This window comes from Mustela nigripes, chromosome 5 (genome assembly GCF_022355385.1).
Source record: "Mustela nigripes isolate SB6536 chromosome 5, MUSNIG.SB6536, whole genome shotgun sequence".
NCBI lineage: Eukaryota > Metazoa > Chordata > Mammalia > Carnivora > Mustelidae > Mustela > Mustela nigripes.
In genome coordinates, this window is record NC_081561.1 from 128,653,865 (window position 1) to 128,724,603 (window position 70,739).

General features: G+C 42.1%; 1 protein-coding gene across 1 annotated transcript; it reads left to right on the plus strand.

Annotated features, from left to right (window-relative positions):
* Positions 1-6,987: 6,987 nt before the first annotated feature.
* On the plus strand, positions 6,988-27,554 carry AMD1 (adenosylmethionine decarboxylase 1). Its single transcript, XM_059401209.1, has 9 exons — positions 6,988-7,437; positions 21,293-21,379; positions 22,328-22,454; positions 23,034-23,136; positions 24,237-24,279; positions 24,384-24,528; positions 24,636-24,728; positions 24,808-24,963; positions 25,366-27,554. The coding sequence occupies exons 1-9, from the start codon at positions 7,328-7,330 to the stop codon at positions 25,504-25,506; spliced, it is 1,005 nt and encodes a 334-aa protein (XP_059257192.1). The 5' UTR covers positions 6,988-7,327; the 3' UTR covers positions 25,507-27,554.
* The last annotated feature ends 43,185 nt before the right edge of the window (positions 27,555-70,739 follow it).

Here is a 70,739-nt window from a genome sequence, read left to right on the forward strand (position 1 = left end):
TGACTATGCAAAAAGCAACTAAGTACAAATGCCATTAAGGTTTATGGTTTACGGTGCTGTTGACAAAGAAGAAAGACCTTTGGAATGTGCGGAGGATCTGAAGAGCAGAAACTGATAAGAGAAGAGACAAAATAATTGTCAAATTCTGCCTCTTATTGTGAATGCGATTTGGGCCTCATGAAGTATCTTTTCCTGGTGCCAAGTATCCATTTTCTTGCTTCTCTCAGGACACCAGAGATACTCACAAATTAGGGTGAAAATTCAAAGAGTTGAACATGGTGGCCGAGGAACATCTTGCAATACTGAACACTTTCACATGATCCTTCAATTTATGTAGGTGCACCTGGGTGGTTCAGTCGTTAGACTGGATCTAACTCTGGGTCTCAGGTCTGGATGTCAGAGTTGTGAGTCCAAGCCCTGTGTTGGGTGTGGAGCCTACTTTAAAAAGAAAAAAAATTATGTGTAGGAAGGCACAGGAATAATATACAAGAAATGTGACACAGACTCTTTACATTAGTAGCAAAATGGACATGCTATACAAGAATTGCAAATAGTTTAACTTTCATAAAAAGAGTTAATGTTTCATAACTTTGTAAAAATTAAATTTAAAAACTTACCTCTAGGGGTGCCCAGGTGGCTCAGTCAGTCAAGAGTCTGCCTTCAGCTCCAGTGATGATCTCAGAGTTCTGGGAGCAGGGAGCCTCCTTCTCCCTCTTCCTCTGCCTGCTGTACTCCCTGCTTGTGCTCTCTGTGTCAAATAAATAAATAAAATCTTTTTAAAATAAAAAAAAATAATAAGCCTACTGTTATATTTATATAACAATATAAATTGTTAGTAATTATAATTCATATGTGTATTATCTTTAATTTTAACATAACTACACATTTTAGGAAAAAATTTTTGTAGTATCTTTTTTTTTTTTAAGATTTTATTTATTTATTTGACAGAGAGAGATCACAAGTAGGCAGAGAGGCAGGCAGAGAGAGAGGGAAGCAGGCTCCCTGCTGAGCAGAGAGCCCGATATGGGGTTCAATCCCAGGACCCTGGGATCATGACCTGAGCCGAAGGCAGAGGCTTTAACCCACTGAGCCACCCAGGCGCCCCAACTTTTTGTAGTATCTTAAAATAATGTTATTTTATTCAAAAAGGACTTTTAGGGGCACCTAAAAGTGGCTCAGTGGGTTAAAGCCTCTGTCTTCGGCTCAGGTCATGATCTAAGGGTTCTGGGATCAAGCCCCGAATCAGGCTCCCTTCTCTGCTCAGCAGGGAACCTGCTTCCCTCTCTCTCTGCCTGCCTCTCTGCCTACTTGTGATCTCTCTCTGTGTTAAACAAATAAATAAAATCTTTAAAAAAAAAAAAAGGACTTCTAATTTGTGATATTTTTACCTTTAATTTATATTTTATACACATTCAGAACTTACTTTTTTAATCCTTTAGATGACAGAATGAGTACAAGTTAAGATCATACAGAAAAAGAAAACAAAAAAGTGGGGCTCAAAAACAGTAAAAAAAAGTCTCAAAGAAAAAATTATAAATCCCTTGAAGAGGCTATCCGGTTAAATATTTAAAAATTAAAACGAAGTGTTTATGAACCACATGAAATTTGCTAACAACACATTAAAGATTCTTTGCTTACTGGATATTTAAATACTGATGAAAACAAGAAAATTATTTTAGCATATTTTGCCAGGCCGATGGCCAGTACATTGTTCATAAATGGCTCTGCCCATTTCCATTAAGGTCATTGTCAATCTTTTCTTATTTTTAAGTTTATATCTGTGGTTAAAAATTTAACCCAGCCTAAGAAATACCATCACTAAATTTGACACATAAGGTATTACAGTACTGTTCCTTTCCTCAGTACTTTTGTTTCTGCATTTTGTGGTGATAGTGCTATGTCTTAGCTTGTATGCAGTTCTACAGTTTCCAACCCACTTTTATCACTTATAAACCCACAACAACCTTGGGTGGTGGAACTCATGTTTATCTTAGAGAAAACCATGTTTTCAACATCACGAATGTGACAGATTTGGGACCACCAGTGGTATACTGGTAAACGTTTAATAACAGTTATGGAGAACCCTAACTGTAGAGTTGAGCAATTTCCTTGAAGTAAATGCTCCCACCGTGGCCAATTCAACCTACCTCCTTAAAGTTCTGAAAACTGAACAAGTGACTCTTGCAAACAGGAAAAAGCCGGCCCCTAGTCACTTTAAATTCAATCCAGGGACGCCTGGGGGGCCCAGATCATGCTCAGCAGGGAGCCTGCTTCTCCCTCTCCCTCTGCCTGCTGCTCTGCCTACTTGTGCTCTCTCTCCTTGTGTGTCAAATAAACAAATAAATATCTTTAAAAATAAATAAAATAAAATAAATTCAATCCGAAAGTTTATGAAAACTTACATATGTGCCTTGTTCTGAGATTGGGATATCAAAATAGAAGATATGGATGTGCCAATTTAGTTGGCATATTCAACCAACAACGAGGCTATTAAATGGAAAATTATGTGGTCTTAACTACTTTTTTTTTAAGATTTTATTTATTTATTTGACGGGCAGCGATCACAAGTAGGCAGAGAGGCAGGCAGAGAGCGAGAAAGGAGAGCAGGCTCAGAGCAGGCTCAAAGAGCCTGATGTAGAGCTTGATCCCAGGGCCCTGGGACCATGACCTGAGCCGAAGACAGAGGCTTTAACCCACTGAGCCACCCAGGCGACCCATGTGGTATTACTTATAAATGCTTCTGGAGGGGCACCTGGGTGGCACAGTCAGTTGGGCCTCTAATTCTTGGTTTTTGCTCAGGTCATGATCTCGGGGTCTTGAGATCAAGCCCCATGTTGGGCTCTGAACTCAGTAGAACTGGCCTGGGTTTCTCTCTCCCTTTCCCCCTCAAATAAATAGTTAAATCTTTTCTAAAAAATTAATAAATGCTTCTGGAGTTCCCAGAGGGTAGTGAGTGTGATAACAGGTAGGTTCTAAACTGGCTCTCAGTGATCCCTGACTGGCGGCATTCACACCCTTATGGAATCCACTTCCCTTCAGTGTGGGTAGAACCTGTGACGTCATTCCAATTTTCTTAACCAGTAGAATGTAACAATGGTGCAAAGCTGGTGGGATGCCACTCCGTAATTACATTATATTAGATTGTAACTTCTGGTTTACTGGCATACCCTGTTTCTGTGTTTGGTGAAGCAAGATATGGGAAGGACCTATGGAAAGACACTGAGGCCCTCGGTCCAGTAGCTTGCAAGGACCTGAACCATGGGAATGAGGAAATAGCTCCTTTCCTAGTCAAACCTGTAGATGGGATTGCAGCACAGGCCAGTATCTTGACTGTGGCCTTGTGAGGGACCCTATACAGAGAACTCAGCTAAGCCATTTGCAAACTCCTGACTCACACAAACAGTAAGATAATAAATGTGTACTGTTTTAAGCAACTAAGTTTGTGTATTTTATCAGGAACCCAGAGATAATACAGTCAGTGTGTGCTAGAGTACTGTTCTAAAGAATGTTAAGTGGAAGTATAGTTAGTATTAGAAATTGAATAAGATTTTCTTTTTTTTTTTTTTTTTTTTTTTTTTAAAGATTTTATTTAATTATTTGTCAGACAGAGATCACAAGTAGGCAGAGAGGCAGGCAGAGAGAGAGAGAGATAGAAAGAGGAAAGCAGGCTTCCGGCGGAGCAGAGAGCCCGATGCGGGGCTCGATCCCAGGACCCTGAGATCATGACCCGAGCCGAAGGCAGCAGCCCAAACCACTGAGCCACCCAGGCGCCCCAAATAAGATTTTCATAGTGTGAAGAATTGGGGGAGGGGCTTTGCGGGAATGTTGGGAGATAAGATTAGTTTGAAAGAGCGGGATCTATTAGGAGGGCACTTAAACATTCATATTTTCAGCTAATACTGCCAAATACTTTTGGGGGGGCAATGCTCTGCAGATTAAGCAAAGGCAAATAAGCTTTTACATAGGTTAAAAGCTGACAGAGACCTGTCAATCAACAAATAAGTAAATATAAGAGGACAGTAAGAATTATGCAGAGAATTAAAGCAGAGTGGTGTGTTAAGGAGTATCTACTTGGCTACTGTAGATTAGAAAGTAAGGAAAGGTGTGGCAGGCCTGGAGAGAGGCCCCCACATCTGTTCTCTCCCTGTTTCCTCTTAAGTATCAGAATCGGCCAATTTTTGCCCAGGCAACTAGCTACCCAAGTAGGAACCCTACTTTCCAGCCTCCCTTGCAGCTAGGCGTGAACATGTGACTAAGTGTGCAAAACTGATATTGCAATTTCCAGGTCTTATTTTTATAAGAAAGTTGTTTTTTCTGCACTTTCTCTTTTTCCTTTTTTTCCAGGCTGGACTATAGACAGATGTTGATGAGCTTTAATCATGTGAATGAAGATTGCACGCTGTGATAAGAACAGACTAGAATGAACCAGGGTCCCTATGATCTTCCAAAGCAGGGTGTCCACTCACCCTTCATCACCTCCCTGCCTCCTGATGTTATATGAAAGAGAAATAAACTTTAATTTTTTTCTCAAGTTACTGTATTTGGGGGTCTCTTTGTTATCTTAGTTTAGCCCTACTACCACAGGTGACCTCTTAGAGGAGGGGGGCATTTAAGCTAATTGCTGAGTGAAAAGGATGAAAAAGTTATAAAAGTGGAGAGAGAGCATTTGAGACGAATGAAAAGGACCTAAAAAAGGAATGGTCAGTATGCCTAGGGCATAAAGAGTAAGCGAATAGTAGAGATGGGCTTGGAGAAAAATTAGTTGAGAACCATAAAAAATAAAATAAAATAGGAGCGCCTGGGTGGCTCAGTGGCTTAAAGACTCTGCCTTTGGCTCAGGTCATGATCTCAGGGTCCTGCGATCAAGCCCCACATCGGGCTCTCTGCTCAACAGGGATCCTGCTTCCCCCTCTCTGTCTGCCTCTCTGCCTACTTGTGATCACTGTCTGTCAAATAAATAAATAAGAATCTTAAAAAATAATAATAATAAAATAAAATAATCACTCAGGCTTGCTCTGTGGTAAATCATCTGAGAGAGCCAAACGTATGTTTTGGACATATTAAGTTTAGCAGAATATTCAAATGAGATTAACTGACCAGCTTAGTAATTAGTACAAGGGACTTTGAGCCTCAAAATGGTAATGAGGCTTGAGAAAAATAATATATTTTACAAAGGACCAATCCAATTGGTAGACACTATTTAAATATCCTCTACCAAATTAACAAGGACTTACCTTGCCAAGATTCTTGGCACTTTTATATTAACTTAAATTGCATTGGGAAAAAGCATAATAGTAATTGAAAAGCAACTAATTATAAGCAATTATAAGCCAAATTATGTTTACACCACAATTAGTGTTTGAGGTGGTTTAGTAGACAGATTCATTTCAATAAGCAAGCATCAAATAAATGAATAGCTTGTAAAACACAAAATACTTCTTTTATCTTTATTCCAAGTATAACCACCACATTCTCTTTGAATTATTATTATCATAAAATAAGCAACATTTACCTTTTGTCCCAATTCCCAGCTTGAGTTCGATGCTTTTAAAAACATGGCAAGAGTAATCTATGTACCTACCACACAACATAGCTTCTTTCAACAGGTTTCATGGAGAAATGTGAGCAAATTTACGTTCTTGTAAGAGAAATCCTACCCTGGAGGGAATCTAGAGTGCAAATTCAAACCACTTCTTTTTCTTTAAGTTTTTCATGCTTAAAACATTATCTCATTTCACTTTCGGTTGAGGGAAGTCTTTCTCTAAGGATGATAAGGAAGTCTTTTGTGTTGTGACAATGGTAATTTTTATGTTAGGCTGGGTTTTTTTCTCCCATAATCCCGAGGAAAAAGCCGTAACTTTGTTGCCACAATTTTGCCACCTCGGGTTAAACTTTGAAAAACCACGACTTGCTAACTATTTTACAGTTGACATTGATTACTTAAGTATTACATTTATGGTTCTTTATTTTTTTAAAAAAAATTCATGGTTCTTTAAATCACCGCTAGTGATAGGTCAGAATGCCTGTTCTATGAATTTCCAAATTCTTCTGAAGCACGTGAGATGGTATGACTAAATTTGTGGGGGGGGGGGGACCCCTTTCAACTAGTTCATCAGTTTGAGAACATTCAAAGAAAAAAATTATCAAACAATATCAGATTATATTTAATAAACCAGTTTCTAGAAATAGTTTTGCAAAATAAATTCCCACCAGTTGACCTAATCGAGCACGGAATTGCCAGGGCTTTCACGGCAGCTGCCGCACTCGACCAACTCCAATGCTTGGCGAGCCACATGGTGGGAGGTAGGTAGAGCCGGAGCCCTCCGAGGCTGGGCGCCACGTTGCTTTTCTCTTTTTAAATGGGGAGACAACGCTTCTGGCTATTGTGTAAACGAGTCGAGAATTGCGTTTACTCGTACATCAGCTAAGGCACCAGCAGAATTAAAGTGCCTTCTAATCCGACCCTTAGCAACATGTGAGTCACGGATAAATACTGAGTTTTAATGCGTGGCTTCTTTCGCCTTGGGGGAAACGCACTTTAGAGAATGGCCAAGTACCTCAGCAATCGCGGTGAACTGCACAGGATCAAAACCACCACGCCATCCCAGCAGTGGCCACCGCCCCCGCCGAACCCCGCCAACCCTTCCTAAGGATCCACCCATGTTCTCTGCTAATCAGTTGTTTAACGCAGCGCGGCGCAGCCTTTCCTCACTCCCTCCCCGTTCTCTCCACCCATTCCGCATTCGACCCCAGGTTTCTAAACCCCAGCCGGACCACACAGCGCCGTCTCCCGCCTAGGGGACAGCGCGAACCCGAACCGCAGCGCGGCGGGTATCTCCCCGCGCTCCCGGCAGGCGGGCCGCCAGCCAGCCGCAACTCGCGGCTGTTGATTGACAGGCGGCAGCAGCAATGAGCCTCAGGGGCGGGCTGCTGCGTCACTTCCTGGCCTTTCGGGGGAGACGGAGTATATAAATGCGGTGCTCACGCAGCGCTCTCGCTTCCACAGTATGGCCGGCGACATTAGCTAGCGCTCGCTCTACTCTCTCTAACGGGGAAACAGCGGACTACAAGAGACTGAACTGTATCTGCCTCTATTTCCAACAGACTCACGTTCAACTTTCGCTCACAAAAAAAGCCGGGAAAATTTTATTAATCCTTTTTTTTTAAAAAAAGTTAATATAAAATTATAGCAAAAAAAAAAAAAAAAAGGAACCTGAACTTTAGTAACACAGCTGGAACAATCCGCAGCGGCGGCGGCAGCGGCGGGAGAAGAGATTTAATTTAGTTGATTTTCTGTGGTTGTTGGTTGTTCGCTAGTCTCACGGTGATGGAAGCTGCACATTTTTTCGAAGGGACCGAGAAGCTTCTGGAGGTTTGGTTCTCCAGGCAGCAGCCCGACGCAAACCAAGGATCTGGAGATCTTCGCACCATCCCCAGGTGGGTGCTGGGGGCTGTCGTCGCCTCGAAGGCATCAGCCGCGGGTGGGGGGCGGGGGCCGAGTGCCCGCCGCCTTCAGGTGGGGGCACGTCCCCGGGTGGGGCTCGTTTCGGTGGCTCTGGTGGGGCTGCGATGTTGGGGGGGGGGGGGGCCGCGTCCACGCGGGGCACGAGCCGACTCCTCCCGTCGCCGTTGCTGAGCCGGGCGCTGCCCGGGGGGAGGGGAGGAGGCCGGCGCGCCGCGTGCTCAGGTAACGTCCCCCGCGCGGCGTGCGGGGCGGCGGGCGGCGCCGCTCGGGGTGGTTTGTGAGCCCGCGCCGTCGGGCTTTCCCCTCCGGAGTTGGCGGTCCGGGGCCCCGGTTGGGGACGTCTTGGGGCCGCGCGGGCTGCCTCCCGGCAGGTGTGGCTCGGCGGGCTTAGTCAGGCGCTAATTTGGGCGTGCCCGTCTTGGGGAGCGAGGAGGGAGGGAGTGAGCCCGAAGCCGGGCTGGTTCTCCCCTCGTGCTGCGGGAGGAGGGGGCTCCCCCGCTCTCGGACCGAGGGTCTGGAGCGCAGGCCTCCCTCCCTCCTGCGGTCCGCGCTGGCAGCATGTGGCGCCCGGGCGGAGGGGATTGGGCGGGAGCAGTGTCGCAGTGGCTGGGCCCCACCGCCGCCCTAACGTGCTCTGCACCAAATCCCCTTCTGGGTGGCCCCGGGAGACGGCCGCGGAGCCCACTGAGGCTTGCCCGGGAGACTCTTGACCTTGGGTGTGTAACCTGTTAACCGCGTTGGCGGGTTCCGGGCGAGGTGCGGGGTGCTGGAAGGTTTGACTGCATTTACGGGCTAGAGGCCCGTCTGAGCCAGGACATAATACCTTTAGTGCCCACGCCTGCAAAGGAATCTGGGGCCCCGGCCTCCCACCCCGGGCGGTCACGCGAGAGAGCCTGGCTGATCGCACCGAAGAGGAGAGGTCTTCTGGTGGTTTGGAGAAAGCCGAAGCGCAGATAAAAGCGCAGCCGGTCGCGAAGGTGCTGGGCCTTTCGTCGCGGCGCTCACACCGCTATTCCCCGCTTGCCTCTCCGCGCACAAGTGCGGCGAGTGTGGCAGTGTCGCGGAGGAACCGGCGCGGCTGCCTCATTGAGGCGACGGCCAATGAGCTCCTGGGCCCGAGCAAGAGCCTGGCCCCAGGGTGTGGGCCAATGGGCGTTTCAGGAATGTAGGCTGCGCTTGCCGCCGTCCCTGACAAAAAGCAACTGGAGAAGAGAATCCAGGCGGACACGTGCTGCCGGGACTTTTAAGGCAGTCTGTCTTGAGGGATTCTCCTGCTGGAAAGCGTCCTGTTTGCTAAAATGTGACAGGGCTCATTTTTCAGGCTTTGTGCGACGCGTAAAATGTCTAACGTAGCCCTTTACTACGTGCCAGGCTGAGCTTTAAACACTTAATATTCTAGGAAGCAGTTACTTAAAAAACGGGGAAGCTTAAAAGCTTAGTATTTCCTCCATTTCACAAAGGGGAGAATTCGCTGGTGGTGGTGGTGGTGGTTTGCGTCTGATTAAACAATTGTGATTAGATAATCCTGTCAACGAAGAAGACTTAACTAGTGCGTAAGTCTTATAAGATGTATAATAAACTGTTTTGCTCAGCTCTTCAAATATTTGGAAGCTTTAAATTTGTAAGCTTGCATTCTTAATAAAGAGGGTTTTTCCTCCCAAGTGCTTGGACAGAAATGTCAGAATTTAAGCTTGGGCTTTTCTGGTTAAATTCGGAGTCAAGGAGCAGGGAGGAAGGCTTATAAAAGCCTTCTTTAAAGATTTGAGAACCACTTTTCCTTTGTATTTTGGGCAGCTGAAATTGTTTTGCTTCCTCAATGTGGCTTTTAAAATGACGGCAAAAGTTAAAGGACAGAATATTGTTTTGTTTGTGATTTAGTGCCACAACGTCTTAGAGACATCAAATATTCGTTAAGTCAGATTTGAGAGTTTACATCACATTTCAGCTGTTGAAGATAGAGCAAGTAAGAACTGAAAAATCTGTTCCAGATTAGCTGAAGTCCATTGGCATCCTTGGTAGCAACTTTTCTCTGTGACCTGTCAAGCAAGGATGTACAGGTTAGGTTATTTACAAGGAGGTAAAAAATAACGTGACAAATAGTAGATGCTAGGTAAATCATCTAAAATTAACGGCCTGGCCAGAGGGATCATTGGCCTCTAGTCTCTTGAGTTGGGAGTTGCAGGGCCCAGAGAAGGATTATAATCTAGTAAGTAAAGCATAATGAAATGGTTAAGTATATTGCTGTATAAGTTTTAATTCAGACAGCATTTAATAACTAGCTGTTCGATGTTCCCTCATTTCTAAAATGAAGATAATAAAAAAATGGAAGATAATAATGGCGTACCTCTGTATGGTCTTCTGTAAGGATTAAGTGGGTTAATATAAGTACAATATTTAAGAAACTGACACATGGTAACTACTCTATAAGTATTACTGTCATCTTTGGGGGGCAGTTTTGTGGTTTGCCTTTAAAGGCCATCTGCCCCCATTCCCGGAACTTTTTTTTTTTTTTTTTTTTTTTTTTAAGATTTTATTTACAAGAGAGAGAGAGCGCGTGCGGGTGCGAAAGGCGATTGGGGCGGGGGCGGTTCAGGAGAGAGCGAAGTGGACTCCTGGCTGAGTAAAGAGCCTGGCATGGGGCTCAATCCCAGGACCCTGAGATCATGTCCTGAGCCGAAGGCAGAGGCTTTAACCCACTGAGCCACCCAGGCACCCTGGTATTATCTTTTTAATTTTAGCTATTGTGGGTGTATAATAGTATATACTTCCCATCAGACTAATAGAGTTGAGCATCCTTTCATATCTTTATTCACCGTTTGGGTATCTTTTGTGAAATGCTGCCTGGTTTTTTGTTTTGTTTTTTTGAATGCCTTTGCAGTTTGTAGGAGTTCTTAATATATTGTGGATTAATTCTAATATGTGTATTACAGATATCTTTCACCCTCAGTGGCTTCCCCTTTCACTCTGTTAGTCATATCTTTAGAAACAGAAGTGCATAGGTTTTGTTTTGTTTGAGGGGGGTTAAGATTTTACTTAGGTGTTTGAGAGAGAACATGAGCAGTGGTGAGGGGTAGTGAGGGAGAAACGGACTCACCACTGAGCAGAGAGCCTGAAATGGACCTTGATTCTGGGACCCAAGGATAGTGACCCGAGCTGAAGGCAGAGGCTTAACCATCTGAGCACCCCAGAATTGCATAGTTTTAACGTAATCCAACTTAGCAGTGTATCCCCTTTAATGGTTAGGGTTTTTATGTTTTTTGTTGTTGTTGTTGTTTCAGGTTTTTTGTTTTGTTTTTTTAATTTTTTTTAAAGTAACCTATATAGGCAGTATAGGGCTTGAACTTGATCAAGAGTCTCCTGCTCTACCAACTGAGCCAGCCAGCTGCCTCTGGTTAGCAGTTTTGCATCCTATTTAAGATATCTTTGCTCATTTTAGATTAATGAACATGTTCTTTTTCCCTCCTAAATTTCATTTTGCTTTTCATATTTAGATCTGCACTCCATCTGGAATTTTATTTTTAATGCAGTACGTGGGAATACAGTGCACTTGAAGCAAAATTGGCTCATCTTTCCAAGCTTTAACTCCTAAGTCGATCTGGAACTTCTGTTGAACGTTTCCTACTCTCCTGTAGGCCATTTAGTGGAATTTACCTTACTTGTAATCTGAACAAATTACAGAACACTGAGAATCTTTTTTACTAACTTCTCAAAGGAGACAAAGTGTACATAGTTGTTTTTGTTGTTTCGAGAGAGTACAAGAAGGGACAGAGGGATTTTTTTTTTTTTTTTAAGGTTTAATTTATTTATTTGGGTAAGAGGGAGAGGGAAGGCAGACCCCCCGCCCCCACCACCACCAACACCAAGTACAGAGCACAATGCAGGGCTCAATCCCCAGGACCATGAGACCAGGACATCGAACTGAAGTCCGATGCTTAACCCACTGAGCCACCCAGGGGCCTTGAGGAGAAAGAATATGAAGCAGGCTCCGTGCTTAGCGTGGAGCCCAATGCAGGCCTGATCTTACAACCCTGAAATCCTGAGCTGAAATCGAGTCATTCACTTAACCAACCAAGCCACCCAGATGCCCCTTCTTGTTCTTGGGTTGTGAGATAAGCCCACAGCAGGCCCTAAAAAATAAAAATAAATTTTAAGAATGGAAAATCTTCTGTGGCTCAGGTTGAAGAATACTGGTTAGCAGTATGTTGAAGAAGAATCTACAGTCCAGTGTATCCATATGAATAAAGGAATAGATGATATAATGTTCCAAAATTATTTCACATATTACTTGAATTTGAATGTGAAAGGAAGGGGTGGTACATTAGGTTTAACCTGCAATTTTTCAGATTTCAAAAGGACGTGAACAGAAATCAGTGATCGCATATTAAAAGGTCTTAGGGTTGTTGGACCAAACAAAAGCCTTTTATGTTATAGGAAATGGCAGCTATGGGGAGGAAGTCTGTTAGAAAATAAGAAATTTTCCTGAGAAGAAAGATTTTTGTTTTTGAATTCGTAACTCTGAGAGACTATTCATAGTAATGACGTGCATTCAGATGGGAAATTGTAGTGGAGGTGAAGAGAATAAATATTAACTGTGGGAAGGTTAGAGGTGTATTATTTGCACACTTACTGTGAAACCATAAAAACTGGAATCTATAGTGTTCATGTTGGAAAAGACATTTAGGATTAGTGGGATGTTTTGGCTCTTTTTCTCCTGAAATTTTGTGAGCTAAAATTTAATTTTTAGTAAAGGATTGGGGGCAGTTGGAAAGATTGTCATTTACACTTCAACATTAACTTTCCCAGAACTCCTGCCTTGCTTAACCACATCATTGCAGAGTATCAGTGATTTTACATTAAAGAAATTTACAGCCTATTGCCAAGAAACCTTTTAGTATAAATGGGGTTTTTTTCATAAATGTTTTGAAGTTAGAAATCTTCATATTGAATTTCTTCCTTACATTCCTTTTTTTTTTTTTTTAAGATTTTTTTAATTTATTTGACAGAAATCACTAGCAGGCGGAGAGGCAGGCAGAGAGAGAGAGAGAGAGAGCGCGAGACCGAGCGAGCAGGAAGCTGGCTCCCCGCTGAGCAGAACTCTGGGATCATGACCTGAGCTGAAGGCAGAGGCTTTACCCCGCTGAGCCACCCAGGCGCGCCCTGCTTCCTTACATTCTTAACAAGTTTCATAAAAGTTTGAACTGCTATCCCAAAGCACTCATTTTAAAGAAGTATGCATTGAAAGTAATAATCAACTGAATGTAGCAGTGTTTATACTAATAGTGATTAAAATTTTAAAGCTTGAGATAGAGAATTTAATACTGGAATTAAAATTAGCAGTGTATTTTCAGTTGATTTCTTTGAACGAAAGGGGAAGGTATTTTTCTGGATATCTGAACTGCACTAATTCAGGGAAAGGCATATACTCACAATTTAACTTCTGGTCACTCTAGGCTTTGCTGAAGAATGATGTCCTATTTTAGGATGCTGTTGACCCAAACAAAGACTAATATTTTGGGTAAGATACAAATGTAGTGTGGTAAGGGAAAAGTCTCTAAAACAGACAGATCAGGCTGTTACCTAAGGTCACAGCTCATGGAAACTTCATGTAGTTGTGTGACTTTCGGGTAAATTACTTGGTAACTCTGAAACCAGCAGTTTTTATTTCCATGGAAGCCTTTTAAATGCAAATTTATGGGCACCATTTGCAGCATGTCTGACCTACAGGATCTGACCTACTGACCTACTGGTATGTTCTACCAAGGATCCAACTCATCAGGTGATGAGAGTGATTACTCTCACGGATTTCTTCCACCTGCCAGCAGCATTGTCCCCATAGACATTTACTTTGTAAAACTGTGATTTGAAAGAATCTGAACACTGGAACTCCTGGGTGGCTCAGTTGTTCATGATCTTGGTGTTGTGTGATCCCACAAGCAGCCTGCTTCTGCCGGCTGCTCATCCTGCTTGTATGTGCACGCTCAAATAAATAAAATCTTTAAAAAAAAAAAAAAAAGACTAACATTTTTAAGTGAATAGTATTCTAAGTATAGTCACATTGCTGTGCAACAGGTCTCTAGAACTTTTTCATCTTACAAAACTGAAACTAGACCCATTAATTGCCCCTTTCATCTTCCCTGAGTCCTTGGCGACCATCTTCCTTTAGGATTTTGACTGCTTTATTAGATACTTCATAGGAGTGTGAGTACTTCATAAATGGAATCATACAGTCAGTATTTGTCCTTCCATGAGTGGCTTATTTCATGTAGCTTATTTGAAGGTTCTCAAGATTCATCCATGTTGTATGTATATATAATAATTTATTTATCTAGTAATCCTTTGGTAGACATTTAGGTTGCTTCCATCTCCTGACAGTTGTGAACAACAACACAGGTGTACAAATACCTCTTCCAGACCTTGTTTTGAATTCTTTTGGATGTGTACCCAAAATGGAATTGCTGGATCAGTCATATGGAAATTCTGTCTTCAAGGTTTTGAGGAATGTCCATACTGTTTTCTGTAATAGCTTTACTGTTTGATACTTTCACCAGTGATGCACAGATGTTAAAATTTCTCCACATCTTTGCCAAAACTTGTATTTTTAATAGTAGACATTCTAATGGATGTGAGGTGTTATTTCATGGTTTTGATTGGCATTTCTCTTAACTATGTGATGTTGAGCATCTTTACATATGCTTGTTGGCTGTTTTTAGAAACTGTTAAAGTCCTTTGTCAGTTTTTTAATGGGGTTAATTTATTTAGTTACTTATTTTAAGGTTTTTAAGTAACCTCTGTAAACAACGTGGGGCTCAAACTCCCAACCCCATTTTAAGAGTCCCACGCTCCCACCTACTTAACTAGCCATGTGCCCTATTGAGTTATTTGTTTTTGCTCTTGGGGAAGTTCCTTAAATATTCTGGATATTTACCTTTTATCACCTATATGATTTACAAGTATTTTCTACTTTTAGTACTTTCCTGTGATGTGCAAAAGTCAAGTTTGGTGTAGTGTAGTCCCTTTTGTTTGCTTTTGTCCTTTTGGCTGTGCTTTTTTTGTGTCCTATCCCAGAAAGCATTACCAGATCAGTGTCCTGAAGCTTTCCCCTATGTCCTAGGTCGGTCTTAATTTTGGTCTTTAATGTATCAATTATTTTTTGTAAATGGTGTAAGGAGAGGAGACAACCTCATTCTTTTGTGTAGACATCCATTTTTCTTACCACTGTTCATGGCTCCCTACCTCCCCCCAATTTTGTACTCGTGGCACCTTTATTGAAGGTCATTTGTCCATTTTGGGTTTTGTTGAGTCACATGACCTAGAAGTCTGTCATCTTAGTTGTATCTTTTCCCTTGTAAATGTTTCGGCTTAACTATGTTTTTATTAAACCACAGATTCTTTAAGAAAACTTAAAATACACTATACTGTTAATGTTTTGCTTTCTGGCATGGTGACCTAGTATTATTCAGTCCGTGTACTGTTGGTGGTAAAGAGCATCCTATTTTGGAGAGGGGGATACTTACCATGATTTGGGTGTGGTTATGATCCCGTAAAGCTTTATTTGCAAAAGGAGGCTTATTTTCCTGAAAAAAAAAAAAAAAATGTGATAAAATAATAAGCTGAAATTCTCTGCTGTTTTTGATGTTGGTTTTTCAACTTTCTCTTTATATACATGTATAGCATTGTATTGGCTTTTTTGGTTTTCTCTCACATCTTGCTACTGGATTTATTCTTTTTTCCAGCCTATTGGTTCTCCTGGTGCTGTCTTTTTGGTTGATCATTTAGTTGTGTTTTAAGGTGTTTTAAAGCAGCTGCATTCTTTAATACTGTGACTTCGGAAAAAATACTAGAGGATTTTTTTGTTTTTAAGATTTTATTTATTTGTTTGACAGAGAGAGAGAAATCACAAGTAGGCAGAGAGACAGGCAAAGAGAGGGAGGGAAGCAGGCTCCCTGCTGAGCAGAGAGCCCGACATGGGGCTTGATCCCAGGACCCTGAGATCATGACCTGAGCTGAAGGCAGAGGCTTAACCCACTGAGCTGCCCAGGTGCCCCGAGGATTGATTGATTGATTGATTGATTTTAAGATGAGGAAGAGTTTGGTTGCAAAATTTATTAACTAATGGTAAATGAGTGCAGGAGCATTTTGGTTTCCCTCAAGATGGAATAAGCACACTGCTGTCTCTTGGATTTACTAGAAACCTTGGGCAGAATGCATGGGACAGCTGAGGACTTTGAAAAGTAAATGTTGGCAGGTGAATTGAAGGAAACCATAACTCAAAATACCACTGAAACAACTGATTTCCTATTTCTTTCCCACCCCACCCCTGCTCCCTCCCGCCCCGTCTTTGGTTATCTCTTGGGGTCGTCTGAAAAGCTGCCAGAAGCTAGTAACTGCACACTAGTTTCAGACAAAAGTGGTTCCAGGAGAGGTCCTCTTTTTCTGGTCCGCAGAGAAGGAAAGGGGGCTGGCTCCTTTGGGTCAGAGTAAGGAAAATCCCTTTTTTGTTTTTTTATTGCTTTACTGTGTGTGTGTGTTCTGCCCACTGCACAGGCAGCCCTGTAACAGTTGTGGTGGCCAGACAGATGCCTAACACTCTGGGTTTAGGGGGGGGGAACCACTTTTTGACCAGAGGCACTGTGGTCCCAAGAGTGAAGAGCATCATGGATATTCCTACTGCTCTTTTTTTTTTCCCTTTTTGTAGCCCAAGTTACAGATAGTCACAGGCAGCCTACTTCAGGTAAACAAACTAAAGCCTTGGGTTTCTAGCCAGAGGACCCAAGAATCGGGCCCCCCCACCCCAAACCAGAAATTGTCAGCAAGATTATGGGAAGGAGAGAGGTGAAGTAAGTGATCCCATAAAGATTTATATAAACACCACTGAGCTGCTCCTGTATAGATCGGGTCATAAACAGTATATCAAAAGCTTTTGAAAACTGATATATCACCTTGAAGTCCCAGTCTGGCCATTGGGTGACACAAAAGCAGGACAGATCTGAATACCATGGCAATGGCTTTCATAACAAAACTGGGACCATAACATAACCCAGAGAAGCTGGATAAAAAACTTGAAGACTGAACCTAAGCATTCCAACTCCTCCTGCTAAAACTTTTAAAAATCAACATGCTCCTCAGGATTTAAACAAAATTTAAAATTATATAACATGATCAAAATGTTCAGGATGCAATCGTAAATTCCTCAATTTATGAATGAGAAGTTTTTCAGCATCCCTGAAAGGAAAAAGACAACCTCAAGGTGATTGTAGGTAAAGCTTTACAAACAGCCGTCCATAACCATTCTATAAGAAGAGTGAACACTCTTAAAAGGAAAAGACAAAGTCTTAGAGAAATAGAAGATGGAACCGGAAAATAACTACTGAAATAAAAAGTTTCCTGGGCAGGCTCTAGTAGACTGGAGATGACAGACGAGTGAGTGAACTTGAAGATCAGTAGGAATTATCCATTCTGAACATTTTGAACACGGCAAAAAGATTGGGGGCAGCAAATAGTCCCACAGGTCCCAAACAGTATAGGAGCATGTAACAATTTTAGATTTAAAAATTGTAAGGCTGTTCGGGGCGCCTGACTGGCTCGGTCAGAGCATGCAACTTTTGATCTTGGTTGTGGGTTCAAGCCCCAGAGATTACTTTTAAAAATAACAAAAAACAAAAGTTTTAAGGCTGTTCGTTATTTCCCAAATGTCCGTAAGATTTAATCAGAATAATTATTGCCAGATTCAGCAAATACTTACTTCAGGGCCTCTTTTGAACTAGGCTAGCCACTGCAGATAAAAACAATAAAACACAAACTCCCTAACTACATGGAATGACTTTTGTGGGATTTGCATGAATACCAAAATAGCCACACAAATAAAATGCTTTGGTAAGCTGAGTATTAAAATCTTTTCATGAAAAGATCCTTGGTGGGAATAGTGAGGTGACTTGAGCTAGAAGAAGGGTGCTGAGGACAGGTTGTAGGTAGGGTGAAATCCATTCCAGCAGTACCCAGAACAAAGTATATGAGTTGTTTCTTTCACTCTTGTTTGGCTTAATTTGGGTGAATAAATTTATGGTGCCCTGTTTCTAGGGAGAAAACAGTTGGTGGAAAAGCCCCATGTGGCTGAAATACAGAAAATGGGGATAGAGGTAGTTACCTGTATATTCATCAGTGTGTGTTTTGTGTATTTCAGCTGTTCTTCTAATTGTCTTTATATTATAAAATTTGTCTGAGTCAGATGGAAAGGGGGATGCCAAGAGAACTGAACATTAGATAATAATTTATTCTTTGGGAGTACAAAAAGATCTCTGAAGTGAGGGGACCAGGTAGTGTTGAAGGGTAGAGTGACTATACTGAAAACAAAGAATAAAAGCTTCTAATGAATGAGGTCCTTAGCTCTTTACCCTCTTTTGCCTACCAGAAATCTGAATGTTCTCTAGGCAAGAGAATGGAATGTTTGGATAATCTGTTTATCCAGTGTTTGCCCAGGAAATAACTTTAAAAAAAAAAAAAAAAGATAGTGCCAAGGAGGGAGTTCCCCAGTACCCTGTATAGAGGCCCACAGTAAACAAGCCCTGTCCATGTGTATAGACTTTCTGACTAGCTAAGTCTTAGTATCCTAATCTTGGCCAAAAATCACTCAAATGTTGAAAGGAAACAGTTGGGGGAACATCTGAGGATAAATTAATGCATAGAAAACCAAAGCAAATGAAAAAGCAAAACAGCTTTTAAATCCAGAGGAAAAGTTCAAAAAAGAAAAAGTTACAGAGCATTACTGAAAGTCTTAATATACTATTGTTAACACTGCTGTATGAGTGAAAGTTAAGAGAATAAAATCGCAAGAGTTCTCATAGTGGGAAAGTTTTCTTTTATTGCTTGCTTTTTTTTTTTTTTTTTTAAGATTTTATTTATTTATTTGACGAGATCACAATTAGGCAGAGAAGCAGGCAGGGGGGCAGGAAGCAGGCTTCCTGATGAAGCAGAGAGCCCGATGCGGGGCTGGGCTGGATGCGGGGTTCTGTCCCAGGACGTTGGGATCATGACCTAAGCCGAAGGCAGAGGCTTTAACCCCCTGAGCCACCCAGGCGCCCCTTTGCTTTCTTTTTTTATTGTAGAAGTGAGATGAAGGATCCTAAGTAAACTTCCTGTGGTAATCATTTCACAGATGTGTAAGACAAACCATTGTGCTGTGTACCTTAAGCTCAGTGATGTATGTCAGTTAAAACGGGGTGAAGGAGTCTGCATGAATAGTGAATATAACTGAGGAGGTAGCGTTTCCAGTGGGTGGAAGTGAATATTTACAAGAGTGCTGAATTCTAGTGAGAAGTTATTAGGTAAAATCTGAATTAGATAAGCTCTAAAGAGAGACCCCGTAATTTTATTACTTACCTACGTATCCAGTGCTTAAATTCTTTCCATCAGGTAAATTTTGTATGCATTATGTAATTTAATCTTTATCAGCCGTGTGAAGTAGGTTTTAATTGCCGGCCAGATATAAGGAAACCAAGCCCAGAGACAATTAATTGCAAGAAATGTCACAAAGTTGGCCACCTGAGTGGGTCTGTCGGTTAAAGCGGCTGCCTTCAGCTCAGGTCATGATCACAGGTTCCTGGGATCGAGCCCCCCCTCATCAGGCTCCCTGCTCAGCGGGGAACCTGCTTCTCCCTTTCCCTTTCCTGCTCCCCTGGCTTTGCTCTCCGTCTCACTTTATGTCAAATAAATAAAGAGCATCTTTTAAAAAAAAGAAATGTCACAAAGTAGAAAAGCAATAGCTTCTTTTAGAGCCCCATTATTCCTTTTTTTTTTTTTTCATTAAAGATATCATTTGTGGAATTGAAATACAGTGGGTTCTGAAATGTTCATACATTAGTGAACTTTGAGTCTTAGAAATAGGAAAGGCCAAGCTATTGCATGACCACCTACAATAGGAGGATTAAAATGACAGTTCGTGTTGCTCAGAACTGCATCTTAATTGTAACTTTTTTTCTTCCTTAACAACAAATTGCACAATTTAAAAAACTTGAAACAGGGCGCCTGGGTGGTTCAGTCATTAAGCATCTGCCTTCAGCTCAGGTAATGTTCTGGGGTCCTGGGATCAAACCCCCCATCGGGCTCCCTGCTTGGCAGGAAGCCTATTTCTCCTTCTCCCACTCCCCCTGCTTGTGTTCCCTCTGTGGCTGTGTCTGTATCAGGTAAATAGATAAAATCTTTTTAAAAATTTTTGAAACAAACTGCCAAGATATGGCCCATTCTATTGTGTATTTTTTTTCTTTAAAGATTTTATTTATTTCTTTGAGAGAGAATGAGATAGAGAGGCTGAGAAGGGGAGAGGGTCAGAGGAAGAAACCAGCTTCTGGCAGAGCAAGGAGCCCAGTGTGGGACTAGATCCTGGGACTTCAGGATCATACCTGACATGAAGGCAGTCACCCAACCAACTGAGCCACCCAGGTACCCCAAATCTTTTTCTTTAACATAAACAGTTGCTGGCACCTTTTTAAAAGAGAGCTAATCATTAGCTCTCTTAAAAATTGCTTGGCAGGGGCTTTTGAGTGATTCAGTCACTTAAGTGTATGACTCTTGATTTTTGGCTCAGGTAATGATCTCAGGGTTGTGAGATCAAGCCCTATGTCGGAGTCTGCTTGAAATCATTCTCACTCTTTCTCCCCCCTCTCCTCCCACTTTCCATCTCTTCAAAGTAAAAATAAATTTAAATCTTTATAGATTTTATTTATTTGACAGCACAAGCAGGGGGAGCTGGAGAGGGAAAAGCAGGCTCCCTGCTGAGGAGGATTTATCCAACATAGGAATTACGGCCTTCTGTGATTAGTCATATAATTTCTTCTAGAAATTGATGAAGTGGGATGCCTGGGTGGCTCAGTGGGTTAAGCGGCTGCCGTTGGCTCAGGTCATGATCCCAGCATCCTGGGATCGAGTTCCACATCAGGCTCCTTGCTCAGCGGGGAGCCTGCTTCTCCCTCTGCCTCTGCCTGTGCTCACTCTTCTCTGACAGCTAAAGAAATAAAATCTTAAAAAAAAAAAAAGAAAGAAAGAAAAATAAAGAAAATGATGAAGCAGGCACAAAATGCTAGCAGGATTGACTGGTACTATGCTTGTGGGGTTTTGTTTTTGTGTTTTTTGTGGGGTTTTTTTTGTTTTTTGTTTTGTTTTGTTTTTAAGTTACCTTTTACCCAACATGAAGCTTGAATTCACAGCCCTGAGATAGTGCTGCGTGCTCTACTGGCTGAGCCAGCCAGGTGTCCCTGTGCTTGATTTTTAATACAAAAGAATATTTGATAGACAAAAAAAGACTCATTTTGACTTACTTCTTCGCTTGCTTGTTGGTGAAAGGTAATGATTGTCCTTGCTTTGTGGGCTTAAATTTCCTCGGTGCATGGCTTATTCATTTTGTCATTTATTTTTTCTTAGTAAATTGCAAGTAGCTTAAAATTTCCTTCCAGTTTGCTCTCTGTTAATTGATGGATATGTTCAATATAGGTAGGCTTTTGAAATAAAATTAAATGTTACCCAGAAGCTGGAACAAAAATGTGACGACAGGGCGCCTGGGTGGCTCAGTGGGTTAAGCTGCTGCTTTTGGCTCAGGTCATGATCTCAGGGTCCTGGGATCAAGTCCCGCATCCGGCTTTCTGCTCAGCAGGGAGCCTGCTTCCCTCTCTCTCTCTCTCTGTGTCAAATAAATAAATAAATTAAAAATGTGACAACAAATATAAAATACAGGGTGTAAATTGTGTTAGAACACCAAATGGTAAAAGCTTTACAATTCTTATTCACCTAGGCAAGTACTGTTATGACTTAATCATCTTTTTTGTTGTTGAATAATAGATCTGAGTGGGACATTCTTCTGAAGGATGTGCAATGTTCAATCATAAGTGTGACAAAAACTGACAAGCAGGAAGCTTATGTACTCAGGTAAGTCCTGCCAAAACAGGTGTTAGCGACCTCATTTCAGTCTGAATCATACTTTGCATGGAATAGCAAATTGTTCTTCTGGATCCTAGTACTATAATCATTTTTATCTTACTTTGAGAAATAATAGTATAAAACAGAATGTTCAGTTTAAATGTCTGCAATATATAGGAGAAGAAAGCCATTCAACATGTTTATAGGTACAAAGCTAATTTATCCAATAAAAACGTTGGGGTTTTTTGTTTGCTTGGGGGTGGGGGCAGAGGGAGAGGGTGAAGCAGACCCCCGACACACACACACACACACACAGCTAATCAGGGAGCCGGACGCAGGGCTCCATCCCAGGACCCTGAGATCATGACCTGAGCTGAAGGCAGACACTTAACCAATGGAGCCACCCAGGCACCCCAGTAAAAACATTGGTTTCTTATACATATTATAATGGGCCTTGCAGGTATGGTATTTGACATGTTTGCATAAAGTGCCTGGTTAATTACTAAACTTATGATTTGCCAGGCCCTAGGAATATAATGATGAGTAAGAACAAATTTCTTTCCTCATGGAGTTTATTATCTAGTAAAAGAAGTAATGAAATGTTTATAGAAATACTTGTGAGAGTCCGTGCTACAAGCTGAAGTAAAGTATGACTTCAGTAAATAATAATGCTAAGATAGGTGAGGTGAGGAGGAAAGTTTAGTAGTAGAAGAGGGTTTGTGTAATGAACTAGTATGTTTCATGCCTAATAAAGGCCTTTCTGTGGGTTCCGCAACCTTAAATTTGGAGTTCTGTATAATAGAGGGGAATACTATAGTGCCTTTCTTTGCTTCCTTCAGATCTTCACATTTAAAACTAATAGCCAAATTTTACATTGTAAATGATCTAATAATAGATTAATTGCATCTCAGTAATACATAAACATGATTATAACCTTGTGACTTTTTCCAAATGCAGTGAGAGTAGCATGTTTGTCTCCAAGAGACGTTTCATTTTGAAGACATGTGGTACCACCCTCTTGCTGAAAGCACTGGTTCCCCTGTTGAAACTTGCTAGGGATTACAGTGGGTTCGATTCAATTCAAGTAAGTAATCAAACACCTAATCTCCCCCCCGCCCCCGGGGCAAACGTTAGGGCTCTGTGATACGCATATGCATAGTAAATAAATTTGTATATTTTCTGCTTAGTTGTGGTGGGTAATCACTGACTCTCCAAACTAAATGTACACATGTTCTCAAATTATTGCTTCCATTCCTATTTAAAAGCTCAGAGCTTAAATAACTGCTCCTGAAATAAATAATGTACCTTGTCTCTACAGTTGTTGTGACCATCATGAGTAGATTGGTATTTTTTTAGTTTCCAGAAACTCAGAGTTGTGATCTTCATTTCTAATGCTTTCTTGGGATTCTTCTCAACAGCTTCAAGTGCTCTGTGTAACACTCTCATGGATGCTGGTCTGGAACCTTGCTCCGATGCAGTGGCCTTTATTTTTTATTTATTGACCAGCAAAAGACCACTTACCTTTTAAACATATTAAAGGGAAAATAAGTTAAATTTCATTGGAGGAAATATTTATAGATTTGATTTTTTTATACATGTGCAAAAAATTGTTGACTAGGGAAGGTGATAGAATCCTACCTATAAAGTTATTTGTCTTTTTCAGAGCTTCTTTTATTCTCGTAAGAATTTCATGAAGCCGTCTCACCAAGGGTACCCACACCGGAATTTCCAGGAAGAAATAGAGTTTCTTAATGCAATTTTCCCAAGTGAGTTTAAATAGAATTGAAACCCGTTTCCTTAGAAGGTCTGTCCTTTCAGAGATCTTTTTATGTATGTGAAAGCAAGTGAATGCAAATATGGTAGGTTATAATTAAGATAAAAATAACAATAAAGATTATAAATTTTAGAATGTGCATGCACATCAGGTCATTGGTTTTGAAAAGATGATCACTTGCTGGAGGGAGAGATCATCTTTGTCTAGCCACTCGCTCTAATTTATATCTTAGTGGTTTTGTTCCCTTCATCCAGAACAATGCATAGTGTCTTCATACACTCGTGCTAAGACGCTGGTCCGTGTTAAGAAACTCTGGCCTGCCATTCTATTCAGGAATTGAGCTGGCTTAAAAATGATCAACACAGTGAGATCATAGTGTCTCTTCAAACAAATTGGCAAGATTTTCTTCCATTTACTAAGCTTTTATTTATAGGCCTTTTCTTTTTGAGCTTCAAGGTCAGGGAACTAAAGGTTATCTAATCTAACACCCTTAAATTCTAGATGTGGCTGAAAACCTAGGATGATTTACTAACTTCACACAAAACCACTGATGGGCAGGATCTAAGATTTCCGTCCCCTCCTCCCTCACAGGCATGGAAAAGAAAGTCCAATTTTTATCCTATTCTTACCCACTAATAAGATATTATACAGGGCTGTGTCAGTGATGAGTATAATTTAGTATAAATATCTCCCAGTTAATTTACTGTGTTGAGTGAGGCTTTGGAACAAAAATATGAAAAGAATGTATTACATAAAATTATTTGTACTTACTTGGGAATGTAGATAAATGGGTGATCAAATTCCATTTCCTTAATGGATTTTTAGGGGAGAGTGAGCCATAGTTTTCTCAGCACTCAGACTAACGCACTAGCTGAAGTAGGTCTCTGAATGACAGTAAAATAAATAGTCTAGTGAACTGTTTTTTTAAGGGATGACAGAGGGCAGCCTGCCTATTTATGAACTCAACTTCGCTTCACTGATAACATTTCTGATAGGAGGCAAACACTATCACCCTAACCGTTGGAAGGGTGGGGGCAAAGCTATTCTACCAAATGGAGCTGTTAAATTACTTTTCATTTTCTCCCTCAACAGATGGAGCAGCATATTGTATGGGACGTATGAATTCTGACTGTTGGTATGTTGGACACAGTTTTATGGACTTTTTTTTTTTTTCCTATAGAATTTATTTTTAAATTGCCGTTTGTCCTTTTTTAGAAACTACTTTTTACTTCTATATAGGTACTTGTATACTTTGGATTTCCCAGAGACTCGGGTAATCAGTCAGCCAGATCAGACCCTGGAAATTCTGATGAGTGAGCTTGACCCAGCAGTTATGGACCAGTTCTACATGAAAGATGGTGTTACTGCAAAGGATGTCACTCGTGTAAGCAGTTTCAAGAATAATTCTGGATCCTTCCTGGGGACTACATATTTTAACTCATTCTCATTTTTCAAATTTCAAATTTTCAAATTCACTCTTTCCTTTCCCAGGAGAGTGGAATTCGTGACCTGATACCAGGTTCTGTCATTGATGCCACACTTTTCAATCCTTGTGGGTATTCGATGAATGGAATGAAATCGGATGTAAGTGATACTTTTCTTAATAATTATTAAATATTCAAGAGTATCCATTCTATTATTAACATAAAACTGTTTCTTTAAGGGAACTTATTGGACTATTCACATCACTCCAGAACCAGAATTTTCTTATGTTAGCTTTGAAACAAACTTAAGTCAGACCTCCTATGATGACCTGATCAGGAAAGTTGTGGAAGTCTTCAAGCCAGGAAAATTTGTGACCACCCTGTTTGTAAATCAGGTAATTTGTTTTATTATTGACAATAAAATCTTTCAGGAAATAAGGATAGTCATGTTATCAAATGTATTTTAAGATAGTATATATAAGATATCTAGAAGTACTACTATTAAGGTTACTGATAGAGGAGATGCTTTGTATCTTTGATTAGATTTGGTCCTTACTTTATATCTAGCCCAGTTGATGGGTTCCTTCTGTCTTGTTTTTCCTGTAGGTAGATGGACAGGTCGGGGGATAACATAGGATATCTCACTCCATCCACCCATGAGACCGCTAAAATACTCAAATGCCATAGTTTTTCTTCAGACAGTAGTCTTACATACTTATTACTAAGTGACTGTTTTGTTTGAAAATATTTGTTCAGATTGGAAACAGCTAATGCTTTATTTAATTTTTTTTCCCCAGAGTTCTAAATGTCGCACAGTGCTTTCTTCACCCCAGAAGATTGACGGCTTTAAACGTCTTGATTGCCAGAGCGCTATGTTCAATGATTACAATTTTGTTTTTACCAGTTTTGCTAAGAAGCAGCAACAACAGCAGAGTTGATTAATAAAAATGAAGAAAAAACGCAAAAAGAGAACACACATAGAAGGAGGTGGTGGCTGCTTTTTAGATATTGATATCGGGGGCCATGCTTTCCATAACCACCACCTTGTAGCTGCAGAAAGCCCTAGATGTAATGATAGTGTAATCATTTTGAATTGTATGCATTATTATATCAAGGAGTTAGATATCTTGCATGAATGCTCTCTTCTGTGTTTAGGTATCCTATGCCACTCTTGCTGTGAAATTGAAGTGCATGTAGAAAAAAACTTTTACTATATGAAACTTTACAACCCTTGTGAGAACAATTCAATTTGGTTTACGCACAGTGTAATATTTCTCCAGGTCTCATCCAAAATTCCCCACAGACAAGGCTTTCGTCCTCATTAGGTGTTGGCCTCAGCCTAATCATCTGGGACTGTTCTATTAAATTGCTGCCAGGATTTTACATCCAGTTACCTCCACTTTCTAGAACATATTCTCTACTAATATTACTGAAACCAGTTTCTATTTCATACAGATGTTTTTTGCAACAGCGATTAAAGTTTATCTTCCACGAGTCAAGTCCTCTTAAGAAAATGATTGCAGTTTTCCATTTTGTGTCTTACTGTTTTAACATCATTGCTTCCTGTACCTGTACTTCCTTTAATTGATTTTGTTCTCATCATGGTGTCTTGCCTCCCAAACACCCCCCCCCCCCCAATAAAGCAATACACTGTTACACTGTGGGTTTATACTAATCTTATACCCGGGAGGGGGAAGGGAGAGTGGACTCTGGGCTTAATTTTCTTTTTAAAGTCAAGAGAGTTTAGCTTCCTTTTATATTGACATGGGCTCTTCTGGGAGATAGTGACAGAAATAAACCTATTGATGAGCAAGGACGACACATCCATTTATATTAGGGTATACTGGCAGAACTGTTCCAGAAACTATGCCATTCTGTGTTCCCATTAAATGAGATTAGCTTCTCATGAGTACCGTGCATTCAGTAACTTGCTAGTAAGTACGTGTATAATTGTACCACTTAAGTTTATTAGCAAAGAAATTAAGAATAAAGGTTGTAAGTCAGCTCAGATCATTCACCTTGACTTTTACTTTAGTGGCTATCTCCAGTCCTCTTCATTCATAATATACCATAACCTTTGGTTGAAAATGGAGTCTCTCCTTGTCCTCTTGTGACTTAAATTCTTGGACTTTGTCATGCATTATGATAGTGTTCTGACTTGAACTGTTTCTCTTCCTGGTGTTGCTTTCACCATGATTTCATAGCATCAGGTGAAACTTCCCAGAATGAGAACTGTTCAGGCTATTCAGACATACACAATGAAGCAGAATGCTATCCATAAGACAAAATTCCAAACTGGTCAATGGGAATACAGGCTTTGAGGAGTTGGCATCTTTTAGCTATATTTGCAAATACGAGATTTAAGCAGCTGAGAAAACACCGAAGTTGACTAAATTTTTTATATTCTTGTCCTCACAAAATTTTTTTGATTCTTTCTGAATTGATGCAGTGATGTTTTTGTTCCTTCTGTATTTATAAATGAAACACTTTTTTTAGTGTTTCTAAACATAAAATCTACTTGGTTTGAAATCAAGTGGTTGGAACATAAATTTTGACTTTTATTTTAAGCATGTTAATTCGAAGTTTCATTGAAGAAACTTTCAGTCAGTGGATCAGTTTGATTCTGTAATTAGCACACGGTACCTGATGTTTTGGTACTGTTTCGAGGACCAATGCTCAAAGTGGATTTTGTTCTTGAACAGTGTCCCAGTAGATTTGATGACATTTGTTGGCTTGAGGTCTGATTTTTTTTTTCTCCTAATAGATTTCTATCTAATGTTGAAAAACTGCACAAATTTGTATGGAATAAAGCCTAGAAAAATTAAAACTATAGATTAAATAGTAATTGAAATTAATCCTAGTGTGTATGATAGAAGAGGGAAAATTTTGGTGCCATTATTTCTCTCTTCATGGTGTTGGATTTAAATCAGTTGAAATGTATTTCTGTACCACAATTTAAGCTTCAATAAAAGTTTGCTTAATTCATTGTCCAGTGACATTCAGAAAGTTTTTCTGTTGATGTCTAGTATTTGGCCATATATACTATTTTAAAAATACATCTAGTTTTTGTGATTTGAGGAAATTTATATTTGATGGTTATTTTCTAACATTTGGGAGAGTAATCATGAAGACATAAGATCTTTCCGCTCCTGGGAGAATAATTTCTACTCAGATTTAAGCATTTTTGTTAGGGGTTTCATAACTGAAGCTTCAAAGAAATAGCTGGGTTCTATATGTATACTGGATATCAAAGAGTAGGAAGAGTAAGTAGTAAGACTAAGAAAGTGTGTTTGTGAGTTGGGAGTTAAACCAAAAGTTTGGAGGTAAAGTGTTTCAGCCTTTATTGTGGAATAGACGCGTACTGGTGGCAGTGGGAAGGAACAAGTTGTAAACACACTTTATTTCATTCACCGGTATTTCTGTTAACTAGAACAGAGTTAAAACCTTGATCATTTTTTGCCATGTTAAGTACATATCTCATTTATTTGGCAAAATTTTGGTTAAGTTTCATGGTCTACAATAATCTGAAAGTCGGAATCTTATAAAAATGTATACTCCGATCTTTTCCAGAAAAAGCAGATAAGAGAATATTTTCTGTGATGTGAGTGAAAAAGGATGGGTCCTAGAAAAGTAAAAATGTTGTCACATAACATAATACTGTCAACACCAGGTTCTTTTACAGGAACAGTTAAGTGACGAGATTCAGAATCTTGAGTCGCAGATGTGGTATTAGACTATGAAAGGTAAAGGACCGTACTTTCATTGTTCTGGCCAAATAACTCCCAATTCCTGACTCCTCACCTTCAGACTAGAGGCTTTCTCTACCCCCCCCCCCAAAAAAAACCCCTTTATTCTTGTTAAAATGGAAAAGTGTTCTTTCGAGTCTATCCCTTCTACTGTGAGAGATTTTGAAACTGAGCTCTGCAGGGATTAGCTAGTACCTGAAAAAATAGATGAGATTTATAATTAAACATTTCATTTGGAGAGTATTTAAACAAAATAGTACATTGAATCTTCATATTCTACCTTAAACTGTCCTCAGTTATGCTCTGTGAGATCCATCTATTTACATACATCTTTTTTAGGGAAGATTTACAAAGTTGAATATGCAAATCTTAACTACAGTTCCAGAAAGTGAATACATTTCTTAGTGCACAGCCATATTGGGACAAAAGTCTAATTCAGCAACTCCGTCTACTTCCACCCCCTAGCTAACTACTTTTCCGATTTTTTTCACCATAGCATGGGGTTCCACTGGGGACCCTGCCCCACTCAAGCTTTACATTAATTGAATCAAGGTATATACTCAGAGCTTTTCATTGGATATGAGGTTTTTGAGAGGTTGAACCCTGTATTCCTTTTGCCAAGTAGGAGCTGTTGTATATGAATGTACTATAGTGTGTTTATCCATTCTGTTAAACATTTTATTGGTTTCCAATTTTTGGAAAACATGAATAAAGCTGCTATGAACATTTGCATACAAGTGTTTTTGTGGCTTCTGGATGTATAGTGGTACCTTGTGTTAAATCTGTTTCTGTGAGTAATGAACATGTTCTCATAACTTTATCCAGCGTTAGTGGACTTCGAAAGTGCTTTGTCCATTTAAATTAGGTTGGCTGTTTTTGCACACAAGTTCCTTATTTAGTGTTCTGCAAATGTTTCCTAGTCTTCTGTCTCTTCATTTTCCTAATAGCGACTTGATGAGTAGATATTCTTAATCTCAAGTCTTGATTTACCAACATTTTTAATGGATCTTTTCCTGTCGATAAATCTACTTAGCCTCGCATAGTGGTAGTGGTGGTATTTTCTTGTGAAAGCCTCAATTTTTGACTTTCACATCTGTCATCCATCTCTGGTTTCTGTGTGTGCGGTGAGGTAGGGAATGAAATTTTGTTTTCACCCATGTGATTGTGCGGTTATTCTGGCACCATTTGTACTGTTTCCATTGAATTACTTTTGGTGCCTTTTAAATTCATTTGACCAGATCTTGACTGCTTTGACTATTTAATGATTACCTGTATTTCTGTGTAAATATTAAAACAAGCCTGTCAGGGTTGTTTGTTTTGGCAAGCTCTGCACCTGAGATGGGGCTTAAACTCACAACCCCCAAGATCATGAGTCCCATCTTCTACCAACTGGACTAGTCAAGTACCCTTCAGTTTCCATTATTAAAGAGCCTGGGTGGCACAGTCTCTTGAGCATCTGACTCTTGGTTTTGGCTCCGGTTGTAGTCTTGCAGTCTTTATAGGACCTTGCCGAGCTCTTAAAATAGGTGGTCAGAGCAGACCAGCTAAGGTGAGGTTGAGACACCTAGGGAGCAGAATTCGGGGAGGTACTCTTCAGCGTAGCGCAAGTAGGCATTTACGAGGGTACGTTGTGGGTGGTTGGGTGATGGACGTTGGGGAGGGTTTATGCTGTGGTGGTGAGTGCTGTAAAGCGTGTAAGCCTGACGATTCACAGACCTGTACCCCTGGGGCAAATAATTCATTATATGTTAATAAAAACAATTCTTAAAGGGGTACATCCTTTCTTTTCGGTCAACAAGGGTTTGGCTTGCATGAGTCTTACCCTAGTCTATTAAAGTCACCTACTTGTTTCAGTTTTAGGAAGGAAACCTTGCATACTCCATCAGGAATGTTTGCTGTTGGTTTGTATGTATAGAAACCTTTTCCAAAGTTTCCTGTTTATAGTTTGCTCATCTTCTCAGGAATGGGTGATGTATTTTATCAGACCTCCTCTCCCCCTTTCGGCACACATGAAATGATCCCGTCTTTATCTGTTCATATTCCTATTCTTGGGGGAGTTTAGTAATAGAACTCTAGGACGAAGCAGGCTCCCAAACACTTTGCCCAAGGTTTCACAAGTAGAAATAAGCATTCAGATTCACTTCCTCGCACCCCCTGCCTTTTTAAAAAGTAGGCTCTACACCCGATGTGGGGCTCAAACTCAACCTAGAAGTCGAGTCACTCTACTGACTGAACCAGCCAGGCACCCCTTCTGACACATTAATCACCGTGTGGTCTCAGCTAAGTCTTTTTAATAAAATGTTTCCTTTTCACAGCTGCCCTAAAAGTTGGGAATTCATTGAATTATTTAACTGTGTTTATCTACAACTGAGTTCCCCGCCCTTAATAGCACATTTGCCTATTTAGTGGTCATCTTTAGCATTTGGTAGTAAGAAGTTGAGGTGACCCCTGGAAGTTAAAGCATTCATTAACACTTTAATGTCCTTGACCCCGTTCTCTGAAGTAGTTTCCTGGTACCTCCTCAACTGTCTGACCAGCCTGATCATTTTGCAGGGACTCAAAGCCTGCAAAACGAGGTGAAATATGAAATCTTAACACTGGCAAGGCTTTCTGAAAATAACACTAATTTGATGATGGTAGTCTGAATAATAGTTCCTAAGGAGAATAATCTGACAGTCTGTTTTCAGTTTTGAGGAAATTTTTCAAAATGTGTTCATAGTCCTACAAAATTACATGTAAAAACAACCTGGATGTCAAGAACTAGAGTGCTGGGTTGTTCATTTGGACATGTCTATGTGACTTTTTTTTTTATAAAGATTTTATTTATTTGATAGAGATCACAATTAGGCAGAGGGGGAGGGGGAAGGGAGCAGGCTCCCCGCTGAGCAGAGAGGCTCCCGCTGAGATCATGACCTGAGCCGAGGGCAGAGGCTTAACCCACTGAGCCACCCACGTGCCCCTGTGTTAAATTTTCTAAGGGGCACCTGGATGGCTCAGTTAAGCATCTGTCTTGGTTTCGGCTCAGGTAGTGATCTCAGGGTCATGAGATAGATGGGCTCACTAGGGAGTCTGCTTGGGATTCTCTCCCTCTGTCCCTCCCACCTGCTCATTCTTGAAATAAATCTTTAAATAAAAATATGTTCACTGTACAAGTAAAACTGATGTTCAGCCAAAAATTCAGAGTATGAATTAAAAGCTGGCTGTAATGCTAGATGCTGAGAATATGCAAATGAATGAACCATCATCCTCCTCTGCCCTCTTGAGGGTCTCATTCTCATAGAGGAAGTAGATGCATAAACAGGTATGCAAGAGCATAGAACAGAGTCTGCCTCATCCCTGGGAAGGTTGGGGAAGATTTAGTAGAAATCTTGTCTTTTTCCCAGTTGTGGGTATTACCAAAAAGCAAGGACAGATCATTCAGAGAGAGAAGGTGAATTGGTCTAGAAATCGCAATAATCTGCGTGGAGAGGCTGAATGGGCAGAGGAGGGGAGGTGGTTGAGATGGTGATGAATGCTGTGGTAATAAACCCAGATTTCCTCTCCGCCCCGGCCCACCCCTCCGCCCCCCCGCAATCCCCTGCTCCCAGGACCAACACATTAATTTCCCTAACTTCCCAGGAGTATCGGCTACTGACAGCTCACACCTGAGCCCTCTCAAACACCTCTATGAGGAGCATATTTGGAGAAGCAATGTGGGTGGGGAAAATTTTAAAGATAATTCTTGAAGGAGCTTCAAAATGGATGGCAGAAGATGAGTCTGGATTTCCAGAGATGAGTTAGCCCCTGCAGGAGATGAGGTAACTGGGACAGCTAACATGGTGCAGTCCAGCAACGGAAAATGGAAGGAGATGCGGAGTTGTCTGGCCTGGTTTATTGACAAGGGAAGGGAAGAGGATTGGGCTAGAAGAGAGTAAGTTTGCTTTTGGATATGTTGAGGTTAATGAGCCAAAAGGTGGATAAAGAATTTATCCCAAATCCCCAAAGGAAAAAAAAAAAAAATCCAAATTTGCTATCAGTACTTTGATAAAAAATGTCTAACCTATTCTCCCAAATTTTAACATTGGTGATTTAAAAATTGTATCACACAAGCAAAAACTGCCTGTATGGGCCTGGTTAGATAATACATTGAAACACATTGAAGCTATCAAAACTCATGAATATTGGCATGTCTGGGTGGTAAATATGAATAACAACAAAAAGCATTCCTGCTGGTGCTGTTGGTCACCAATTTCCCTGAGCCTCCAACCAGAATCCGCCCTGTGCGGGGATAGTGTGAATCAGAGTCTCCCACCGAGCAGTGCAGCGCTAGGAAGGCTGCGGAAATGAGGATGCTGGACTTCAGCCTGGCGCAGAGATGGAATGGAGGCCAAGGTCACAGTAAGACTAGGTGCAAAGACGGGCCACTGGCGTTCACACTTTCAAAATCACAAGGCTGGACTGATGCAGGAATTGGCATTTTTCTAGAAGCATCAGAGGTAAAGGGTCCTCTAGAACAGTGTTTCAGATTTTTTACTTAAAGGACTATTTCCAAATTCTCACAGCCTGAAGACTGTACACTGTAAAAAGCCAAATGCAATGAAATGGATTTTTAAAAGATACAGTGTGATTGAAAAAAAAGTTACTGGGATGTCCGGGTGGCTCACTCAGTTAAGCATCTGCCTTTGGTTTGGGTCATGGTCCTAGGGTTGTGGGATTGACTCCCACATCAGGATCTTTGCTCAGCGGGGAGTCTGCTATTTTCCCTGCTTGTGTTCTCTTTCTCTCTCTCTGAAAATAAACAAAATCTTAAAAAATCATTCGCCTGACGATCAATCTGCCATGTAGTTCTAAAAACTCGAAATGCTTGCCCTCAGTTTCTGTATGGGGTCATAAGCTGGTAACAGTTTGGGGCTGACAGCAGTCAGCAAACATTTGGTAGCACTGATCTAGCTAGAGCTTTATGTACTTCTGAACGTGAAAACTGGAGTGGGACGGGGAAACCTAACGAGGGTCACCATGCTGCCCTGATAAGGAAGAATTCAAATGGTCTTTGGGGACAAGGGCCACCCCCACGACACAACTCATTCATTAGGTTCATTCAAAAAAAAACATTGAACATTTCATTCAAAAAAAAAAAAAAAACAAAGCATGGTATTGCCTGTCCTGAGAAAATGAACTCTACACTAAAGGCAGAATAATTCTGGGTAATTTTTAGAATTTATGAGACATTTGTAAAACAATATTAAAATATGTATAAAATACAACGCTCACTTCCTAGAAGAACAAAAAGGTCTTACAGCCAAAAAGTGGATCATCCCACGTCAAATAATCATTATCATTGTTAATATAGTGGGAGGCAAGATTTGTTCAAGGACAATTGTAGAACTTGAAGCAATTGCTTCACAATTCAACCTTTCTTGCACCTGATCAAGAAACCCCTAATCTGGGAGCTAACTGTTCTACACCCTGGAAGGAAATTTGATCCAGTTCTTAACAAATTCTTACAAATTACCAGGTCTTAACATTGTTTAAAGTAGGCTCCCCGGGGGCACCTGGGTGGCTCATTCGTTAAGCGTCTGCCTTTGGCTCTGGTCATGATCCCAAGGCCCTGGGATTGAGCCCCACATCGGGCTCCCTGCTCTGCAGGAAACCTGCTTTCCCTCTCCCACTCTCCCTTCTTGTGTTCCCTCTCTCACTGTGTCTCTCTCTGTCAAATAAATAGAATCTTCAAGAAACAAACAAACAAAAAGTAGTCTCCCACCTAATGTGGGACTTGAACTCAGGATCCTGAAATCAACAGTCTCATGCTTTACTAACTGAGCCAGTCAAGTGTCCCTTAACATTGACTCTCCTTTTTAAAATGCTACATTTTGGGTTCCTGGGTGGCTTGGTGGGTTAAGCCTCTGTCTTTGGCTCAGGTCATGATCTCAGGGTCCTGGGATCGAGCCCAGCATCTGGCTCTCTGCTCAGCGGGGAGTCTGCTCCTCCCCCCCACCCCCCACCCCCGCTCTCTGCATGCCTCTCTGCCTACTTGCGATTTCTCTGTGTGTGTGTCAAATAAATAAATAAAATCTTTAAAAATAAATAAAAATGGCTACATTTTGAGGCCCTTGGTTGGCTCAGTTTACCGACTGACTTGATTTCTACTCAAGCCATTAACCTCAGGGTCATGAGATCGAGACTTCACGGGGCACTGCTCAAAGTCGGCCCGAAATACTCATCCTCTGCTTCCACCCTTCCACCTGCTCCCGCATGTGCTCTCTTGAAAATAAAATCTTTTAAAAAAACACTACATTGTCACTAAATTTGTGATGTACTAATCATTGGTCATCATTAAAAAGCTATCAAGTTTCATCAGTAATCAAAAGGAAGTCTTTAATTCCATTCAAAAGAATGAGCCAGACACTGGGACTGAGGGCCTGTTAAGTACAGTACGGGAGGCCATCGGTGAAGAGAATTTTGCTTCCTGAAGCTTGTTGTCAAGATTCATTAAATCACTACTAAATGTTTTTTAGGAGAGCATGTGAATTATCTTGGTGGTATTTCTAAATTGTTTTTAGCTATGTGGTAAAGTCTGAAGGTTCTGCCAGGTCTTGTCTGCCTCAAAACATCTTCCCCTCTGGCTGCCCTGGGGCCACCGACAGTTGTCACTATTAGTATAAAACTCTTAAGTCAGCATCTTCACATATAGCCCCCACGGAAATCAGTCCATAAATATTTACTGAACAGAAGCCGAAGACACAGAGGGAATGAAGAATATAAAACCCTCTGCTCAGAACCTTCCAGTACTTCCCCATTTCAAGCTAAACTTATTACAGTGGTTTATAGGGACTTTTAAGATCTGTCCCCTTCCTTCCTCCTCCTTTTTTTTTTTTTTTTGCGAGTCAGTAAAGTGTCTGCCTTTGGCTCAGGCCATGATACTGGGGTCCTGGGATCAAGCCCCTACTGGGCACCATTCTCAGTGGGGAGTCTGCTTCTCCCTCAGCCTCTCCCCACCCCCACTCTCTCTCAAATAAAATCTTTTTTATTAATTTTTTTAAAGATTTTATTTATTTGACAGAGAGAGAGCACAGGCAGGCAGAGAGAGAGAGTGGGAGGTGAGCAGAGAGCCCAATGTGGGGCTCCATCCCAGGACCCTGAGATCATGACCTGAGCCGAAGGCAGAGGCTTAACCCACTGAGCCACCCAGGTGCCCCAAAAAAACTTTTTAAAAAGAGATTTATTCATTCTAGAGGGAGTGGGGGAGGGGCAGAGGGAGAGAGAAACTCAGGCAGGCTCTGCGCTGCACTGAAGGTGGAGTCAGCACGGGGCTCCATCTCCTCACCCCCGATCAGATGTGAGCCGAAACCAAGTCAGGAGAGAACACAGGCAGCAACCTTTGTGACCTTGGGGGCAGCAACGTTTTGCTAGACACGTCTCCAGAGGCAAAAAAAGCAAAGGCAAAAATGAACTATTGGGACTTCATCAAGATAAAAAGCTTTTGCACAGCAACGGAAACAGCAAAACCAAAAGACAGTCCACAGGATGGGAGAGGATATTTGCAAATGTCTTATCAGATAAAGGGCTGGTATCGAAAATCTATAAAGAACTTGCAAATTCAACATCCAAAAGACAAATGATACAGTTCAAGAAAATGGGCAGAAGACACGAACAGACATTTCTGCAGAGAAGACATCCAAACGGCCAACAGACACATGAAAAAGTGCTCAGCATCACTCAGCATCAGGGAAATACAAGTCAAAACCACAGTGAGATGCCACCTCGCACCAGTCAGAACGGCTAAAATTAACCAGTCAGGAAACAACAGATGTAAGGATGTGGAGAAAGGGGAACCCTCCTACACTGTTGGTGGGAATGCAAGCTGGTGCGGCCACTCCAGAAAAGAGTACAGAAGTTCCTCAAGAAGTTGAAAATAAGGATGCCTGGGTGACTCAGTCGGTTAAGCAACTGCCTTTGGCTCAGGTCATGATCCCAGGGTCCTGGTGTAGGGTCCTCATCAGGCTCCTTGCTCAGCAGGGAGCCTGCTTGTCCCTCTGCCTGTCCTTTCCCTGCTTGTGCAAGCAGGTGCGTGCTCACTCTCTCTCTCTCCGACAAATAAATAAAATCTTAAAGAGAAGTTGAAAATAAAGCTATCCTACATTCCAGCAATGGCACTAACAGGGATTTACCCTAAAGATACAAATGTAGTGATCCGAAGGGGCACCTGCACCCCAATGTTTATAGCAGCAATGTCCACAGTAGCCAAACTGTGGAAAGACTCTACATGTCCATCGACAGATGGATGGATAGAGAAGATATGGTGTGTGTGTGTGCACACACACAGTGGAATACTCCTACTCAGCCATTTAAAAAAAAAAAGAAATCTTGCCATTTGCAATGACAGGGATGGAGCTAGAGGGTATTATGCTAAGCAACATGAGTCAACCAGAGAAAGACAGTTATCGTATGACTTCATTCATGTGGAATTTAAGAAACAAAAAGAGGATCATAGGGGCAGGGAGGGAAAAATTAAAAAAAGATGAAATCAGTGAGGGAGACAAACCATAAGAGACTCAATGGGGAAACAAACACGGTTGCTGGAGAGGAGGTTGGGGGGATGGGGTAACTGGGTGATGGACATTAAGGAGAGCGCGTGATGTAATCAGCGCTGGGTATTATATAAGACTGATGAATCACTGAACTCGACCACTGAAACTAATAATACATAATATGTTAGTTAATGGAATATAAATTTAAATATATATATATATATGCATATATATATATATATATATATATATATATATATATATATATACAAAAAAAAAGAAGAAACCAAGAGTCAGACACTCAGCTGACTGTGCCACCCAGGTCTTCCCCTTTCCTCCTCTTTGCCCTCATCTGCTTTCCCCTTGCTCACCCCTGTCCAGGAACATTGACTCCTCAATTTTTCTAGAACATACCAGGCATGATTCTGTCTCTGAAACTTTGCACCAACTGTGCCCTGGAATGATCTTTCTTTAGATACTTCCATAGGTCACTCCCTCACCAACCAAAGTTTTTGTTTAAAGAGCTCAATGTCAGGTGCCTGGGTGGCTCAGTGGGTTAAGCCGCTACCTTCTGCTCAGGTCATGATCTCAGGGTCCTGGGATCCAGTCCCGCATCGGGCTCTCTGCTCAGCAGGGAGCCTGCTTCCCTCTTTCTCTCTCTCTACCTACTTGTGATCTCTCTCTGTGAAATAAATAAATAAAATCTTTCCAAAAAATTTTAAAAATAAATAAATAAATAAATAAATAGCTCAATGTTAAATTTTGTAAGAATAGGAAACACCCTATTTTTCTATTTCGTTTTAGTTTTAAATAATCTCTACCCCTGACATGAGGCTCAAACTCATGATCCCGAGATCAAGAGTCGAATCCTCTACTGACTAAGTCAGCCAGGTGCCCCTGAACATCCTATTTTATTTTATTTTTATTTTCTAAAAGATTTATTTGTTTGTTTGATAGAGAGAGCACAAGCAGGGGGATAGAGGCCGAGGGAGAGAAAAAGAAGGGTCCCCACTGAGCAGAGAGCCTGAAGTGGGGCTCGATCCCACGACCCTGCATGGCCTGAGCTGAAAGCAGATGCTTTAACTGACTAAGCCACCATGGTGCCCCATGAACAACCTATTTTAAATTACGACCTGGCCCCAAAACAATCTTAAAGTTCCTTAATTTTTTTTTTTTAAAGATTTTATTTATTTGACAGACAGAGATCACAAGTAGGCAGAGAGGCAGGCAGAGAGAGGGGGGAAGCAGGCTCTCTACAGAGCAAAGAGCCTGATGTGGGGCTGGATCCAAGGACCCTGGGATCATGACCCGAGCTGAAGGCAGAGGCATTATCCCACTGAGCCACCCAGACACCCCATTTTTTTTTAAGATTTTATTTTTAAGTAATCTCTACACCCAACACGGGGCTTGAATTTACAACCCCAAGATCAAGAGTCATATGCTCTACCAACTGAGCCAGGCACGCACCCTGTTCCTTAATCTTTATTCATTTTTTCCATTAGATGCTAAGTAATTTATCACATTTATTGTCCAGATGCTCCCACTAGAATGTAAGTTTTGAGGGCAGAGTAATATGTCTGTTTTTTTTTATTTCCAGAGCATGGAGGCCAGCTTCCAAGATGGCCCCTGACTGTTCTCACACTGATAGCGCTGACTTAAGCAGCCAATGGAATGGTATAGAAATTATCAAGTGTGATCTCAAAAGAAAGGTTTTTTTTGTTTTGTTTTGTTTTTTAAGATTTTATTTATCTGACAGAGATCACAAGTAGGGAGAGGCAAGCAGAGAGAGGGGGAGAAACAGGTTTCCTTCTAAGCAGGGAGCCCCATGTGGGGCTCAATTCCAGGATCCTGAGATCATGACCTAAGCCAAAGGCAGAGGCTTAACCCACTGAGCCACCCAGGCGCCCCAAAAGAAAGGTTTTAAATGGCATCTTGGAAAGAAATCCTCTAGGCCCATAAAGCCTTCGGATGACTGCTCCTGGCCAACATCTGTTCCGCAAGTTCATGACAGCATAACCCAGAACCAGTTAAGGGGCTCCCAAATTTCAAATTTATTTAAACTGTGAGAGAAAGTTTACTGTTTTAAACTGCTAAATTTGGGGGTAGTTACCTCGTAAGAAATAGCTAATGTACCAAGGATCTAGAACAAATGCCTGGTGGGGCTCCTGGGTGGCTCAGTGGGTTAAAGCCTCTGCCTTCGGCTCAGGTCATGATCTCATGGTTCTGAGATCAAGCCCCGCATCCGGCTCTCTGCTCAGCAGGGAGCCTGCTTCCCCCTCTCTGTGTGCCTGCCTCTCTGCCTTCTTGTGATCTCTGTCTATCAAATAAATAAATAAAATCTTAAAAAAGAAAAGAAAAAAAAAGAACAAATGCCTGGCACATAGTAGCCATTTAATAAATATTTGAGGAAGGAACAAAACTGCCAGAAATAACCTGACTTTCATCAGTATTAGGATTATTGCCACTTAGCAGAAAGCAGTGTAATAGGACACTTAATTTTTTTAAAAGATTCTACTTTTAAGTAAGCTCTACACCCAAGGTGGGGCTCCAGAGATCAAGAGCTATGCTCCACCCACTAAGCGAGCCAGAAGCCCCTCTGATTCTATGCTTGAAATGAGTAAATTGTATGACATGTGAGTTATATCTCAAAGCTGTATTTTTTAAAAAGCCTGGAGTTTTGGAGAGAATGTGTAGCAGCTGGAACTCCCATACACGGGTGGTGGGTATAAACACTTTGAGAAAGTTTGTCCGTTACTTAAAAAGTTCAGAATACACCTACCATAGGAATCAGCTACTCCATTCTTCTGTATTTCAACAAGAAAAGAGAAAGCATATGTTCATATAAAGACTCATACTTGAGTCTTCGTGGGAAGCATGTGACTCTTGATCTGGGGGGGCCATGAGTTCAAACCCCACGTAGAGCTAACTCAAAAAAAAAAAAAAAAAGACTCATATATGAATATTTACAATAGCCTTATTTTTAACAGTCAAAATCTGGAAACAACCCAAATGCTCATCAATAGGTAAATGAATGAATCAATTGGGGCGTATTCATACAACAGAATACTACTGAGCAGTAACATGGAATAAACTGATTTGAGGGGTGTGGTTGGGAGGCTGGTGAAGTTAGAGAGGGTAAGAGAATCTTGCAGTGAAAAAACTCTTGTGGTGGTGGATACATGAACCTACATGTAATCAAGCTGTGTAGAACTAAAAACACTCAAAGGACAGTAAGATGCATGCATTACATCATGTCTGTATCCTGGCTGTGATACTATACAGGAGTTTTTTGGTGTGTTTTTTTCCATTCGTTTTTTATTTTCCTTAAAGTAAGTTCTAGACCTAATGTGAGGCTTGAACTCACTTTCTTTTTTTTTTTTTTTTAAGATTTTATTTATTTATTTGAGAAAGATCACAAGTAGGCAGAGAGGCAGGCAGAGAGGGGGAAGCAGGCTCCCTGCTGAGCAGAGAGTCCATGAGGGGCTTGATCCTATTGGGTCCATGGTCAAAGGAGCGAGACTGATAAAAAGCGAACGTCAAGCAAAGCTTTATTTCCCGCCAAGCATCGGGAATCAGACTGACCGGCGGGGCGGTCTCTTAAAAAGAGGCGACGGCTCCCTGCCTTACCGACTAACTTCTAAAGGACAAGGGCCATATGGTTGGGCCTGGCCACACACAGGTGGCCAATGAGATTGTAACACACAGAGAAAGCTGCACAGTCGTGCTAGGTCACACACGGGTGGCCAATTGAATTACAATTCACCCCAAAGTAGCTATTTGAACTAGCCTATCACCTTGGTCAGAATTGGCCCCCGAAAGGCACCCAAAGGGCGGGGCCCATATCCTTGGTAGCTAGGGGGACAGTATGCGCCCCCACTGACTGGATACCTCCACCTGGCCTGACCTACCCTTGTATTTGGGCTCTGTTGCCTGGGACTGGTTTCCAGCACTTGTTTTTAAGTAAGTCCCCTGGTGGGGGGGGCAGTTTAAGTTTTACTGCATAAACAACAAAATCACTGTTTAACCGGATGTCATCGCTTGGCTAAATAGGCCCTTACAATCCCAGGACCCTGGGATCATGACTTCAGCCGAAGGCAGAGGCTTTAACCCACTGAGCCGCCCAGGCACCCCTTGAACTCACTTTTTGACCCTAAGAGCCAGAGGCACATCCTTTACCAACTTAGCCAGCCAGGCTCCCCGGTTACACTATAATTTTACAAGATGTTACCACTAGAGGAAACATTGTAAAAGGCACATAATATCTCTCTGTATAATTTCTTAAAACCACATGTGGACCTATAATCACAAATTTTAATTAAAAAAAATTGGTACATATAACAGGTGCTCTCTAAATAACTATGCTGAGTGTAAGAAGCAGGAAAAGAGTACCTGTTATCTTACTCCGTTTGTATAAAATTCTAGAAAATGCAAACCACTCTAGAGAGAAAGCAGATAAATGGTTGCTCAGGGAAGGGAGAGGGTCTGGAAGGGCAGGAAGTAAGGATAATAAAAGAGCCGGAGGAAATTCTTAAGAGGTGATGCGTTTGTTCCTTATCTTGACTGTGGTGGTAGCAGTACGAACCCATACCAAACTTTATCAGATTGAACCATTGGAGTATGGGCAATTTATTGTATGTCAGCTATAGCACAACAAAGATGTTAAAACCGTGAAAGTTATATCTGCAACAAAACTACATTTTCTAGGGGCGCCTGGGTGGCTCAGTGGGTTAAAGGCTCTACCTTCAGCTCAGGTCATGATCTCAGGGTCCTGGGATGGAGCCCCATATCCGCTCAGCTGGGTGCCTGCTCCTCCCTCCCCGCCCCGCCCCCAGCCGCCTGCCTCTCTTTCTGCTTGTGATCTCTGTCTGTCAAATAAATAAATAAAAATTTAAAAAAAAATCCTCAGGATTTGTGGAAATCTTAAGGCAACGGCCATTAAAAAACACACACACACACACATTTTCTAATCACGATTTCATCAGATTGGCTATCCTACTTCTGTGAAAGATTAAGGGGTTTGATGATCCAAATTTTGGTGAAGACTGAGTGGATCCTTTCAGATTCAGATGTAAAGTCGGGTATAAGCGGTCCTGTCAGGGTTAGTTCTACAAGAAAACACAAAATCCGTGAAGCCTATGGGCGGAGGCTGGCCACCCGAGAAACCTGTTTCAACAGTGTGTCTATTGTATGAAGTGAAACTGCCTTAGGCGGTTTGTGAAAGCTTTTATCTAGAGAATTTTGATAACTGAGGAGTTTTTCCCACATCAGCCAAAGGCCAAAACATTTCAATTCTCTCATTTTCACCAACACCAACATTTTATTTTTTTTGGAGGGGTAGGGTTCCCTCTAGGTTGCATGTGTGCACACACAGGCATATTTTTTCTTTGAACCCCTGAGGAATCTTCTCCCTGTCGGTTGTGGGGACAAACAGCTCCGTGGAAAGACAAGGAAGGCCATGTAACATAATGGGTAGGAGCACCGGTTTTTGAGTTAGCCTGCCCATGTTCACAGTCCAGGTCGGCTACTCAGAAGCGGTGGGACCTTGGGGAAATCAAGTCACTTTAACAGGTGATCACGTCTCTTCCTGCACAATAGAGGCAGCAGCGCCTCCTTCATGGGTAGTTGTAAGATGAACTGGGCTCATATGTGAGGACTTCGGTGTGTGCACCTGACCCACAGCCCGTGCTCACGAAATGTTAGCGGGCAGACATCAGCAGAGCACAGGGGGCCTGGGTGGCTCAGTTGTCAAGAGGCTGCCTTCGGCTCAGGTCGTGATCCTAGAGTCCTGGGATCAGTCTGCATAAGGCTGCCTGTTCAGCAGGAAGTCTGCTTCTCCCTCTCCCACTCCCCCTGCTTGTGTTCCCTCTCTCACTGTGTGTCTCTCTCTCAAATAAATAAGTAAAATATTTTTTTTAAAGATTTTTTCTTTATTTATCTGACAGAGATCACAAGTAGGCAGAGAGGCAGGCAGAGAGAGAGGAGGAAGCAGGCTCCCTGCAGAGCAGAGAGCCCGATGTGGGGCTCGATCCCAGGACCCTGGGATCATGACCTGAGCCAAAGGCAGAGGCTTAACCCACTGAGCCACCCAGGTGCCCCAAGTAAAATATTTTTTTAAATATTAGCAGGAGCACCTGGGTGGCTCGGTGGGTTAAGTGGGTTAAGCTTCTGCCTTCAGCCCAAGTCATGATCTCAGGATCCTGGGATCGAGCCCCACATCGGGCTCTCTGCTCAGCGGAGAGCCTGCTTCCCCCTCTCTCTCTGCCTGCCTCTCTGCCTACTTGTGATCTCCGTCTGTCAAATAAATAAATAAAATCTTAAAAAAAAAAAAAAGAAATTAGTGTAGCACAATTCCTCTTCCTCAAGCACTGTTTCGAATACAGGTAAGTTATATATAATGCTTATGGTGTTCGAAGAAACTGACCATTATTCATACTGAGCCTTAACGTCCCCTCTCAGTTGACCTTTTTCGTCTTACTCAACCAGCTTCTTAACCGGCTGAGCGTGAGCTCCATTCCAGGAAGCCAGTCGGCTCCATATACCACACGAGGGTCCTCCACACTCACCCCAAAACCTCACTTAGCACCATCCCTCCCTCTTAGTAGCCATGTTCATCTTGCCTTTTCTTCCTGCTCCCCCCCCACCTCTTTCCTTCTTTGACTAGTTCTGCCTCTGAGTATAGAGATAGATAAGTTGCATATGAATGATATAGTACATTTTTTAAAAAGATTATTTATTTATTTATTTATTTGAGAAAGAACACAAGCAGGAAAGGCAGAAGGAGAGGGAGAAGCAGGCTCCCCACGGAGCAGGGAGCCCTGCGGGGGGCATTGATGCAGGGCTGGATCCCAGGACCCTGAGATCATGCCCTGAGCCGAAGGCAGACAGACACTTAATCCACTGAGCCACTCAGGGGCCCTAAGATATAGTATGTTTATAGTTCTATATGATACATTCTTACATATTTTCAGGGGTGTATATCCAGATTATCCCATTAGATTACAGTGACCTCAAATGTCTACAATGTCTGGTTTTTTGTTACCCTTTGCACAATAGGTTCATAATTAACTCATAGACAAGCATTTTTCTTTTCTTTTTCTTTCCTTTTTTTGAACATTTGATCTTCCTCCAAGCCCCCTGGCTTCCAGAAAAACTGAAGCAATAAAAATGGAGAGAAAGCTAAGCCTGGGTAGGAGCTAAACCAGGCTGCAGGGGTCTGGGAGGAAGGCCCATACCAAAGAACACAGTGACAAAGGGGCTACTCCCCAAAGCACTCTCCTCCTAGAAAACATGTTGTTAAAGTATTTGGGGGGTTTTCTATAAGCAACTGATCTGAACCCTTAACAGTAAGTCACTTAGTATTGGTCACAACGATCGTCATCAAATATTCATTTAGCGCCTTTGTGGTGAAAGCAGCACGCTCCCAGGATACAAGCAGACATGGAATGATTCTTCCTGTGATCAACTAAAAACCTATTGGGAGGGACGCCTGGGTAGCTCAGAGGGTTGAGCCTCTGCTTTCGGCTCAGGTCATGATCTAGGGGTCCTGGGATCGAGCCCCGAGTCAGGCTCTCTGCTCAGCAGGAGGCCTGCTTCCCCCCCCCCCCCCCCGCCCCCCCTGCCTCCCTGCCCACTTGTGATCCCCCCCCGTCAAAAAAAAAAAAAAAAACTTAAAAAAAAAAAAAAAAAAACCTAATGGGATATAGACCCAATAGGCTAAGCCGCCTGAGTGGTCCAAAAAATAAGTCACGCATTGGTGGTTCAGTGGTAGAATTCTCGCCTGCCAAAAAATAAGTCACCATCAAGGGCATAACAGCCAATGAGTGCTTCATAGAAACAGATGAATGTGACCTAACCCTTGAAGAAAGGGTCCAATGTTTAACACGCATAAGGCAAAGCTAATACTTCATGTGAAATGCCACCTAAAAACTCAGTTTCAGTATTATTTTGTAGACAGATGATTCAAATGGCATGTGTTGAGTATCTACTATCTGCAAAGCACAAATGGGAGATAGACGTGAAGAGGGGGTGAGCCCTGCCCTGGATGAGGGTACAATAAAGTGAACAATACCAACGGGCAAACACCTGCCCAACCACTCACAGAATGATGGGAAATCTGAAAGCTGGAACCCTGAGCCTGGAACAAAGATTTCCTGACCACCACACAGTTGTGTCATCTAGCTCCAGAACACAGCAAAACCCTTTAATGCCAAATCTGGGCAGAATGTTGTCATCATGGAGAGGCTCAGGTGAGGACCACAGCGTCTGGCGTTGGGCTACGGAAGTCCGCTGACTGGCCTGGCTGAAGGGCCATACTTTTTATGACTCCAGCACAGTCCTTATCGTTATTCTTAAAATAACAGGGTTTTTTTTGTGGGGTTTTTTTTTTGGTCAGTTCCTTGTCTCAGCCACAAGAACTTCTGGTTCCTGAAAAAGCGTGAAGCAAGCTCTGTAGGAGGGATCTTAGTATTATTCAACCCAATTTTCTCATTTTATAAATGAGGCAGCTGACATCTGCTAAACCATTTAAGGGCCATGAGGTTTTATCTTTCATTCATTTTCTTGATGATAAAGGCACTTATATTTAAGTTTTATACTGTAATTTGTCATTTTTGGACATTTGTTCAACTTCCTACCTCATGACTATCTCCAGAAAGTGACCTCTGTGACAGCAAGTTGGCACCAGTATGATGAAGTTCTCTGAGCAGTTTCTCTGCCCATCCCCTAGTCCCCATGTGAGCTGTGGGGAACTTCTGTTCCATGCCAGTCAAGAAAGAGCCTCTGTTGTTTCTCCAAGAGAACATCAGTGCTGTCAAACAATAATACACATGAATTTTGAAATTAGTTTTTGTTACACTTTATCTTTTTTTCCCAACCTTTCACTTTATTTTTATTTTTTAAAGATTTTATTTTAAAGTAATCTCTGTACCCAATGTGGGGCTCAAACTCACAACCCAATCGCAAGAGTTGCTCACTCCTGGTGCTTGGGTGCCTTAGTTGGTTAAACCTCTGACTCCTAAATTTGGTTCAGGTCATGATCTCGGGTAGTGATCTCACAGTCATGTGACTACCCCCCCATATCCATCAGGCTCTGCACTGGGGGGGGTCTGCTTAGGATTCTCTTGCTCTCCCTTTGCCCCTCCCCCCACTCACATGCACTATCTCTTTCTCTCTCTAAAAAAGAAAATGAATAAATAACTCAAAAAAAAAGTTTCATGCTCTACTGACTGAGCCGACCAGAAACCCCTCCAAGCTTCAACGTTATTTTATGACTATTATTTTAAAAGTTTTTATTTATTTATTTGACAGAGACACAGCGAGAGAGGGAACACAAGTAGGGGGAGTGGAAGAGGGAGAAGCAGGCTTCCTGCTGTGCAGGGAGCCCCATTCGGGGCTCAATCCCAGGACTATGGGATCATGACCTGAGCCAAAGGCAGATGCTTAACAACTGAGCCACCCAGGTCCCCCCAAACTTCAACTTTAAATGACACCCGGTTGGATTAGGTAACATACTTCTGAATAGAAATATATGTGATTTTCATCTTAGGTAAGTTAGAAAAACTAAGGTCAGTTTGCTTCCCTAAGGTAATCCTTTTTTGCCCTTCCGTACTGAATTTTTACCTTCAAACCAGCATTTTGTAATGAATTGCTCCACTTCATCAAGTGTATATCAATACCCTACAGTGTATGCAGTTTTAATGCTTAACGCCAAAGGTCATGCTAATAAGTGACATGTGGTCTCTTACTCTCCAGTTGTTTATCAGCTTCTGGACAGTGTTCCGTGGAATACAAATTCACAAAAGATAAATAGATGCTGTTAATTTAGCATAACGTGAGGGGGTGCCAACTCTTGATCTCAGGGTTGAGTTCAAGGCCCACACTGGGTGTAGAGATTACATTAAAAAAATAAAATAAAATCTTTTTTGTTTTTAAGTGAACATAGGGGCACCTGGGTGGCTCAGTGGGTTAAGCCTCTGCCTTCGGCTCAGGTCATGATCCCTGGGATCAAGCCCCAGGTCGGGCTCTGTGCTCTGCAGGGAGACTGCTTCCTCCTCTCTCTCTCTATCTCCCTCTCTGCCTACTTGTGATCTCTGTCAAACAAAGAAATAAAATCTTAAAAAAAAAAAGTTAAAATAATGTGAGTGAACTATTTTTTCTTCTTCCTAAAGCTGTATGTAAAGTTATCAAGAGGGCCCCTGGGTGGCTCAGTCAGTTAAACATCTGCCTTCCAAACAGGTCATGATCCCAGGGTCCTGGGATTGAATTCCACGTTAGGTTCCCTCTTCCTCAGGGAGTCTGCTTCTCCCTCTGCCTCTGCCTCTCTCTCTGTCTCTAATGAATAAATAAATAAAATCTTAAAAAAAAAAAAATTATCAAGAGGCTTCTGAAAAGCTACCAATGATCTTCATTTGTGCTCCCAACCTACCACAGTGACTTCCACACAGAAAATGACGTGAGACATGCAGAAAAATGAAACTGGACCACTTCCTTACACCACACACGAAAATAGACTCAAAATGGATGAAGGACCTCAATGTGAGACAGGAATACATCAAAATCCTTGAGGAGAACACAGACAGCAACCTCTTCGACCTCTGCGACAGCAACTTCTTCCTAGGAACCTTGCCAAAGGCAAGGGAAGCAAGGGCAAAATGAACTATTGGGACTTCATCAAGATCAAAAGCTTTTGCACAGCAAAGGAAACAGTCAACAAAACCAAAAGATAACTGACAGAATGGGAGAAGATATTTGCAAACACATATCAGATAAAGGGCTAGTATCCAAAATCCATAAAGAGCTTATCAGACTCAACACCCAAAGAACAGATAATCTAGAAAAGAAATGGGCAGAGGACATAAATAGACATTTCAGCAAAGAAGACATCCAGATGGCCAAGAGACACATGAAAAAGTGCTCCACATCACTTGGCATCGGGGAAATACAAATCAAAACCACAAGGAGATCCCACCTTACACCCGTCAGAATGGCTAAAATTAACAAGTCAGGAAATGATAGATGCTGGCGAGGATGCGGAGAAAGGGGAACCCTCCTACACTGTTGGTGGGAATGCAAGCTGGTGCAACCACTCTGGAAAACAGCATGGAGGTTCCTCAAAAAGTGGAAAATAGGGGCGCCTGGGTGGCTCAGTGGGTTAAGCCACTGCCTTCGGCTCAGGTCATGATCTCAGGGTTCTGGGATCAAGTCCTGCATCGGGCTCTCTGCTCAGCAGGGAGCCTGCTTCCTCCTCTCTCTCTCTCTGTCTGCATCTCTGCCTACTTGTGATCTCTCTCTGTCAAATAAATAAATAAATAAATAATCTTAAAAAAAAAAGTGGAAAATAGAGATACCCTATGACGCAGAAATTGCACTACTGGGTATTTACCCTAAAGATACAAACATAGTGATCCGAAAGGGCACGTGCACCCGAATGTTTATAGCAACAATGTCCACAATAGCCAAACTATGGAAAGAACCTAGATGTCCATCAACAGATGAATAGATAAAGAAGATGTGATATATATATATATATATATATATATATATATATATATGAATACTATGCAGCCATCAAAAGAAATGAAATCTTGCAGCATTTTGCAACGACGTGGTTGGAACTAGAGGATATTATGCTTAGCGAAATAAGTTAGTCAGAGAAAGACAACTATCGTATGATCTCCCTGATATGAGGAAGTAGAGATGGCAACGTGTAGGGTTTGGGAAGTAGGAAAAGAATAAATGAAACAAGATGGGATTGGGAGGGAGGCAAACCATAAAAGACTCTTTTTTTTTTTAAAAGATTTTGTTTATTCGTTTGTCAGAGAGAAGAGAGAGAGCACACAAGCAGGCAGAGAGAGAAGCAAGCTCCCCGCCGAGCAAGGAGCCTGATGCAGGTGTGGGAGGCCACAGTAAGTCTTGAGACGAGGACCAAACCAGGCCCTGACTTGTGCCTCCTTTAAAGGCTGAATAGCCGAACAAAAGGCTTAGGTCAATAAAATCGAGTAGCACTGAGAAAGGGTCTGTGCTGTGTGTTGTGCGCTCGCCTACGTGACTTCCCACACGTTTGCTAGTCAGATAGAAATAATTTGGTTGGGGTCATAAGTTCGTGGCTGGTCCTTGCTGCCCTAGTACAGCGCATAGATTACTTTCAGGTTTGCTGTATCAATACAGAACAATTGTACTGGCATCAGCCATTGGGCGTCACGAGGTCTGCTTATAGTCAATGGTGAAACTTATTATGGGAACTCGTGTTTTGTTTTTTTTTTTAAGATTTTATTTATTTATTTGACAGACAGAGATTACAAGTAGGCAGAGAGGCAGTCAGAGAGAGGAGGAAGTAGGCTCCCTGCTGAGCAGAGAGCCTGATGTGGGGCTCGATCCCAGGACCCTGGGATCATGACCTGAGCCGAAGGCAGAGGCTTTAACCCACTAAGTCACCCAGGCACCCCCAAGAACTCGTGGTTGTTTAACTAGACACAGGTGTATTGCTTCTCCTATGGTAATAGCACTATATATATGGCCTTAATGCTTTGAATAAACTTAGCACTGTTGGACATCCTCCTCAGTGCTCCTCCTGCCCCCATCTCTCTGCTTCTCGAGTTCTTTTCTTCATCCTCTTACCCTCACATTCCTGATCGATTAGTTGCGCTGGCCGTGAAATGCGGGACTCCATCCCAGGAAGCTGGGATCATGACCCAAGCCGAATGCAGCAGCTCAACCCACTGAGCCACCCAGGCATCCCCCATAAAAGACTCTTAATCTCACAAAACAAACTGAGGGTTGCCGGGGGAGGGGAGTAGGGAAAGGGGGGTGGGGTTATGGACGTTGGGGAGGGTATGTGCTATGGTGAGTGCTATGAAGTGTGTAAATCTGGAGATTCACAGACCTGTACCCCAGGGGCTAATAAAACATTATATGTTTATAAAAAAATTGAAAAATAATTAAAAAAAAAAGAAGAAAATGACGTGAGGATTTATTATAGGAGTTCTGTAGAATTGAAGTAAGTGCCTACCTCCTTAAAAATAACGAATGACTTTTTAAAAGATTTTATTTATTGGGGCTCCTGGGTGGCTCAGTGGTTTAAAGTCCTCTGCCTTCTGCTTGGGTCGTGATCCCGGGGTCCTGGGATTGAGCCCCACGTCTGGCTCTCTGCTGGTGGGGAGCCTGCTTCCTTCTCTCTTTCTTCCTGCCTCTCTGCCTACTTGTGATCCCTGTCTGTCAAATAAATAAAAAGTAAAATCTTAAAAAATATATATATATTATTTATTTATTTATTTAGAGCACAAGAAGGGGGAAGGGCAGAGGGAGAAGGAGAGAAAATCCAAAGCAGACTCTCCACTGAGGAAAGAGCCCCACGCAGGGCCTGATCTCATGATCCTGAGATCGTGACCTGAGCTGAAATCAAGAGTCGGGTGCCCAACCCACTAAGCCGCCCAGGTGCCCCCCAAAATAACAAATGATTAAAAAAATAAACCAACCAACCCAGGGGTACCTGGGTCACTCAGTCAGTTTAAGCTTCTGCCTTCAGCTCAGGTCATGATGGCATGGAGCCTGTTTCAGTCTCTCTGCTCAGCTGCTCCCTCTCCCTCGGTTTCTCCCTCTGCTTGTGCTCTCTCACTCGCTCTCTCTGTCAAATAAATAAATAAAATCTTTTTTTTAAATATTTTATTTATTTATTTGACAGACAGAGATCACAAGTAGGCAGAGAGGCAGGCAGAGAGAGAGAGAGAGAGAGTGAAGCAGGCTTCCTGCGGAGCAGGGAGCCCGATGCGGGGCTCGATCCCAGGACCCTGAGATCATGACCCGAGCTGAAGGCAGCAGCCCAAACCACTGAGCCACCCAGGCGCCCCAAATAAATAAAATCTTAAAAAATAAAAAGAACACAGAGTGATGAGGTTATAACTAAGGTTTAGGTATCTTTCACAGTTTTGTCTTCTTCAATACGAGAAATAAGTGTGGAATAAACAAGTGCTTCAAATCAGGAATAAGGGTCTGCATGCAAAAAAAAAAAACTTGTTGCTATGAACTCTCTTGCTCATAGAGATGAGCTTGTCCCACAGCAAAACAGTTTGCTGTTTGATTATTTATGTTGATCTATACAGTGATAACTAACTTCCTGCTTTGTTCACAAAGGATAGCACTGGAAATTTAGTGGGCTTAAATAAATGACAAGTATTATTATTATTTTTTAAGAATTTTATTTATTTATTTGACAGAGAGAGAGAGATCACAGTAGACAGGCAGGCAGGCGGGGGGCAGGCACCCTGCTGAGCAGAGAGCCCGATGTGGGGCTCGATCCCAGGACCCTGAGATCACGACCTGAGCCGAAGACAGAGGCTTAACCCACTGAGCCACCCAGAAGCCCTGCCAAGTATTATTATTAACCTGCTCTCCCCTTTTGCTACTCAGAGCTCCTGCAGCAGTTTTAAATAAGAGGGCACCTGTATTACCCACTGTACCCATAATATGATCTCATAAAATCTATGGTTATTAATGCCAGGGGCATTGGGATTCACATGGAGATGTGGATAGAATGTATATACAAAGCGACAAGTGAAAAGATTTCCTTAGTGCTGAAGCATCCGCTGAGTGTTAACGTCATTTGGAAGACAAGGTAACAGAAGCCAAGAAAGAAATTTCTTTTTTTTTTTTTTTTAAGATTTTATTTATTTATTTGACAGAGATCACAAGCAGACAGAGAGGCAGGCAGAGAGAGAGGAAGGGAAGCAGGCTCCCCGCTGAGCAGAGAGCCTGATGTAGGGCTCGATCCCAGAACCCTGGGATCATGACCCGAACTGAAGGCAGAGGCTTTAACCTACTGAGTCACCCAGGCGACCCCCGCTTTTTTTTTTTTTTTAAAGATTTTGCTTATTTATTTGACAGACAGAGATCACAAGTAGACAGAGAAGTAGGCAGAGAGAGAGGAGGAAGCAGGCTCCCCACTGAGCAGAGAGAGCCCCATGCCGGGCTTGATCCCAGGACCCTGACCTGAGCCAAAGGCAGAGACTCTAACCCACTGAGCCACCCAGGAGCCCCAACAAAGAGAAAGTTCCTATTTGACATCCTTCAATTTCATTCCAGTTTCAGCAAAACCAGAAATGGTTGGCACAGTAATGAAACTTCGGAAAACAACACCTAATTCATAGTTCAGAACTGCTCATTTTAGATATCTGATGTGATCTGAAAGACCTGCGGATCCCCTTACCCAAGAATCCAACACTGCCACTGGATGCAATCAGCAAGAGGTTCTTTATTGTTACGCAGGCGCCTGCGGATGGTCAGCAGCTCCTGCTAGCTGAGCACACCCGGCTGGGGTCCTGCCGGGTTTTTATAGACAGGTACAAACAAGTTTTGGGTGGGGCGCAACTGATTGGTTGACAGTTAGAACTTTTGAAAAAGGCATACGTGGAGTTTGCTGATTGGCTTTGGGGACCCACACGCGCGCGCGCGCGCGCGCGCGTGCGAAGAGAGAGGCAGGAAGGGAGAACAAGCTGATTGGTTCTGAGGGCCCGCGCGCGGGAGGAGAGAGGCAGGGAGGGGGAACAAGAAGGGGGAAGGTAGGAACGCCATCATGGCGTCTTCTATTATTTCTATAAGCCAAGCAGTTACAGAAGGGCAAAAGAGCAATTAATAAGCAATTAATAACCTAATTTACGCCTAAAAGCCAGCGGTTCACAGAAAAGGAAACAAGCGGTTAGTTATCCTATCTATCTTCTAGGGGAGGGGTCTTTCAATCCTTCAACCCTTCATCTATAAGCAAATGCAATTTTATTTTAAGTCCTCTTCTCACCCTGAAAAAAATGCTTCAGTGTACCAGGAGAAAAATAAGGCAGAGAGAGAGAGAGAAGGAGGGAAAGAGATAAAGATGAGAGAAGGAGGGGGAGAGAGAATTCTTTGTTGAGCTTAGCATCTCTAAAATGAGCGAAATATAGACATGTTTTATCTTCCATCCATTAGGGCACTAATGTACTGTTTAGCAAATATCTATTGACTGAAGACCATATTAATTGTTCTTACAGCTAGATTTTTATCTACCATTGTTCAAGTCAGAAGATGTACAATTTGAAAATGATGCTATCAACAATGATTATTATCTGTCTGAGTGGGTGTTGCTGAAAAGACCGATACTGGCTGACTCTCTAACTACTGGGTGTGGTATACTTTTTTCTAGTTAAGAATTAAGGTTAGAAGGGCATCGTGTCTGCAATTTATTCTTGAGGGGCTCAGAAAGAAAAAAATTGTATATGGAAATATATATAATGTTATAAAGTGAACACTGGGTGTTCTTTGCAACTTTTCTATATAACTGAAATTATATAAAAAAATCTTTAAGTAGGGGCGCCTGGGTGGTTCAGTTGGATCAGCATCTGAAACTTTGTTTCCACTCGGGTCCTGATCTCAGGGTCAGGAGATCAAGCCCTGCATGGGGTTCCGAGCTGAGTGTGGAGTCCACTAGAGATCCTCTCTGCCTCTGTTCTTCCCTCCACTCCCCCACTCTAAAATGAATAAAATCTTTAAAAAAGATCTTAAGTAAAGCTAAGGTTCATAGAAATTAAATATATTTTTTATTTTTTTGTCCACCCACCCCCACTTTATTTATTTATTTTTTTAAAGCAAGCTCTACGCCCAACATGGGGCTTGAATTCACTACCATGAGAGCGAGAGTCACACACTCCACCAACTAAGCCAGCCAGGGGGACCATAATGAAATAATCCTTTAAATTTTTTTTTTTTAAGATTTTATTTATTTATTTGTCAGGGATAGAGGGAGAGAGAGTGAGCGAGCACAGGCAGACAGAGAGGCAGGTAGAGGCAGAGGGAGAGGGAGAAGCAGGCTCCCTGCAGAGCAAGGAGCCTGATGTGGGACTTGATCCCAGGACACTGGGATCATTACCTGAGCCGAAGGCAGCCGCTTAAGCAACTGAGCCACCCAGGCGTCCCTGAAATAATTCTTTAAAAAATGATTTATGGGGCTCCTGAGTGACTTGGTCAGTTGATTGTTGGGGTCTTGATTTCAGCTCAGGTCATGATCTCAGGGTTGTACGATTGAGCCCCATGTAGGGCTCCATGCTGTGCATGGAGTCTTCTTGGGATCCTCTCTTCCTCTTTCTCTCCCTGTCACCTTACCCCCTTTCTAATGAAAAATAAATAAATAGCAATAGATTAATTAAAACATCAGTTAAAATTGGGGGCACCTAAGTGGGATAGTCAAATGAGCATCTGACTTGACTTTAGCTCACGTCAAGATCTTGGGGTCCTGGAATTGAGCCCCATGGCTCTGCACTCAGTGGCATCCACTTAGATTTCTCTCTCCCTCTGCCCCTCCCCACTACTCTCTCACTCTCTCTAAAATAAAAAAAAAATTTTTAAATCAATTAAGGGGTGCCTGGGTGGCTCAGTCAGTTAAGCATCTGCCTTTGGCTCAGGTCATGTACCCAGGGTCCTGGGATCAAGTCCTCCACTGGGCTCCCTGCTCAGCAGGGAGTCTGCTTTTTCCCTCTCCATCTGTGTGCTCTCTCTCAAAGAAATAAATAAATAAAACTTAAAAAAATTTAAACGATCAATTAAAATTTATGATTCCAAATTATTATGGAAAAATATGTATCTAAAGAAACTTGAAAAATTCTATAGCTTATGTTTAACAGCAAAGGTTCAAGTTATATTCTCATTAGGTGAAACATTAGAAAATAATTTTTTATGTTTTTTTTTTTTCAGGAGCTAAATGGTCATAAATAATTAATAACAAAAAAGTAAAATACCGATGGCATTTAAACGTTTGGCTTTCAAGCAAAGATCTCAGTAGTTCCTCAATTTTAGTCCTTTGTCAATAGCTAAATTAACTACATTCCACAGGCTTTATTCCACATGCTTAAGAGCTCTTTGACCTTCACTAAGTCCCTCAACACCCCTAGATCTAGCTTCTTCATTAACATTTGAAGAGTTATGTTAAGTCATCTAAAAAAAGTCCTTGTAGTACTAATATTCTAATGTAAGTTCCTTTTTACAAATAGGGAAATCGAAATTCCAATCTTAACTAACTTTCCAGAGGTCACATGAGAAGAAGAAAGCCCAATTTAAAAAGAGTCAATTAATTATATCCGGTCTGGATACGTAAACCAACAAGGAGTCCATTGTGGAAAACTATCCTAAACTTCCCAAGTACACCGGCTGTCAAGGCTCCATCTTCAAGAGATCTGAAGCCAAAGCTCATCTCCCTCTCTGAAGGGAGGGGACTGGAGAGTGATCCACTCTCTGCTTTGGTCTTGGGAATATTTTCCATCTGCTGGAGGCTAGCAGATCTCCTGGAGACAAGAGGAAGAGCCTTAGTGTCAACGTGATCTCCAAAGACTTGGGTTAGGAGATGACTGGGCCATGGGATTGTTGCCACAATAGGCTTTGTGTTTTGTTGCCCTTTGTAGCTACCCAAACACTTTCCAGTAAGTGAGAAAACACGTTAGGCTTATTTGAATCCCTGCCCTCTTTATGTGATTTTAATTATGGGGAAGCTGTACAGAAGACTGAGTTCTGATCTCTGGCTCATCAGCATGTGGTAAAAGATCTAAGCTTTCTTTGTATAGCTTTACCTGGCAATAAGGCAATATTCTGGTTTGAATTGTCTACTTTTCTAAAAGAGAAGAGGAGAAAGAAAGGAAAAGCTCTGTGCATTAGGTTTTCTACAACACAACAGGCTTTACACAGAAACATACCAGTTGTTGGAAAGTGGATACTTTATAATTCCGATAATGGCCAACATAAACACAGCGTTTATACTGTCAGACTCTATCCCCGGCAGCTTATGTATATTGACTCATTTAATCCTCACAGCTTTACGACATAATGATGAGGTTCTTCCCATTTTGTAGATTGGGAAACTGAGGCACGGGGCAGTTAAATAGCATGCGTAGAACACAGATTTAGTAAGGGGTAGAGTTTGAGGAATACAGGCAATCTGGCTCCTAGGTCCTGCTCTTAACTGTTGAGCAGTTACCTTCATGAGCCTTATTTCTTAGTTCTACATTGGACTCAGGGTAAGGGTCCTCAAGATTATAGGAGCATCAGGGGCGCCTGGGTGGCTCAGTGGATTAAGCCACTGCCTTCGGCTCAGGTCATGATCTCAGGGTCCTGAGATCGAGTCCCACATCGGGCTCTCTGCTCAGCAGGGAGCCTGCTTCCCTCCCTCTCTCCTCTCTCTCTCTGCCTGCCTCTCTGCCTACTTGTGATCTCTATCTGTCAAATAAATAAATAAATAAATCTTAAGAAAAAAAAAAGATTATGGGTGCATCAGAACCACCTGAGGCACTTGTTAAAAGTGCGTATTTGTGGCCCTTACACCCACCCGGCCAACAGCACTCCTGCAAGACTGACTGCAGTGGCCGAAGAGCTCATTTTCTTTCTTTCTTTCTTTTTTTTTTTTTAATTAATTAATTTATTTATTTGACAGAGAGAGAGAGAGAAAGAGAGAGATCACAAGTAGGTAGAGAGGTAGGCAGAGAGAGGGGGGGGGTGCAGGCTCCCTGCTGAGCAGAGAACCCGATGCGGGGCTCGATCCCAGGACCCTGAGATCATGACCTGAGCTGAACACAGAGGCTTAACCCACTGAGCCACCCAGGCACCCCAAACTCGTATTTTTTTTTTTTTAAGATTTTATTTATTTATCGGGGGGGCGGATAGCGAGCACAGGCAGAAAGAGTGGCAGCAGAGGCAGAGGGAGGAAGCAGGCTCCCTGCTGAGCAAGGAGCCCGATGTGGGACTCTATCCCAGGACGCTGGGATCATGACCTGAGCCGAAGGCAGCTCTTAACCAACTGAGCCACCCAGGCGTCCCCAAACTCGTATTTTTTTTAACAAGCATCCCAAGTGACTCTAACATAGGGGGGCCAGTATCACACTGAGAAATACTGACTTAAGGAAAAATTCTTTTTTGGCGCTGGGGGTGGGGTAGAATGGGGTGGAGTCAGGGGGTGGTTCAAAGCTTGTTTAATATCAACATAACAGGTTTTTTTTTTTTTTCAAAATTAGCATTAAAGAATAAACAGTAAAGTTCTTCCTTATCTACAAAGCTCCCAGCAACATTAAAGATCCTAGCCACACCCACCAAATACAAAACACTATGAAGAAGCAGAACCAACCATCCACGAATTCTTAGCTCTCTCCCATCTTGGAGCATGCAAAGCAAGGTCGTCTTTCTTGACAATACTAATCTACACCTATGTCTGTATCTATATATATTTTTTTAAAGTTTATTTTTTATTATAACTCCCATTTTACTCTTTTTAAAATTTATTTTTTTATTTTTTATTTTTCAAAAGATTTTATTTATTTATTTAACAGACAGAGATCACAAGTGGGCAGAGAGGCAGGCAGAGTGAGAGTGGGGAAGTAGACTCACCGCTGAGCAGAGAGCCCGACGTGGGGCTCCATCCCAGGACCCTGGGATCATGACCTGAGTCGAAGGCAGAGGCTTTAACCCACTGAGCCACCTAAAATTGTTTATTTTTAATAAATTATTGACATATAATATACTACTTGTTTCAAGGGTACAAGTCTGACTCACATTTAAATCTCTACACCACCGTCTATGCAGGGGAAAGGTAGGTAGGCCGCCAACAACACTGGTTTCCCTTAGCCCCAGGAACAAAGGCAGAGTTCAGACGGGGCCTCTGAGGGTAAGACTCCTGACCCAGACTGACCCCCCCCCAATCACAAAAATCCTACAGATCTGACTGATCCTAATCACAAAAATCATACTGTTTTGGTAACAGGTTCCTAGACAGTCTCCTGACCTGTTTCCAGGGACGCCGTTGGGCTCTCCCATCTGGAGCAGGACTTTTGAGATCCCACTGGAACCCAGGGAGGAGGCCTCTGCTTGGACGGAAAACCTTTTCCAGCAGATGTGCCTCCACGGGAGGCGCTGACGGCTTCAGAAAGTGCTTAAACCTGCACCAGCGTGGCTGAGTGTGCCCGAGGAGCAGCTCCTGGAATGGGAACCCTTCTTGCTGGCGTCCAGGCTGTGGGATCTGCGCAGGGTCTTCAGCCTGAGGGGCGCCATTGCTGGGACCGGGAGAGAAGAGTCTTTCTTCTGAGGGAGAATATTTCTCTTTGTAATCTGTTCATCCACACAAGAAGCATTTACTCAGTACCCACGGTAAACTCAGAACCATGTTACAGCTGACCCTTGAATGAAACAGGACTTAGGTTGCCAGCTCCTACCCTCTACAGCCAAAAATGTGCCTATAACTTTTGACTCCCCCAAAAGGTAATGACTAATAGCCCACTGTTGACAGGAAGCCTTATTAATAACATAAACAGTGGGTTAAGACATCTCTTGTATGTTATGTGTATTATATACTGCATATGTAATACATGTTACATATATTACATATATATGACACGTGTTATACATATTAGCTACTATGTTCTTACAATAAGTAAACTACAGAAAATATTACTAAGAACGTCATAAGGAAGGGAAAACACAATACTGCATTTACTGAAAAACACCACAGGCATATAAGTAGACCCATGCAGTTCACTCAGTGTTGTTCAAGGGTCAGCTGTAATTCTAAAATCTGTGTGGTGGGGGGGACGCCTGGCTGGCTCAGTTGGTCGAGCATGCGACTCTTGATCTGGGGGGTGGTGCGTAGGAGCGTCACATTGGGTGAAGAGTTTACAAAATAAAATCTGTGTGTGTGTGTGAGAGACTCCTTCAAGTACTGGGTGTTCTCTTACTTGTAAAGGGTAAATAATATACATTAATTCCTTTAAATAATTAACAAGCATCTTCTGAATGCTTACCATGTGTCAGTCACTCACTTCTATAAGGAAGAAATAATATAAATGGGGAATGGGTTAGAGTCAAGAATGAGTGGTTCCAGGGGTGCCTGGGTGGCTCAGTCGGTTAAGCATCTGCCTTCAGCTCATGTTAGGATCCTGGGGTCCTGTGACTGAGCCCCACATGGAGCTCCCTGCTCAGCAGAGAGTCTGTTTCTACTTTTCTCTCTCCCCTCTGCCTCTCCCCTGCTTATACTCTTTATCTCTCTCTCTGAAATAAAAATCTTAAAAAAAAAAAAAAAAAAAGAATGATTCCAGTAAAAAATGCTGAAGAAGGAGTGCACAGTCTAGAGATAGGATAGGTCACTCAACTGAATTATTTACAATGTAATCCTCAAAGCTGTTCGGACTTAGAATAACTTTTAAATTTTAGTTAAGTATTTTCTTTGGGGTTCCTGGATGGCTCAGTCGGTTAAATATCTGCCTTCAGCTCCGGTCACGATCCCAGGATCCTGGGATCGAGTCCCCATTTGGGGGCAGCCTGGTTCTCCCTCTTATTCCTGCCTGTGCTCTCTCACTATCTCTGTCTCTCTCTTCCCAATAAATAAAAAATATTTTTTTAAGATTTTATTTATTTATTTGACAGAGAGAGAGATAGTGAGAGAACAAACACAATCAGAGAGAGTGAGAGAGGGAGAAGCAGGCTTCCTGCTGAGCAAGAAGCCCCTTGCAGAGCTTGATCCCAGGACCCTGGGATCATGACCTGATCAGAGGGCAGATGCTTAATGACTGAGCCAAATAAAAAATCTTTTAAAAAAGTATTTTAAAATAACATAATAAATAAATAAATAACATATTTAAAAAAATATTTAAAAAAAAGTATTTCCTTCAAATTCCTTTGAATTAAACCAGTTTCATATTATTTAATTCATTTATCTATCCATTTATTCAATACCCTTAATGAAGCCACAGTACTGCGCAAAGAAGTCAAAAAAGTTAAAATCAAGTCGAGAAAAAACATACACATACACTAACAAATTCAAAGCAGAATGTGAACAATATGATTTCAAGTTGTGTTAAAAGATTAAACTGAGGGGCGCCTGGGTGGCTCAGTGGGTTAAAGCCTCTGCTTTCGGCTCAGGTCATGATCTCAGGGTCCTGGGATCGGGCCCCACGTCGGGCTCTCTGCTCAGCAGGGAGCCTGCTTCCTCCTCTCTCTCTGCCTGCCTCTCTGCCTACTTGTGATCTCTGCCTGTCAAATAAATAAATAAAATCTTAAAAAAAAAATAGCATTTAAAAGAAAAGATTAAACTGAGGCATATTAAAATGTTTAAGAGTTTCTTTGAGCAAAAATTGATTTTTTAAAAATCTTCTATTTAATCTCTACATCCAACATGAAACTCGAACTCATGACTCTGAGATCAGGAGTCACATGCTCCTCCCACTGAGCCAGCCAGACACCTGAGCTAAAATCTATTTGAAAAAGCACCAAACCATAAATGGTTACAAGTGCTTTATAAAGGCTGGGGAGAGCCTTGGAAAAGTTGGAAGCAAAGCAAGGTACTCATTGATTGGCTACAGCTTAAAGCCTCATTGGCTCTTTGTGCTTCCTTGTCCTTGGTTCCAACTTTGTAAACTTGAGGCATTTACAGGCTTAGCTTTTTGGTTTGCTTATTGTGGGTTCATTACAGCCACCTCAATCTGATGGGTTCCTTGTTTAATTAAATTTAACAGTTGCCTACAGAAATTCGTAGGAAATGAAGGAGGGCCTAGCAAACGTTGAGCGCTCGGCAAATGTGGTCTTAATGAATCAATGTAAGATTAGAGTCAGCAAGTTAGGACCTAAGTTCCTTGGAGAGAGAGAAGAAATAGGTCAGCCTGGCAGGGGTAATGACAGTAGCAAAGGCCCTGTGGCAAAAAGAAAAAAAAAAAAAAGGCAGGATGTAGAGTTTCAACAGATTGGTTTGGTTGGAACAAAAGGGTGAGTTGGTGGGTGGAAAGGAAGAGTGTGAAGTTTGATAAGGTTTGGTACATTCTGATACAAACCCAGCTGTCACTGTCGTAACAAATGAAAACATTTGTAACACCCTTAGTATGATAGTCTTGTTCTCAGAACTCTGGCTTCCTTTTTTGAAATGTATTGATAGTTAAACATTAATTCTACAAGACCAAGCTACTTAAATAGGTAATATTTTGTGAACAGACTGAAGGGAAATGCCATCAAGATGATAAAGGAAGGGGGCACCAGGGTGGCTCGGTCCGATAAGCATGCGACTCTTGATTTCAGCTCAGGTCATGATCTCAGGATGGTGAGATCGATCGAGCTCCATGTTGGGAAACCATGCCCAGCGGGGGGCCTACTTAAGATTCTTTCTCTCCCTCTGTTTGTCCCCTCCTCTCCAACACCGCTCTAAAAGAGATTTTTAAAAAAGATGATAAAGTAAAATATAATGTTATAGGCAATGTCATGGATAGAAAAAATGTAGAGATTATCTATTCTAACCCAACCCCTGTCTTACCAGATGAGAGAGGTCAAGGATCCAGGACGCAGAGTGGGGTCCCATATAAAGCACTGACTAGGGGCGCCTGGGTGGCTCGGTGCGTTAAAGCCTCTGCCTTCGGCTTGGGTCATGATCCCAGGGTCCTGGGATCGAGACCCGCAATAAGTAAGTAAATAAATAAAGCACTGACTAGCCAGCCTTGGCTGCTGCTTCCTTTGCCAACAGTTCCTGGAATCTTTATTTATTTATTTTTTAAAATTTTATTTATTTATCCGACAGACAGAGATCACAAGTAGGCAGGGAGGCAGGCAGAGGGGTAGGGGGAAGCAGGCTCCCTGCTGAGCAGAGAGCCCGATATGGGGCTCGATCCCAGGACCCTGGGATCATGACCTGAGCTGAAGGCAGAGGCTTTAACCCATTGAGCCACCCAGACACCCATGGAATCCTTATTTTTTATAACTCTACCTGCTTGATTATTATTACTTGAAAATCTATATGAAAAATGTGAAATATAAAATTAGAGAAAGGAAAAGATAAAGACACCATACCTGGAAAATACTGAAATCTAAGGGTGGGAGGTTTAGATGTGGATTAGGAAAAATTCCTGAGGGAAATAGAGGACAGATCAAAAGACATTCCAGGTAAAAATCTAATAGTAATTTTTCAGTGATTGTCTGAATAAGGAGGTAAGAATAAGAAGAATAAGAATAGAAGGGGCGCCAGGCTGGCTCAGTGAGAAAGGCATGCAACTCTTTGATCTCAGGGTCATGAGTTCGAGTGCCCATCAGGGAGAGAGATGACTTAAATAAAAATTAAAAAAAAAAAAAAAAAAAGAGTAAGAATAGTAAAACCAAAAGTTCTGGGCATTGGTTGCCTGACAGTGTGAACAAAAGTGACCACTGAAGCGTTCACTGAAAAATAATTCACATGGTAAATTTTATTTTTTAAAAAGAATTTAAAAAGTATATATATATATATATATGCACACACATATATGTGTGTATATATATATACTTTTTTATATGTATATGTATATATAAAATTTTTAATGAGCTCTTTCATTTATTTAAACTTTTGCTCCGTGTTCTCCGGAGCTCTATCAGCTTTTCATATTTGAGGAACGCAGATCCACTCAGGTCACCTCAAGTGATGGGAAGTCCCGCTATTTTAAGGACACACGTGACTATAAAGGAGATAAGAATACCGTAGGAACCTAAGAATAGCAATAGGATTGGGCTTCAATTGGGAAGGAAAATCAGCAGGGAACTGGACAAACTGCCCGCACATCCAGGGCCTCGGCTGACTTGTCACTCTTGGCCGCAGCAAGCGTGCAGTATTCCCTCCCCCAGGGTGTCTCCGTCCCTCCTCTGTCGCTATGACTACCCGCCGACTACCTCATTTAGTTATAGTTTCTGCTTACTCATAATTCCAGCTTACTCATACCCTTTCTATAATCGACTCTCAGCTCCTCTCCCCACCATCAACAGACTGATTTTCTCTGTGTATCTCACTTCAAATGCTTGCAAGGAAAAAGGAAACGTGACTAGCCTTGCTGGGAGTTCAAGTCCAGTGGGCGTTCACAATCCCCCAGGGACTTGTGAAACCAGAAAGCAGTGAGCCTCAGTCCCAGCCTTTCTGATCTTAGCAGTCTGGGGTAGGGCCCGAGAATGTGCATTGATAACAGAATCCCCAGGATTCCACGGGCCTGGTTAGTCACCCTTTTTTTTCTGTTTGGACAGAGCAGCTGGGGATCTACCTCATGTCACAGACACCAGACACCATACTTCCAAGCTAACACTCAGGCTCATATATGGAGATTTTTAAAAACTTCCTTCTCTTAACTGGCCTTTTCATTTAATTTTTTTTTTAAGATTTTATTTATTTATTTGACAGAGAGGAAGATCACAAGTAGGCAGAGAGGCAGGCAGAGAGAGAGGGAGAAGCAGGCTCCCTGCTGAGTAGAGAGCCCGATGTGGGGCTTGATCCCAGGACCCTGGAACCATGACCTGAGCCGAAGGCAGAAGCTTTAACCCACTGAGCCACCCAGGCGCCCCTGGCCTTTTCATTTCGACAGTCTCCTGGGTCCTACTGCTTTTTGCCTGGAAGGATTCCGAGCCCTTTTCTCTTCCTCTGTCCCTGCCCCCCTCCAGGGTCTCATCTCCCAGTCCCCAAACAGCTACAGAAAAGCTTTCTGTTCCAAGACCCCCACTCCCACATGCCTGATGGCCTTCCCCCTGAGAGCCCTCGGAGGCTGTGTCCATTGGCTCCCTTTGCCCATTTCATTAACCTAAACACTGTAACATCTTTAAACTTTGTGTTCCTAAGTCAATGATATTTATTTAGAAAGATTTTAGTTATTTATTTGACACAGAGAGTGAGAGCACAAGCATGGGGGGAGCAGCAGGCAGAGGGAGAGGAAGAAGCAGGCTCCCGGCTGAGCTGGACGCAGGACTTGATCCCAGGACCCTGAGACATGACCTGAGCGGAAGGCACACACTTAACTGACTGAGTCACCCAGACACCCTAAGTCAGAAATATTTAAATGCTTGTTTTCCCACGCTGATATTTCATTTCTATCATGACCTCTTGCCCTTTCCCCACACCAGCATTTCTCAGATTTTTCCAAAAAGTGCTGCTAACAGCAGAGAAAATATAAAGGGTGAGGAGGAGGGTATCCGTAGGGACTGTGCTCCTTAGAAGCTTTTAAATTTTCCTCTCCCCACTTTGGAGAACATTCTTGGTAGGCGCCTGTTATCTTTAAAATGTTAGGCAGATTTGGGGACACCTGGGTGGCTCAGTGCATTGGGCATCTGCCTTCCCCTTGGGTCTTGATCCCAGGGTCCTGGAATCAAGCCCCACATCGGGCTCCCTGCTGGGTGGGGAGCCTGTTTCTCTCTCTCCCGCTCCCCCTGCTTGTATTCCTGTATTTACTGTCTCTCTGTGTCAAATAAATAAATACAATGTTAAAAAGAAAAAAAAAGTTAGGCACATTTTGCAACCTTTTTCATCTATTTTTATTTTATTTTTCCATCTATTTTTATTTTCACATTAAAGGAAAATTTTAGTTATTTGTCAGGGAGCCAAATGGAGGCTTTGGGAACATCTTGGGTTTGTCAGGACCTTCATGGGGGCTACGTGTGTCTTGGTTTGAGGAGGACCCCGTCTGCCTTCAGTGTTTCATTTCACCACTGCCTACAGCACACTCCCAAGAGTTTCCCGAAGTGCCACACTGCTACTAAATCAAAGTACAAACTGCTTTCTTCTGAATTCAAACCCCTCCAAAAACGATCATTCAAATCTTTTTTTTTTTTTAATTTTTATTTATTTGACAGACAGAGATCACAAGTAGGCAGAGAGGCAGCAAAGAGAGAGGAGGAAGCAGGCTCCCCGCTGAGCAGAGGGCCAGATGCGGGCTCCATCCCAGGACCCTGAGATCATGACCTGAGCTGAAGGCAGAGGTTTTAACCCACTGAGCCACCCAGGCGCCCCTCAAATCTTATTTCTGATACTAAGTTATTTTTCTTTTAAATTGAAATATTTTAGTATGTTCTCAATATTTCATTAACTCTGGCTATTGGCCAATGATTTATTTCCATAGTCACCTAGGGCAGTGGTTCTCAAAGTGTGTTCCCCAGACCAGAAGAACCAGTGTCATCTGGGAACTTGTTAGAAATGCATATATTCTGGTCTGTTCTACATCAGACAGGCTGAATCAGGAATTCTGGGTGTGGGGCTGGCAATCTGCATTTTAATAAGCCCACCAGGTGATTCTGATGCAGCTGGGGACCACTGGTCTAGCATTTAGTTTTCAGATCTAAAACATTAAAAAAAGAAAACTTAATGAAATATGAACTATTATTTAATAGTAAATTGTTCTTTTTTTTTTTTTTAAGATTTTATTTATTTATTTGTCAGAGAGAGAGCGAGTGAGAGTGAGCATAGGCAGACAGAGTGGAAGGCAGAGTCAGAGGGAGAAGCAGGCTCCCCACCGAGCAAGGAGCCGGATGTGGGACTCGATCCCAGGACGCCGGGATCATGACCTGAGCCGAAGGCAGCTGCTTAACCAACTGAGCCACCCAGGCGTCCCAATTGTTCTTTTTTTAAGGTTTTTATTTTTATTTTATTTTTTAAGATTTTATTTATTTATTTGACAGAGATAGAGATCACAAGTAGGCAGAGAGGCAGGTGGGGGCAGGGGGGAAGCAGGCTCCTGCCGAGCAGAGAGCCCAATGCCAAGCAGAGAGCCCAATGCCGGGCTTGATCCCAGGACCCTGAGACCATGACCGGAGCCAAAGGCAGAGGCTTAACCCATTGAGCCACCCAGGCGCCCCTAAGGTCTTATTTTTAAATAATCCCCATACCCAACACAGGGACTGAAGTTACAACCCCTAGATGGAGAGTCACATGTTCCACCGACAGAACCGGCCAGGCACTGTTAATTTTTAAGACAAATGTTAATACTAATCCTCTGCCCCCCAGCTCCTCACTCTGCACTAGAGGCTTTTTTTTTTTTAAACTGGAATTCCGCTACTAACTATGTTTTTCGTACAGGCTCTTCTCAATTTAGGAAACATGTTCTAGAGGAAGAAGAGCCAATTAAACAATTTTTAATTCATTTGTCTCCTCCTAGTGGCAGACTTTTAAAATATTGAGCACGACATCCTATTGGTTTCTTAAAATACATATTTCTGATTTTTTCCCCTAAAATTCCTCTTATTAACTAAAATTAAAATCAATTGGCCTTCTCTATCCAATTCCATAGATTTTTCTCTATTTGCTCTGTGGCAACAGAAAATCATGTAATTTGTCTCCATGGCTCTTTTATTTTATTTTTTCAGTGTTCCAGAATTCATTGTTTATGCATCACATCCAGTACTCTATGCAATACGTGCCCTCCTTAATACCCACACCAGGCTCCCCATCCCCCACCTCCCTCCCTTCCTAAACCCTCAGTTTGTTTCTCAGAGTCCAGTCTCTCATGGTTTGTCTCCCCCTCCGATTTCCCTCAATTCACTTTTCCTTTCCTTCTCCTAATACCCTCTATGTTATTCCTTATGCTCCACAAGTAAGTGAAACCATATGATAATTGACTCTCTCTGCTCGATTTATTTCACTCAGCATAATCTCCTCCAGTCCCGTCCATGTTCATACAAAAGTTGGGTATTCATCCTTTCTGAGGCATAATACTCCATTGTATATACGGACCATATTGTCTTTATCCATTCGTCTGTTGAAGGGCATCCTGGCTCTTTCCACAGTTTGGCGATTCCTTAAGAAATTAAAAAGAGAGCTACCCTATGACCCTGCAATTGCACTACTGGGTACTTACCCCAAAGATACAGATGTAGTGAAAAGTAGGGCCATCTGTACCCCAGTATTCATAGCAACAATGGCCACAATTCATGGCTCTTTTTCTTTCTTTCTTTTCTATGGCTCTTTTTAAACCAACTTGTACATTTTCTTTCATTTTGTTACTTCTTAGCAGTAGAATCTCACTACTTAGAACACTTGGAAATTCACTTTTTTCCTTTATAGGACTGAAGGACACCAGGTCATTATCCTTTATTCTTCTATCACCCCCTTTCCTCCAATGCCCTAGGAACCACACAAGATATTCAGAGTACTGGGACAGCCACTGCCACCAAATTTTTTTTTCAGTTAGCACTTTGAGCCCTTAAGCTCCTGGGCTGTAACTGACCTAGGGTGTGAACGAATTTTTTTTTTTTTAAAGATTTTATTTATTTATTTGACAGACAGAGAACACAAGTAGACAGAGGCAGACAGATAGAGAGGAAGGGAAGCAGGCCCCCGCCGAGCAGAGAGCCCAACGCTGGACTCAATCCCAGGACCCCGAGATCATGACCCGAGCCGAAGGCAGCGGCTTAACCCAGGCGCCCGAATTTTTTTGACTCTTAAAACCAACAAGACAAGGTTTGATTTTTTCCCAAAAGATTTTATTGATAATTGCAGGATAATTTATGGAGATACTAATACCCCACATGTCCCCCATTAACCCTTCGAAACAGGTAGCCAGGCCATTTGTATTCTGTTGTCCTGGGATATCTAAAGAATGGAAAGCTGAAGCTACTTGAAGACCCTGCCTTTTCCTGAGCTCACTGAAGAAATTATGCTAGATGTCTAAGAGGTCAAAGGGGAGGGGATGCCTTTATTTAAAACTTGAGGCTGGGAAGGGCCTAAACTGGTCTGTCCTCAATCCCTTGCCAGTACCTGTAACAGGCGTCAAGATCTTTGATCAGCTTAGAAAGGCTAGACCTTTGGGGTGCCTGGGTGGCTCACTCGTAAAGCATCTGCCTTCAGCTCAGGTCAGATCCTGGGGTCCTGAGATCGAGCCCCACATTGGGCAGGAAGCCTGCTTCTTCGCTCTCACTCCCCCTGCTTGTGTTCCCTCTCTCTCTCTGTCCCTCTCCGTCAAATAAATAAATAAAATCTTAAAAAAAAAAAAAAAAAAAGAGTTAGACCTTTAAACACTGAGGTTCCCAAACACAGCAGGGATTCTCAATCTCTGGGAAACAGAGTCCCTGCATTTCAAGGATCTGTGTGGCTTCAACCATGGGACTTTCAGTAGTAACCAATGTGGGCCAGAGACTGAAAAGTACTCTCCAAATACTATGTAAGATCTGGGAGTGTAAAGGAGAGAAAATGGACAGAAAATTTAATTTTCCTGCCATCCTGTTAAATATTAACAGTTAAATATTTTGAACGTCACTCTGATAATTACCTCTTGAGACTGTCATAAGTCTTAAAGTGGATTCAGTCAAAACATGCTAATGACCCTCGACCCTCACCAACCCCTCCCTGCCCCTCCAGTGTGGATCCTTAAGCCATCTGTTTGGATCCAGGGCCACATGATATTTCTGCTACACAGCTGCCATAGTATTTGGCCCTCATCTGACCTTCAAAGATTTTTTTTAATCACCTAAGCAATTTCTTTTCCCTGTTTAATTTCAAACTAGCAGCTTCTTTGTTGTTGTTGTTGTTTAGATTTTATTATTTTATTAAATAAAATAAAGATTTTATTTATTTATTTGACAGACAGAGATCACAAGTAGGGAGAGAGACAGGCAGAGAGGAGGGAAGCGGGCTCCCAGTGCAGCAGAGAGCCCGATGCAGGGCTCGATCCTAGGACCCTGAGATCATGAATTAGGCCGAGGGCAGAGGCTTAAACCCACTGAGCCACCCAGGCGCCCCTGTTGTTGTTTTTAATAACAGCTATATTAGGGGGGCACCTGGGTGGCTCAATGGGTTAAGTCTCTGCCTTCGGCTTAGGTCATGATCTCAAGGTCCTGGGATCTAGCCCTGCATTGGGCTCTGCTCAAGCAGGGAGCCTGCTTCCTCCTGTCTCTCTCTCTCTGCCTGCTTCTCTGCCTACTTGTGATTTCTGTCAAAAAAACAACAACAACAACAACAAAAAACAGCTATATTAGGATATTATAAGCATACCATAAAATGGACTATTTATGGATTTTATTTACTTACTTGTCAGAGAGAGAGAGAGCACAAGCAGGCAGAGGCAGGGAGAGAAGCAGGTCCCCGCTGAGTAAGGAGCCCAATTGGGACTGGATCCCAGGACCCTAGGATCATGACCTGAGGATGTGGGACTGGATCCCAGGACCCTAGGATCATGACCTGAGCCAAAGGCAGCCACTTAACTGACTGAGCCACCCAGGTGTCCCTAAAATGGACTACTTTAAAGTATACAACTCAGCGCTTTTTAGTATATTCACAGAGTTGTGCAACCATCACCACTAATTCCAATATTTTCATCACCCCCAAAAGAAACCACACATCCAGTTGCAGTCATTCACCTCCCCACACCCCAGGCGGTGGCAAACAGTAATCAAACCTTTCTCTCTTTAGGCTCACTTAATTGGAAATCTCTATAAGTAGAATCATTCAATAATGTGGCTTTTTGTGTCGCCTTCTTGGTGTAATGCTTTCAAGTTCACCCATGTTGTAGCTTTTATCTGTACTTCATTCCTTTTATTGGCAAATCAGATTCCATATCAAATTTGGTTCATTCCTTCTTTTTTTCTTTTTCTTTTCTTTTAATGCAGTCTCTACACCCAAGATCGGGCCCAAATTCACTACCCCAAGATCAAGAGTTGGGTGGGTTATTCTGCCCAATAACTACCTGTTTTCTGTCCAAGATGTTTCAACCTCTAAGCTAACTTTCCAAAGGCATGAGCTCTAGGCCATGAAGCTGATACTATGTCTTTTTTCCTCCCAAGGGAATGGTTTGTGCGCTATGTTTTAATATTAAAATTACTTTACACATTGTGTATACACCTTTTTGTAAATATATAAAGTATCTCTGAAAGGATATGTAAGAAACTGGTAAAATTTGTTGTTTTGGGGAAGGGGATGTAGGGGGACAGGGAAGGAAAGCTTACTTCTTACTCTATCCTTTTTCACTCTATATCCTTGTGTAAATTGTTCAAAATAAATAAAAATAATAATTACTTCTTAAATAGTAAACAGTAAAAACCTTGAATAGATTATGAGGCTTGTTTATTAGAAAAGAACTTAAAAACATTTTTTTTAAAGATTTTATTTATTTATTGGTCAGAGAGAGAGAGAGAGAGCACAAGGAGGCAGAGGGGCAAGCAGAGGGAGAGGCAGGCTCCCTGCTGAGCAAGGAACCCAGTGTGAGACACATCCTAGGAGCCTAGGATCATGACCTTAGGCAAAGGCAGACGCTTAACCAACTGAGCTGCCCAGGTGTCCCTGAAAGGGAGTTCTTAGATTATTACACTGACCTTGCAAAACACACATATTCTTGAGGTGACTGGGTACCTCAAAGGATTAAGTGTCTGCTTTGGGCTCAGGTCATGATCTCAGGATTCTGGGATCACACCCTGTGCCCTGTGTCAGGCTCCCTGCTCAGTGGGGAGTCTGATTCTCCCTCTCCCTCTGCCTGTGCTCTCTCTCTGTTAAATAAATAAATTGAATCACACACATATATTCTCACTCCTCAAGCCTTTATGACTGCTGTTCCCTTAGCTTGGATTGGCCTTCTCTTTATCTTCCCTTTTACACCAATAAAAATCTGACAACTTGTGTAATTTTTCAATTTACAGAGCACTCTCAGATACAACATAATCTAACCTTCAAATGCAAAATATACAGTAAGTATAAATATTTTTATCTTCATTTAATAAATAAGAACATTGAGGCTTAGAAAGTGTAGCAGCTTTTTCCAGATCACAATTACATTTCAGAGCTAGAATTCAAATCTACAACTTCTAACAGGTTAAGTGCTCTACCTTTTCTTTTTGTAAGCAATGAAATCCTATTTCTTTAATGGATCAACTCAGTAAAAATGTACAAAGGTTTTTACTAAGGTGTCGTGTAATTTTTTTTTTTAAAGATTTTATTTATTTATTTGACAGATAGAGATCACAAGTAGGCAGAGAGGCAGGCAGAGAGAGGAAGGGAAGCAGGCTCCCTGCTGAGCAGAGAGCCCAATGCGGGGCTCAATCCCAGGACCCTGGGATCATGACCTGAACTGAAGGCAGAGGCTTTAACTCACTGAGCCACCCAGGCGCCCCTTTTAAAAAAATATTTTAAGTAATTTCTACACCCAAGGTGGGGCTCCAATTTAAAACCCTGACAGCAAGTGTTGAATACTCTAC

Coding starts and splice junctions, on each gene's coding strand:
- AMD1 (XM_059401209.1), top strand. CDS start 7,328: ATGGAAGCTGCACATTTTTTCGAAGGGACCGAGAAGCTTCTGGAGGTT. Junction 24,729..24,807: donor TGAATGGAATGAAATCGGAT/GTAAGTGATACT, acceptor TGTTTCTTTAAG/GGAACTTATTGGACTATTCA. Junction 24,964..25,365: donor CCACCCTGTTTGTAAATCAG/GTAATTTGTTTT, acceptor TTTTTTCCCCAG/AGTTCTAAATGTCGCACAGT.